Source organism: Pygocentrus nattereri, chromosome 2 (genome assembly GCF_015220715.1).
Source record: "Pygocentrus nattereri isolate fPygNat1 chromosome 2, fPygNat1.pri, whole genome shotgun sequence".
NCBI lineage: Eukaryota > Metazoa > Chordata > Actinopteri > Characiformes > Serrasalmidae > Pygocentrus > Pygocentrus nattereri.
The window spans coordinates 44,586,552-44,658,640 of NC_051212.1; the positions used below are offsets into that span (position 1 = coordinate 44,586,552).

A 72,089-nucleotide genomic window follows, 5' to 3' on the forward strand; every position below is an offset into this window, starting at 1 on the left:
GAACTATGCCTGCTATGCTAAGATACCTTGCTGATGGCAGATTAGCTAACAATCAGTCACTTGGCCACTTTTGTGTGAAAATGTGTTTAACTTTCTCCAGAAAAATATTAACTCACATTATCGACTCACCTGACTCTGCATCGATGCCCTTGGTCAAAGTGCCATAAGCGCCACTACTGTTTTTATTTGTACATCTCTATTAATATTTATATTGGTCATAATTTGAAAATGTTTGAATCTCATATTTTTCATTTTTAAGGAAAACTTTTTTCCACTTTCCACTGTTTTTATGACTTAAAGTGACGTTGCTGACCCTCCACAAACTACTGCTTCCCCTGAGTATAGTCCCATGGACCACAGGTTCTTCACAGCCCACTGGTGGTCTGCAACCCACAGGTTGAGAAACCCTGGTGTGAAGCTCACCAGCACTGGCCAGTGAAGTGAACTGTCATATAATTCATACAGAGAACCGCTGGTGTCATGTAGGAGGAGGTGTTTGCCTTTTTTCAATGAGACTTTTTCAGCCCACTGACTATAATAGCAGTTCTTTGTGAAAGCCCATATCTTTTCTCACCCTGTAAAGCATTTTGTAATGGTTTTCTGAGCTTTGTGTTAGTTTTTCATCCCTGAGTCTAATTAGTGGGTACATAAAAGAATATCCCTGGAACCATATCCTGACATCAGATTCATCCATTATGAGACAAATCACTTAACATGCTGAACTCCTGGAAGCCATGTCCACTAATGCCCTTAGTCTTTAGTGAAATTTTGTAAATTTGGTGAAGTGTTTTCTTTGAATGTACATTGTGAATAGACCTCTGATTCTGCCTGATATGCAGGGCAAGTAAAATAAAACAAGATCATACTTTGTTTCATAGAAACAAATGGATACTCTAATCACAATAATTGTCAGAACAGAGATGTTAAAAAATTCTGCCCTAAAATGTAAACGTTACAACAATCTTATTTATTTATTTATTTATTTATTTATTTATTTATAGGATGACCACTACTTAGTAGTTATGAATCACTGTAAAACTGCAGTGTATAAGTCTAAAGATAATCACTTGGTTAGTTTACATCCTTCAAATGTCTGTGTTTCAGTCAGATGTATCATCCAATCCAGGCTAAATCTCAAATGGCTCCACACTGCCTAAATAGTGAGTTATGTAAGTTTTGACTATTATCACCTCATATCATGTATCATTATCATATATCATGTCTCTCAGATCTCAATGCATTGTATTCATTAAATTGGACTGACAAATCCAACTTACTTTTCTTTGTTATCCTCTTCTAATTTTCCACTTGACTTAGCCTTCTGTTCTTTATGTTTCTCCTTATTAATATTCTATACTCAAACATTGGTAAACAGTTTAAAGCCCATTATGCTTGAGATACAACTATACAGTTTAAAACAGAAATTCATCATATACGGGAATAGCATGCTTGTTTTTTAGACTGATCTGACATATGATCATACAGTGACTGTCCAAAGCTATTTTCTGTTGTATGAAATGAACGGCAGAATGTTCAGAAAATCCAAATCTATCTGCCACAAATGATGTCACAATGGACGACCCTCACAGTGACCAACATAGACATTACGTGTGTGTTTGAGAGAAAGAGAGAGAGATAAATTAATAATTATATTAGGAGAGGGTCCATCAGCGTCCACAGCAGCCAGATATGTGTACGAGTGCCATACACAGGGACAGTGAATGACCACCAAACCACAGGCTGTACTCACAGTTATATATGTATATATGTAATATAGATGTCCTTTTTTCATTCTATTCTTTCCCTGCTTAATCACATAAATATATTTCATAATTAACTATTTTTTTCTTTTATAAATGACATACACATATTCAGCAGGTTTTAGTTTATTATTACATAAACCTTTATATTATTAATTGATAATTAACACTTTCTCCTCTGAATTATTACATTATCATATATAAATCTTATTTTTTTATTATTTTCTTATTATTTATTTTAAACTTCAATCCTAAACACAAACAAATGATGGAAAAAGTTTTTTAGCAGGCTTGGATAGTCCCTTCATACAATTTTCAGTTTTATTTCAAATTGAAGTTCTTGTTATACATTACTTTGAGTATTTGTTGATAATTAAGTTTTAGCTTATGCTTGTGGTTCTACTATTATTTCTGCTTTGATCTTCCACAAAGAGAAAGCTCAGTGGAGCAGCTCCCCAGAGCAGGAGTTTCCTGTTGTAGTGTCTCATAACTGCACTCACTTCAGAGAGACTCACACTAACACACAGATCAGCATTAGAGCACTGAGAGCTTAAACACACTACTGACTCCATCTGATCATATTCACAATGAAGAGAAACCTCCTCATCATCCTCATCATCACATCAGGTACTCACTGTGAAGATGTGCTTAGAAATAATTGAAAAATGATACTTTATTAACATATCTAATATTATTTCTCTGCTATTTTTCTTTCAGGTGTGTTTGGTGCTGATGAAATCAGACCATCAAAAGATCAGGAGACTGATGTTTCTGGAAAAGAAGGAGAACCTGTTACACTGAAATGCTCTTATGAAACAAGTAGTCAATATGTCTATCTCTACTGGTACAGACAGTATCCTAACAGAGCTCTACAGTATCTACTGCTGAGAGGTGCTCGAAGGCGGAGTGACAGTAATATTGCAGACAGCAGATTTTCATCAACTACATCCAGCTCTTCCACTGAGCTCACTCTTAGAGAACCAAGACTGTCAGATACAGCTCTCTACTACTGTGCTCTTAGAGATGTTAGAGCCCAGTGATACAAAGTCTCTGAGACGCTTTACAAAAACTCACACACCTTCTGTTTGCTTTGAACACAAAGAGATCAAAGTAACATCCAAACCACAATATCTTATCTGTTTTTATTCTCTCTCTGAAACCACCAAGGTTAAATTTCTGAGGTAAAAAAAAGTGAAAGCTTGTGTGGCAGACACAGGATATAGTTTCAGCTGCGCTGTCTGACAACAAACGCAGCAAGAAACTAACACAGTAAATGTACACGGTGCCCATCGTCATGAAATCCGTTCACATGAAGTCACTGGAGACGCGCTTGAGATTCATAGAAATACCAGCTGTAAATGACTTCACATCTCACTGTCCACTTATAATCAGATAGATGTTAATACCCTGTGAACTGTGGGATAATGTTGAGTATTCCAGTGATTTAACTATTAACATCAGAGGCCAGTGAAGAATATGACACTGCTGTAAAATTCATTGACCACACCCTAACAGTGGAGTGAGGAGGGTCATCAGTTAGCCAGTCTATGAAGATACAAACCACCTGACAGAATTTTCTGTTCTAGACTGTGTGATTTTGGCTCTATTGGTCAGTACATGTTCTCTGAACTAGAGTATCATGATACTATACTGTTCTAAGACAAACCAATGTTACTGTTAAAATACAGGTCAATTTGAAACAAAACCTTGTGGAAATGAGGTTATAGCCTAATTTAGTAACACAGGGAAAAGATTCCAATTCATCCATGCTTCTATTTTTATTTAGGAACACAAATCATAGTACAGACAAATCATGGATGAAACAAATTCAGGGAATGTGAGGCAAGAATAATAATCTAAACATAATGAAAAATTATACCTTCATTACCTTAATCCATTTAAAATCAAAAAGTTTGGTAACACTTTATTTGGATGGTCCACTGTAGATTCTTTGTAAGTGTGAAGTGTATATTTAAGTAACATTGAACTAAATATCTGTTAAATTCATCTGAACTTCAAGTTTAGTGTGAAAGGGTTTATTAAATCTATCCCTAACCCTAAACCTAACCCTAACCTTAAGCTCAAGGTAAAACCTACACCTACTCATAGCCCTAACCCTTACCATAATGTTATTGATAATCAACTGAATATCACCAGAAAGTTTGTTTATGACCTGTAGAGCATGTAGGGGACCTTAATAAAATGGGAACAAAGGTTCTTATGTATAAATTTGGAACATAAGACACATATTCATACAAAATCCCTTAAATTATGATTAGGATCAACCTGTAGATGAAAAGATCAGAAGATGAAGAAATGAGGCATGACATCAGTGTATTGTGACTGAGTGTATGAGCTGCATTATGGGTGGAGCTGTGTATCTCAGCAGAGAGCTACACTGATCCCATTCAGCTCTGAGTGACTCAGTCACTTCACATCTCTATCAACATGCTGCTCTCTATCTTGTCTCTCCTAGCACTGCTTTTAGGTAAGAGAACTTCAATGATATTTCTAAAATGTTACAAAAAATAATGAGAAACATGAGAAACATGTTTTTTTTATTTTATTTTAAGTATAATAGCAGGTACTTTTAATTGTTGTGTGAGAGATTCCAGGGTTTTATATCTTCAATATTGTTCTGTTTCCAGGGGAAACATCAGCGCAGACAATTGAGCCTCTTGTAGGAGAAGTGCATGTTTCAGAGGGTGATCATGTTACTCTGTCCTGCAACTACAGTAGCACTACTTACCCTCTTCAGTGGTATCGTCAGTTTCCCAGATCCAGGCCAGAGTTTCTCCTGTACGTTACCCTACAAGGAACTATGAGTGATCCTCGTCCTCCTCGTATGTCTGCTGAAGTGTTTACTGACAAAATGCAGGTGGACCTGGAGATTTCCTCTGCTGCAGTATCAGACTCTGCCCTTTACTACTGTGCCCTGCAGCCCACAGTGACAGGAAACCCAGATAGACTGTACAAAAACCTGCCAGTGTTCCCCTTAAACCCACTGTGTCAGCTTTACACTATTGTTTATACTCTCTCTGGCATTTTCATGTTTGTTGCTGCATAACCTTGATGTCTGAAAATGCGCTTGAATACAGTTTTTAAAAATAATCCTTAAAAAATAATAATTAATTAATAATTTCAGTCTTAACCATACTTCTATGCATGTTTATCACTGCAGATCACAATCTATCCAGCAGGTGGCAACAGTGCACAAATAAGTTGAAGCCTTATTTGCTTAGGCACTGTTTGCTGATATGATAATATCTGTGATCAATGTTCTCATTGCAGAAAGCTTTTATGAGACATTCTATCACTTGTACATCACTTACACAGGTTGGGTTGAGCTCAGTCATGAGGCGGTCAGTCTCGGCTTAATGAGTCGCTGGCTGGAGTGGCTAAAGTTATCCTCATTCCTGATCCAGACTCCTCTGTTTGAGAATGACCACAGCAGCGTGTTCTGTCGTTCAGTACTGCCAGAACTCACTACAGCAAGCACACATGTTTAGCTGCATCTTTACTACAGACCAGTAATACTGCTCCTCTAAAAAAGATGGTTCTTCGAGGGTTCCTTAGTAAAGGAAATGTTCTAATTAGAACCATGAAGCTTTGCATGGTGAAATGACTCAGAATGTGGTGTGTGTGATTCTGTACAGAAAGTTTTATAAAATGGTTCTATATAGCACCAAAAAGTGTTCTTTAATAACAAAATAAGAACCATTTTGGTGCTAAATAGAACAATGTTCATTCTGTATAGAACCATATACAACACAATAACAATCAATCTGAAAATCCATTTCACTATGCAAAGAAATATTTAACAATGACAATTACAGTTCTAAACAGATCCATTCTCTTTTCTAAAGAACCCTTGAAGAACCATCGTTTTGAATACTGTAGTATTATTAAAGGTATGTATGTGTAAGTATTTAGTGTGTGATAGACTGGGTCTCCAGGAAGATGATGTGAAGAGGAGCTTGTTTAAGCCGTGTATTTACACTCATTTCTATTGGCTACTGATGCATCATGTTAATGGAGCGCATCTAAAGAGACAGACAGAGCTGCTGTACTACCGTGTAACTATTCACAGTTAATCAGTACTGGAGCAAATGTTTTTTGGGCTGAGGGGTGACCTAATGAGGAACATCTGGAGTAGCATTCTAAAATAAGTCAGTCCTCTGCCAGAGGCAAATTCCCTGAAATATCCATCCATCCTTACAACAGGCACAGATGAAGCAAAAGTACTGAAGGCCGGCAGTGCTATCTCCTCTAACTTAGACACAGATTATAGATCAGTTCAGTCTGATTTTTCTCTGTAGGCATGGTTAATAAGCTAGGTGACAGAATTTCATGGTCATGATGACAAATATTACATTTTCTCAGTCAAGTTAAATTAAATTCAGTATTACTTTTAACCAATATTCCAGTGTGTGGCAAAAAAACTGAGAACTGAAGAGAAATTTAAAAACAAAGAAAGTGAACAGCTGTCAATAAAGTTATTTCTATCTCACTTGTTCTTTCACACTCTCACACTCATTATGAATTGAAGTTAAACTAGTTGGCTTGTCAGCTTGTTCACTCTGTTTCACACTGTTTCACTCTGTATATTATAGATTTGTAATAAAGTCTAATGTTTATTTTAGTGAGCTTTCAACCAAAATCCTGTTTTCGCCTTGGTTATTGATTACTTTGCAGTGCATAACCAGAAACCCTCCTCCCGAGGTCTGATATGATTGGTTTACAATGTATAAGGTCTTATATGATTTGCAGAATGATACGTTTGTCAGTCTCTGGTAGCAAACACAGAGCCCTTCCCCAGGTCACGTCCTGCTATTACAGTATATTGGGAATGAGAATAAACTATAGATGATTTGTACTAATAATGTACTCAGGAAGGGGGGGCTAAATAACATCTACATTAAAACTGGCCTGCAGTGTCCAAGATACACTATATTCCAGTTCATTTATTCATCCACATCATTGAATTCAGGTGTTCCAATCACTTCCATGGCCACAGGTGTATAAAACTGAACACCTAGGCATGCAGACTGCTTCTACAAACATTAGTGAAAGAATGAGTCGCTTTCAGGAGCTCAGATAATTCCGGCGTGGTACTGTGATAGGATGCCACCTGTGCAACAAGTCCAGTCGTGAAATTTCCTTAGTACTAAATATTCCACTGTCAACTGTCAGTGGTATTATAACAAAGTGGAAACGATTGGGAACGAGAGCAACTCAACCACAAAGTGGTAGGCCATGTAAAATGACAGAGAGGGGTCAGCAGATGCTGAGGCACATAGTGCACAGAGGTCGCCAACTTTCTGCAGAGTCAATCACTACAGACCTTCATGTGGCCTTCAGATTAGAATAGTGCATAGAGCGCTTCATGGAATGGCCGTTTGGCCGAGCAGTTCGGACGAGCCTTACATCACCAAGCACAATGCACAGTGTCAAATGCAGTGGTGTAAATTGCCACCGTTGGATTCTAGAGCAACGGAGACGTGTTCTCTGGAGTAACGAATGACGCTTCGCCTTATCTTCTTCTGATCTTCTTCTTCTGGGAATCTGATGGATGAGTCTGGGTTTGGCGGTTGCCAGGAGAACAGTACTTGTCTGACTGCATTGTGCAAAGTGTAAAGTTTGGTGGAGGGGGGATTATGGTGTGGGGTTGTTTTTCAGGAGTTGGGCTCGGCCCCTTAGTTCCAGTGAAAGGAACTCAATGCTTCAGCAGACCAAGAGATTTTGGACAATTTCATGCTTCCAAATGATGGCCCCTTCCTTTTCCAACATGACTGCACACCAGTGCACAAAGCAAGGTCCATAAAGACGTGAGTTTGGTGTAGAAGAACTTGACTGCCCTTTACAGAGTCCTGATCTCAACCTGATAGAACACCTTCGGGATGAATTAGAGTAGAGACTGTGAGCCAGGCCTTCTCGTCCAACATCAGTGTCTGACTTCACAAATGCGCTTTTGGAAGAATGGTCAATAATTCCCATAAACACACTCCTAAACCTTGTGGAAAGCCTTCCCATAAGAGTTGAAGCTGCTATAGCTGCAAAGTGTCGGCTGACGTTATATTAAACCCTATGGATTAAGAACTGGATGTCACTGAAGTTCATATGCGTGTGAAGGCAGAGGAGCGTACTTTTGGCAGTATAGTTTACATGTTTCTGCTCTGCAGCTATGTTTAAATTTAAAAAATTACAGACCAAAACCAGGTGATCAAAACTAGGTATAGATCTTTCCTCTGTATCATGAAACTTCCTTCATTTAAATGAGATGAGAGTTCTACTTTTTTGCAGCCCATGCAGTCACATATTGGTTAATCTGTAATCTAAAAAAATGAATATATAAACAATGATCACAATTAGAGTGATTTCATTTCAAATGGAATCTCCTGGACAAATAGATCACAGATCAAATAAAAAACAATTAAATAAAATAAATACATTTTGAAAAATGCTTTCTGCTCACAAATCACCACTCAGTACAGTTTTCTACTTAAAGCTCACAATTAATTAATAAGAGATACTCGGGGTCTGACTGATGTAAAGGTCAGCTTTTCTAAAGAAGATTACTTCAGCTATCATGCTGCTGTGTTTAATGATCTTTATTCAGCTTTATGCCGGCCTTACACCAAACGACTTTTCAAGCAATTTCACTGTCGCAGACAAATTTCCAAAGTCAGAATAAAATCACAAGAGTCGTGTTAGAGTCGCAACTGTGTTTAATATTATCGTAAAGTCTTGGCTCATGCACATAGTGGCATGGCAGGGGTGCTCGTGAGTGCATGAGGGCAAGTGCATGTGCGCTGCGTGGCAGAAAGAGAGAGAGTGAGTGAGTGAGTGAGCGAGAGAGATAGAGAGAGAGAGAGAGAGAGAGAGAGGGAGAGAGAGAGAGAGAGAGAGAGAGAGAGAGAGAGAGAGTGAGAGAGAGAGAGAGGGGGGGGGGGGGGAAGAAAATGTACATTTGACTGAAATCTCTGTAAAAACAGCAAATCTGCTCCATTTTAACACAATAGTTATATAATATAGTTATATAATAGTTATATAAATATAATAATCATATTAACTTAAAATGTAAAATGACTGCTTTAATATTCCAGGTTCACTTCTGTTACACTCTATGTTCAACAACATATTCAACAATGCTGAATCTCTGCATGTTGTGTTGACGTGTAAATCTTTATATCAAATTTACAAAGTAACATTTTACAGGTTAATTAAAAAGATTCTGGGTGATGATCTGTCAGAGTATACAGCTTTACAATGAACTGCTCTGAACCCCAGATCTTTACATGTTCAGCCAACATATCTTCCCATCTGTACCACTACAGAGTGGAAGGAAAAGTGTTTATCTACATTTTAAATTTCCACCAGGTGCATGATGGAAAATAATCTCAAAAAACTAGTTGCAGTCTTATAAATAGTGACACTGCAAGGTTTCTTGTCTTTGCCGGTTTTCCCTGCTCCCAACACACCTGATCCCACTAATGAGCTCATTAACAGCCCATTATTGAGTTAGTGTGGGTGCGTTAAAGCAGGAAAAGCACTAAAATGTGCAGGGCAGTGGGCCTCCAGGAGCTTCTATGTGTGTGTGAGAGAGTTTGTATGTGTGTGTTAGTGTGTTGTATGAGGTGAATTACTGTGTGGTAATTTTGTAATGACTGTGTAACTAATGTGAATTATTGCTGATGTGTTTGTAACAACCGCTATTATTATTGCTGAGGAGTAAGCAACTGTTTAACTGTGCTTTAGTATGCATGCATGTGAGTGTATGTAATGTGTATGAGGCTCAGTGGGAGTTGTGTCCATTGTTACATCAATTGTGGCTGTTAGATTTGAATTTGCTGTACATTCCACCATTCATTTCCTATGGAGACTAATAATGAACTGCAGACAATCACTGTATGAAAATGATATGTTAGATTGGTCTCAAAAGCACAAGCACACTATTTTTGTAAATGATGTAGTTGAGGAATAAGAAGATAATTATAAAGTACAGTAAGTTTGTCAAGCCAAGTTAATAATACATTTATGTTTATTGCATACATTTTGCACAAAGTTCAGTCTTATTAAAGAGCAGGATCAGATGATTGTGACAGACTCTGGAAAGCAGAGTAAGAGTGTAAGATGAGTTCTTCAGTCAGGAGGAGGAGCTGAGTGAGTGTAGAGAGTAGAGATGATCAGCACACTGCCATGCTGACATACTGAGGAGTTTAAACTCAGTGTGTGTTCTTCTCCCAGTCAGTGCTGACCACCATGATCATTTTCACTGTACTGCTGCTCTCAGCTCTTAAAGGTAAAGTTTTCAGAGAGTCTGATATAAAGTTGAAAGATCACTAAAACTTATAAAGTACAGTTAAGGCTCTAAGTACAAGTAATATATTTAAAAATGGTGTTCATATTGTGGAAGAAATTGGCTGAAGCAGATAATTATATACAGTATTTTATTCATTGTTTGTGGTGCTCTTGTGTTTAAAAATAGTCCATATAATAATTGGAATGTCTACCTCTTGACATCTGGTTTATATTATAAACAAACTGCATTGTATAAGTTATTAATAGACAACATAACAACTTATAAATTACATACACAGATAGTGATTATATAGTGTGCAACGTACATCTCTACTAATCTATTTACTATTTAAAGCACAACCATTACACTCTGTTCATCTAATTTCTGGATCCTTTTGGGCACGCAGTATAATCACAAACACAGATAAACTTACAGTAATGATAATGAGTTTAAATCAGAGAGAATGCATTCTGTAATTAAGTCACCGACACACATTGACAACCCAAAAGCTCTGGATTCATTACGTTAACTCATCACACACAAACAAGCAGTTCTAAACAATAAGTCTACAAATGCAGCTGTAATCTACAAAATAATGCATCATCATTAACACAGTACTGACTCCATCTGATCATATTCACAATGAACAGAAACCTCCTCATCATCACATCAGGTAGTCACTGTGAAGACTGACTCAGACTAAGATGTTTTTTTTTATTATTATACATTATTAAAATGTCAACTATACTTTCTTTTCTGCTTTTCTTTCAGGTGTGTTTGGTGCTGATCAAATTGGACCAAATGATCAGGAGACTGATGTTTATAGAAAAGAGGGAGAATCTGTTACACTGAAATGCTCTTATGAAACAAGTAGTGAAGATGTTTATCTCTTCTGGTACAGACAGTATCCTAACAGAGCTCTACAGTATTTACTGCTGAGAGGTGCTCGAACAAGGAGTGGCGGGGACCACACTGCAGATGATAGATTTGAGTCTACTGCAAAAAGATCATCCACTCTGCTCACTGTTGGAGAACTAAGACTGTCAGATACAGCTCTCTACTACTGTGCTCTTCAAGTTATTGGAACCCAGTGATACAAAGTCTCTGAGACACTTTACAAAAACTCACACACCTTCTGTTTGCTTTGAACACAAGGGGATCAAAGTAACATCCAAACCACAATGTATTATCTGTCATTACACTCTGTCATACACGTATGTGGTAACCCATGAAAAAGAAAGAGAAGTCTGTTTCAAGAGTCAGTTTTAAGCTATATACTCTGGATTCTGTACTGTTTGTTTAGTGCCACAAACTACTGCTATGCTAGCTTCATATGATGCAACTTCTGCGAAAAATGAGTTAAAATAGCTGGTTTTAAGGATAACGTGATAATACCATAAACATGTCTGTAAATTTACAGCTACAATTTGTTTTACAGTAATGAGCTGTTTTTGTGTCTGACTTTTAATTTACAGTCATTTTTAACAGTGCAGAGATCCAAGCAGAGCAACAACAATACTGATCTATCCACATGCAAAAAGTGCTAGTGATACTACAAGGTCCTGCAGTCTACTCAGTAATTACTATTGAAGGTGAAAATCACAAGTTAAAAAAAGTGAAATTAAAACTGGAAAACATTTATTACACCCAAAGGCTGCGTGACTTCATTACTCTGAAGTGACTCGCTGAAAAAGCACAACCAAGAGCTCAAAGACTACAGGAAATACTGTAAGAGAACACGGGAAGCTAAGAAGCTGAAGCTGTATAGAAAACTGTCTGTCAACAAGACAATAATTCCAAGTACAAGGCCAAAGCTGCTTCCAAACTGCTAATATAAATGAAGGGAAAAGGTTTTCAGTTTAACCATGATTTAATTTTTTTTTCCGTTAATATACTGGTAGAGATATATTTTTGCCTTAAGATCTTAGCTAGAGTTTCCATATACTGTCTGTAAATGTGTGAGTTGAATTTATAATGAGTTGCATTTTGCAAGACACTGTAATTCCACTTGTGTTATTTCATGGTGTTGATGTTTTCTAAGATGTGGTCGACAGTAAAAATAAAGAGAATCTCATCAGTTGGTGTGCCCATACTTTTGACTGGTACTGTGTACATCTGTTTATGAGGTACCAGAAACAATCCAGCGCAATCTTTAACGCAACAGCAGTGACTCTATAAACAAAACAGTTGTTCTGTGCTGAACGAATGGCTCAGTTCATAGTTACAGACTCAGAGCAGCCTGTCACATGACGTGACACTTCAGCACAAGCACTTCCTGTGTGGGTCTTACTGCTGCATGTAAAGAGCTAAACACAGAGACCACTCTGTTCCCAAATGGCTCATCAATGCATCAAACTGCACATGAAGAGATACAAAACACTTTATCTCATTGTAGCATCAGATACACTAATAATTAATGTACATGTAGCTGGACTTGTAGTTACTATTGATCCAATAAGATGTTTCAAAGTGCATTTAATAAAGTTTTTTTTTTTTTTCTTAATTCAGGAGATTTTGCAGATACAGTTGGTCCGAAGGAGGAAGATGCCAACATTGTTAGAAAAGAAGCAGACATTGTTTCTCTGAAATGCTCATATGAGTCAACCAATACTTACATTTGGCTTTACTGGTACAGACAGCGTGTTAATGAAGCTCCAGAGTAATTACTGTATAAAGGAGCAAAATCACGCAGTAGTTCAAAGAGCACTCCCACTGACACTTGACTTAAAGCATAAACAGCTAATACATCGACTGAATTTATTATAAATGGACTAAAGCTGACAGACTCTGCGCTCTACTACTGTGCTCTTAGAGTAGATTCAGTGATACGAAGTCCCTGAGAGGCTGTACAAAAACTTATTGCCTTACTACACCATGATATCAGTGAACCACAAACCCAGTTAAAGACACTGCTAACACCTGCTGCTGGAACAAACAGAAAACATGTGATTTAAAATCTGACAAATACATATTTAAGCCTCAAAACAGAAATATAAGGTCAAATGGGAAGTCATTTTAAAGGTGTAAAGTTAGCAGCTAATGATTGCATTGTTTACTTTCAGCAGTGCTGAACTGAACCATTATGACATCTTCACATTCAACCATCATACACAAACATGCAGTTCTAAACTCCAACTGAAGACGACTGACAGAGCTCTGCAAGAGTTATTAAAAGCTGGACATTCTGCTATGAGGTTGCACCTGTTGTAGAATTCTGCAGTTGTTGAAATGTACTTTTCTGTTTAGGTTCATTTAGTTAATGTTTTGCTTCTGTTTTTATTTATGTTTTATTTATGTTTCCACAAAGACTGAAAGCACAGTGGAGCCGCTCCCCAGAGCAGGAGTTTCCTGTTGTAGTTTCTCATAACTGCACTCACTTCAGAGAGACTCACACTAACACACAGATCAGCATTAGAGCACTGAGAGCTTAAACACACTACTGACTCCATCTGATCATATTGACAATGAAGAGAAACCTCCTCATCATCCTCATCATCACATCAGGTACTCACTGTGAAGATTTACTTGTAAATCTTTGGTCAATTTTATCACAATTTTAAATATTCTTGCTCTTCTGTTTTTCTTGCAGGTGTGCTTGGTGCTGATCAAATTGGACCAGATGATCAGGAGATTGATGTTTTTAGAAAAGAGGGAGAACCTGTTACACTGAAATGCTCTTATGACTCAAGTAGTGAAAATGTCTATCTCTTCTGGTACAGACAGCATCCTAACAGAGCTCTACAGTTTATACTGTAAAAAGGTGCTCGATCATACAGTGGCACCAATATTGCAGACCATAGATTTGAGTCTACTACATCCTGGTCATCCACTGAGCTCAGAGTTAGAGAGCTGAGACCAGCAGATACAGCTCTCTACTACTGTGCTCTTAGAGTTGGAGCCCAGTGATACAAAGTCCCTGAGACGCTTTACAAAAACTCACACACCTTCTCTTTGCTTTGAACACACAGAGATCAAAGTAACAGTCAAACCACAGTGTATTATCTGTTATTACACTCTCTCTGAGCAGTGTAATGAAAGTGCTTGTTACACACTGTAGGATATGTTTAGCCTGGATTTGTCTCTCTTGATGATTAAAACACTGCTAAAGGTTCAATCTGAACACTTTTCACAAGCCAGTATTAAGCCTAACAATCAAAACAAAGCCAGATAGGAGACGATCGTCTCTCAAAATGTGCTTTGGTAATGAAATTAAATATTGAAATATTCAAATTAATGTGTTTTTTCGGATTGTTTACATAACAATCATCCCATCACATTAATATAAAGTTATGATCATTACCTAACATCAGGCTAATGAAACTCTAAAGAACCAAACACACAAGCATGAGGAGTTGCAGGTTAAGATCCAGATTTATTACAAGGCAAGTTAAAAGTGTGAAGATTAGAGCTGTTCTGGACCCACAACAGAAATAAAACTAAATAATGCAATAGACTCTGAACTGTGCAGAACAAACTGACCAAATGGCACACAGGGGAGAAATTCTAATGTATTCTTTTTTCTTGTTTATTGCAAGTTTTGTGCCTTTATATATATATATTGTGATTTTTAAAACATTCTGTGGAGAACAAGACTTAAGGAGGCAGAGTTGGGGTTTATTTAGAGGCAAGAGTTTTAAAAAATGCCTATGAAATTTACAAAAACCTTTTAGCAACCGCCACAATAACTGCTAATGTGACAGTCTGCTGTTTATTGTCATAGAACCCTGATTAGAAGTTATTCACTGTGGAAAATACCCAACACTGAATCATGTGCTGTTTCAAGATGTAGCAGGATTTCTTCATCAAACACAGGCGTAATCACAGAAATCCTCCAGTAGAGGGCAGATTTGCTCTACAAATCATTTAAGAACTTCTAGAGATGGTTTTAATGTTTTACTGTGTTGTTTTAGAGGAAGCTGAGTAAAGTGAAGGACACTTTCAAACAGCATAATAAAAACTGAGCTGGAAGAGAGGACTGTTCAGTCATGGCATGTCTTGGTGGTTGGTGGGTTCTTTTTCTCATTTCAGGTAAGATACAAAAATAAAATATCTGAAAAACTGAAAATTTATTTCACATCACCTGAACATGCAGAGGAATGGTTTGATTTGGTGAACAAAAAGTTTCAGCAGGCTGACTTGTAACCTTACGACAGTTCTCTTCAGCAGGTTACACGTCTGGTGAGGGAATACAACCAAGTTCCTCCACTGTCAGTGCTCTGCAGGGAGATTCTGTTAGTCTGTCCTGCAATTACAATGGATCTACAGTAATTGATGATCTGCTGTGGTATCGTCAGTATTCTAGATCCAGACCTGAGTTCCTGATTTTGGTCACTGAAGCTAACATTATACAAGATGCTGTTCCTCCAGTTGCTGGAGTGTCTGCAAATGTGAATGAAGAGAAAAACCGTGTGGATCTGTTGATCTTCTCTGCTGTAGTATCAGACTCTGCTCTCTTCTACTGTGCTCTGAGGCCCACAGTGACAGGAAAGCATGACACACTGTACAAAAACATTTTGGCATCCAGAACATTTAAAACATTTAAAACATTCCTGCCTTATTTAATCCTGTACTAATGTTAAATTTGCTATTGTGACAGTTCAATTCCAAAAGAAAACTGAGCTCCACCAGTGCTACTCATAAAGCACTCTGAACATGGCATGTTTTCATCTTTCATAAGTTACAACTTAAAAACCTCATCATTACACTGAACATGTGTTATGAATCCCACCCCCCTCCTGGATTTGGATTTTCCCCCACACCTATTGCTTGTTGTGTTTGCATGTCTTTTGTTTCGTTCTGCTGAGAAAACTGAGGAACCTAAACTCACTCTTACTTTGAAGGAAGCTGGCAGTAATGATGTGAAGAGGAGGAGATTAGAACCCTGTACAGCTCAGACTGAACAGAGACCAGCATACAGCCTTCAGAAGAGCAGCTGCAGTTCAGCCTTTAAACCTGCCTGTTTCTGTGATCATGATGTTCTTCATGATGTTCATGTTGTCTGTTAAAGGTAAGAGGCTGTATACTCAACACTACACTCTAAACACTGCGTGCTCTTGATGTTTGTCTATTCTTTATTTCTTATACAATTAATAGTATACATGTTTGGTAATTAATGCAATAATAATTTTGTTCACTATAATAAAGTCTCTGTTTTCTTGTTCAGGTAACAGAGCTGCAGATGTAATCACTCCATACACTGCAGCTGTGTTCACCAATGAGGGTGAAAGTGCTACACTCTCTTGTAATTACAGCGGTTCTGTTAGAAGTCTTTACTGGTATCTCCAGAATTCAGCATCATCTCCACAGTTCCTCATAGCAGACTATTCACCTCCTGTTACTGGAATATCAGTCAAACACAGAAAAGAAGCCACCAGTGTGGATCTGATCATCTCCTCTGCTGCAGTATCAGACTCTGCACTTTACTACTGTGCCCTGGAGCCCACAGTGACAGCTACACTGTTCAAAAACCTGCCAGGGTTTGCTTTTACTTTATTGTGTTCAGCTTTGCACTACTGTTGATTGTCTTTTGCGAATTCGTTGGTGCATAACTCATGAAATACCAATGGCTGAAATAAGAAAAAGCATAAAATAATTACATGAAAGTAGATTTGAAACCACAATTTCTATATACTATCTCTATGTACACTAAACAAAAGTAAATGAACAACAGTTTTCATATTCACATTGAACATATAATTGAGTCTAAAATGTCATGGTAAGCACAATACATAGAAATCTTGAAAAATTGACTAAAATCTAAATCATCTACTTAAAGTAAAGATACCCAAGGTAAAATATTACTCCAGCAAAAGTAATAGTCCTTACTCTAGATCTCAACTTGAAAGAAAGTACAAAAGTATTTCAAATGTACTTAAGTATCGAAAGTAAATGTACTAAAAGATTAATTATGTCTCTGATGTCCTGTTATAATTTTTGCCACAAGACTCGCTTCATGAACTCATTTTAGGTGAAAATCCTCCAGTGTCTCTCTTGGTAAACTAGTCTTTTAATAGAATGTCATTAATTAGTGATGCTGACGTCTATTAAAATTGTCATAATCACAAAACACTGAAGGCAAACAGTTCCAATCAGGGAGAACCGAGTGGCTCTGAAATCACTTTTAGAAACAAGCACAGTTTCAGTTTAAGATTACTTTGTAAATTGGTTACAAGTTGAATAAAAACTTGCTTTAAACTCAGGTTCCCAAATACGCTTTCCTTTACTATATTGATCTGTAAGTCTCTGCTCATAAACATAAACTAACCGAAACTAATTTACTATGAAATGAAAGTGTTTGTATGTATTCATAAAAAAAGAAACATGCCAGTCACAACTGCATATATGTACATATTTCTATATCGTGGTCTATTTACAGGTTAGGTTAATTCCATCATTGCTTTGAACTTCTTTTGTTTTGACCTGTTACATTTTTATACACACAAAAACCAAAAGGAACGACAGATTTCTCAAAATGTAGTGGAGTAAAAAGTCAGATATTTGACTTTGAAATGTAGTGGAGTGAAAGTAAAAAGTCACCCAAAATGGAAATACTTAAGTAAAGTACAGATACATGAAAAAAACTACTTAAATACAGTAACTAATTACATTTACTTACTTACTGTCCACCACCTCTATACCTCCCTGCTATACGCAGCTGATATTACTGCTTTTATAGTAAACCTCTCCGCTATACGCAGCTGATATTGCTGCTGTTACAGTAAACTTCACCGCTATATGCAGTTGATATTACTGATTTTGCAGTAAACTGCCCTGCTCTATGCACCCCTTTCAATATTTTTCAACATCATTATAGAAGTTATTTCCTCACTTTAAGAACCATCTCATTCCCTCTCATTCCCCCCATTCCCGCTGGGGTGCTGATGCTGATCTGGCTGGCAGCGCGAGTGCCTTTTAAAAAGATCTGAGAGGGAACAGAGCAAGAGAGAGGGACAAACTGCAGCAGACTGAAGAGCTGAAAAGCTTGAGGTAGAGACTGGAAAGTCTAGCTAGCTAGCTTAGCCACTGAAAAGTGGCCAGCTTAACGTAGCCTTGGTTTTGTTTGTGTGTTTATTTCGGTAAATTAAAGTAATGGCTGCTGCAATCCTCCTTGAGCCTGGGGTAGCATATGCAGTGCTACAGTTTGTTTTATTTATAAATGAAATGGCCACAGTTTTGGCGATATAAACACAGTTGTGTACACTGAAATAATGCTGTAACTACTGAAGAAGCTGACTCAGTATGGGAGCAGCGGTGTTAGTATCACTCTTCTTCCCTTCACTGTTTAGTTCTGTGTTTATTATGTTGTCTTTTGGAGGGAATAATTGACACATGTTCAAATGGCTAATAAAAATAATCCATGATCCACTGATCTACTGATCCATCCACGATCCACTGATCCACTGATCCATCCACGATCCACTGATCCATGATCCACTGATCCATCCATGATCCACTGACAACATCCTTCTTGTTACAGTATATTGAATATGTTTGTGTTAAGTGCCTGAAGATCAGTGTTTTAGCCTGTCACCTAATGTTTATCAGAGTAGTTAAGCTGAAACAGGACTGATCCTGCATCAGCTGTCTACTGTGTGCTCTCAGTGAACGCGTGTGTTTAGATACGCAAATGTCTTGCATATGCACGCATATTGTGCACGCTGAAAAAGATTTATGAGGTGGCAGCTTAGTTACATTTAAGTGATTTGCATGAATATTTGCAGTCATAATGCACTGCAAACTGGGAGTTTGTTTCAAACAGGTTATGAAAACTACTATTAATATGATATGTTAACAATTCATAAAGCACAACAAACAAGTTTATAGTGACTTTTATTTAACTCCATTACTTTAAACACATCATTGTATTTCTCTGTTTAAAGATGCATCGATATACATTTTATCTATATGACTGCACTGCATGCATCACCTGACTGAGCTAACAGCACTACATTGCCCTTAATTCATCTATTTAATTCCTGTGCAGGTCTCTCTTGCTTTAGTTAAGACTTTTCTCGTTAAATATACAAGTGACACAAATTCATATGTGCTTCCAATGAATGGCTCCTGTATCCTGTAATAAGCACTTATATAACAAAAAGAAACACATCTCTATTAATTAACATTCATTGAAACCTCATTAAGAAGCAGCAGTAGGCTTCAACTCTTTCTACACATCTTCATATCCTTCTAAAACATTGCTTCCTGTGAGATTTGTGCACCTCTCTACCAGAGGGTGGAGCTCTGGTCCTCTTTTTGAACTACAAGAAGCAAATGAGCCTTTGTTGGATCAACACACTGGCCTCCTTGAAGAGGAAACGCAGTACTGAATCACAGTCATTACCTGATCTGAAGATCAGCCATGAGGTCGTTATGTGTGTTTATTCTGGTTGAAGGGGATTACATAGATATGAAATATCATTTTTAAGACATTGATTAATATAGACAGCAGATGAATTGAAATTTTAGCATAACTTAATGATACAGAGCTCAAACCATAATACATCATGTAGGTGCACTACAGAGATTTATCTACACCTTTTTCTTTGGGATCAGTGTAAACTCTACTCTAAATTCTAAGAAGATAAAGAAACGAGGCAGCAGTGTATTGTGATTGAGTGTATGAGCTGCATTATGGGTGGAGCTGTGTATTTCAGCAGAGAGCTACACTAAACCCATTCAGCTCTGACCCTGCTCTCAGTCACTTCACATCTCTGTCAACATGCTGCTCTCTATCCTTTCTCTCCTAGCACTGCTTTTAGGTAAGACAGCTTTAATGATATTTTTAACTGATGGAAGAAACTATGAGAAATATGTAAAATAAAAAAAAGTTTAAATTTTAAATCTATAAGTAGATTGTGAAGTAGATTGTTGTTTTAAAGTGTTTTTTTCTTCAATATTTTTTACTATTTCCAGGAGACACATCAGCACAGAAAATTATGCCACTTACAGAAGAAGTGCAGGTTTCAGAGGGTGATAATGTTACTCTCTCCTGCACCTACAGTAGCAGCAGCACTAATGATGCTCTTCAGTGGTATCGTCAGTTTCCCAGATCCACACCAGAGTTTCTCCTGTACATTTACCCTCAAGGGGGTATGAGTGATCCTCTTCCTCCTCGTATGTCTGCTGAAGTTGAAAGGAATAAACATGTAAATCTGTCGATCTCTTCTACTGCAGTATCAGACTCTGCACTCTACTACTGTGCCCTGAGGCCCACAGTGACAGGAAACCCAGCTACACTGTACACAAACCTTCCACTACAGACTGAATATGAAGTTCTACATTTGCAGAATAAAGATCTGGAATTAAATAAACAGCACTGATCAAAAGTGTCATATGTACATGGAATGTAGATGATTTGAAGGATGCCACAAAGAATATAAACACACAAACAAAAAATAAATAACTTTAAATTACAAAAGTAATTTACATGCATTACTCGTAAAAGCAAAGCATATTTTATTCATGGGAAATAGTTTTATTCATGTAGTAAAACAAATGTAAGAAAAAGATACAATTAAACTTCAGTCAAATGATAAATGACAGAAACTAGAATGATTACATTCATGTTGAAGCTCTGTAAAGCCAGAAGGGGGAGACATATATTATGTGTGAGTCAGTAGTTCTGAGCTGCATGAGCTCCTCATTTTTCTTCAGTCAGTTTGTTTGTTTTTATTCATTCTATCTTTCAGCCTCAATGAATCATGAGACACTGACTGAGACATCTGCTCTTTTTAAAATCACTTTCCCTTTACAGTTCTGACATTCTGTATTCACAGATAGCAGAGTGAAACAGCCAGTCAGAGATGTGACTCAATTTGAAGGAAAATCAGTGATATTAGAATGAAATTACCAAACAACTTCAACCCAACCAGAGCTTGATGAGAGAACGCACACGCTCATGCACTTATTTTGTGTAAATCATTAAATTTGAGAGTTATGGTTAGGGCAAGGATAAGGTTAGGGTTAGTAATAGTACTTTTTTATGGTTTTATGGAAATCTCTAGGAAATTAAGGAGTGGAAAGAGAATAAATAGACATGAAATGTACAACCCCATTTCCAATGAAGTTGGGACATTGTTTAAAACATAAATAAAAGCAGAATATGATGATTTGCAAATCGTTTTCAACCTATATTCAATTGAATACACTACAAAGACAAGATATTTAATGTAAGCGACAAGGCAGAAAACCAACATTGAATGCCCGTGACCTTCGATCCCTCAGGTGGCACTGCATTAAAAACCGACATCATTCTGTAACGGATATTATCACATGGGCTCAGGAACACTTCAGAAAACCACTGTCAGTGAACACAGTTTGTCGCTCCATCTACAAGTGCAAGTTGAAACTCTGCCATGCAAAGTGAAAGTCATATATGACAACACCCAGAAACTCCGTCGGCTTCTCTGGGCCTGCGCTCATCTGAGATGGACTGACGCAAAGTAGAAAAGTGTCCTGTGGTCTGACGAGTCCACATTTCAAATTGTTTTTGGAAATCTTGGAATCATTTCCATGAATCATGGAAAAGGACTGTCCGGATTGTTTTCAGTGCAAAGTTCAAAAGCCAGCATCTCTGATGGTGTGGGGGTGTGTTAGTGCCAATGGCATGGGTAACTTGCACATCTGTGAAGGCACCATTAATGCTGAAAGGTACATACAGGTTTTGAAGCAACATATGCTGCCATCCAAGCAACGTCTTTTTCAGGGACGTCCTGCTTATTTCAGCAAAACAAAAGCCAAGCCACATTCTGCACGTGTTACAACAGCGTGGCTTCGTAGTAAAAGAGTGAGGGTACTAGACTGGCCTGCCTGCAGTCCAGACATGTTATTATGAAGCGTAAAATACGACAACGGAGATAAGAACATCTGTAGCATACCTAAACTAGCATAACCACATCTGTAACATGCTTATCCTAACATAACCACACCTGTAACATACCTAATCTAACATGGCCACACCTGTAACATACCTAACCTAACAGTTCCAGAGGGAACTGAAGACAGCTATCAAGGAGGCGAAGAACAAATATAGGAGGAAGCTGGAGTGGAACCTCCAGCAGAACAACATGAGGTAAGTCTGGAATAGAATGAGGACCATCACCAGCATCAGGTCCAGTAACAACAGAGGAGTAGAGGTCAGTGTGGATGGGGCCAACAAGCTAAATCTGTTCTTTAACAGATTTGACACTGCAGGCTCTTTCTGCTGTCACCTCTACAGTGAGCCTCACTGCTGACCACGTGAGAAGACAACTGAAGAGACTCCACACAAACAAGGCTGCAGGCCCTGATGGGGTACTGATGCCAAGGTACTACAACCCAGTGGCACTAACGTCTCATGTCATGAAGACCATGGAGAGGCTCGTCTTGGATCAGCTCCGACCCATAGTCCAGCCTTTTCTAGACCCCCTCCAGTTTGCCTATCAGCTCCACCTGGGAGTTGAAGACGCCATCATCTACCTGCTCAACCGAGTATATGCTCACCTGGATAAGCCAGCCAGCTCTGTGAGGGTCCTGTTTTTTACTTCTCCAGTGCATTTAACACCGCCTGGCCTGCTCTTCTGGGTGATAAGCTCACAGTGATGCAGGTAGATGCCCCCCTTGTGTCCTGGATTGTTGACTACTTGACTGGCAGACCACAGTATGTACACCTGCAGTACAGTGTGTCAGACAGAGTGGTCAGCAACACTGGAGTTCCACAAGGAACTGTCCTCTCTTCCTTCCTCTTCACCCTCTACAGCACGGACTTCAGCTACTGCAGAGAGACCTGCCACCTTCAGAAGTTTTCTGATGACTCTGCAATATTTGGATGTATCAGCATTGGTGATGAGGATGAGTGACAGTGACGGTGAAGGACTTTGTCGCATGGTGCAAGCAGAACCACCTGCAGCTCAATGTGACAAAGACAAAGGAATGGGTGGTGGACCTGAGGAGGGACAAGGCACCGGTGACCCATGTTTCAGTGTGGACACTGTGGAGGATTACAAATATCTGGGTGTGTATATTGGCAATAAACTGGACTGGGCTAAGAACACTGACACTCTCTACAGTAAGGGCCAAGGTCGTGTCTTTTTTCTGAGGTGAATGAGGTCCTTCAACATCTGCTGGACTATGCTCAGGATCTTTTATGAGTTTGTGGTGGTGCATATATACAGTCTCTATGCTGTTGCGTGCTGGGTAAGCAGGCTGAGGGTGGCAGATGCCAACAGACTCAACAAACTGATCCGCAAGGCCGGTGATGTGGGTGTGGAGCTGGACTCGCTGACGGCAGTGTCGGAGAGGAGGACACTGTCTAAGCTGCAGGCCATGGACATTATGGACAATGGCTCCCACCCACTCAATGGCACAGTGATGAGACACAGGAGCACATTCAGTGCAAGACTCATTGTACCGAAATGCACCATAGAGCGCCACAGGAAGTCATTCTTACCTTTGGCCATCAAACTCTATAAGTCCTCCCTCAGTGTATGATTCACAAAGTGTGGTTCATCTGTGCAAAACTCAATACCAAAACTGCTCATATGTGTAATAATAATTATTGTGTGTGCAATAACCTAGAGGCACAATAAGACTGCTGGGATAGGCTCCAGCACCCCCCCGCGACCCTGACGGAGAAGCGGCTTAGGAAATGGATGGATGGATGGGTGGACATTATTTGAAATGCTTTATACTAGATGTTTCATATTTACTATCACACTCACTGCCATTTTACTATAATCATAAGTATTGAAATCTCATGTACATATTGCAAATTTCTCTTTATCTTTGTTTTAAATTATTAAAGTGTTTATTCTTTTACATAAATGGTTGCAACTGTAACAACTGCAATTTCCCTCTGGGATCGATAAAGGATTCTGATTCTGATTCTGAAAACCACACCTATAACATGCCTAACCTAACATAACCACACCTGTAGCATACCTAATCTAACACAACCATACATGTAGTAGTGCAAGAACCACCACACCACATGGGTGAGGGGAAAACATGAGGATTCCCTCCAGAACTTTGATATTTTTCAGAGGTTTAAATTGCTGGGGTCAAAGATAAAAGATGTTAGTAAAATGTAGTAAGTTTGAACATAACAGGATAGTGAATATGGCTTATTATGACTTTTTTTTAGTTAGAAAATGTCAATTAACTTTCAATGTAGCTTGAAAACTATTATTATGTTAAAGTGTGGTCACTCATGAAGAATAAAGAAAAAAATCATAAGTGGGTGTATCCTTTTTACTGCATATATTTTAAGAGATTTAACTGGAATCTTTTAACTGGAAAGAATTCAGCACAATCCTCAGCTCTACAGCACTGAGCCGGTTGCAGTTTGTTCGGGGTTTTTGTATCATAGTAAATGCTCAATGTAACGCAGGGGAACAATGATGGGGTGGGCGCATATGCTGAGAGAAGTGAGATTCATTAGGGGCAAATCCAGATTTAGGGTCTAAACAGTCCAGGGTAACAGAGCCAACATGGAGAGAATGATGGACAGACATGATAAAAAGGAACACAGACTAAACACAAAAACAGAGAGTAAGAAGTCCAAAAGATACAACACCAAACAATACAATACAAAGACCAGCAAACAACTAGGGAAAAACACAGGGCTTAAATACTAGAACAAGGTAACAAGACACAGGTGGTTAACAAGAGGGTTAACAAAACACAGGTGAGAAAAATCAAGGGTAAGGTCTGGAAACAAGGGGGCAAGACAGGGAAGAATCAAAACAAGAAAGCACATGGACAATACCAAAAGGTAAACAAAAGCACATAGAGGACTGGGAGGGGCGAATCGTGACACTCAATTAACAGTTACAACGTCTCAGAGCAGCCAACCACATGCTGAAGAAAAAAAAAACGAAAAAAAAAAAACATTGCCCACAAGCATTTCCTGAGTGCATTTCCACAAGCCTAATTTCTTCATGTTAAATTCTAAACTCAGATCCCACTCTGTTTCACAATGGCTCAACAATACATCAGACTGCAAATGCAGAGATACTTAATCATTTATCTCATTGTAACATCAGGTAAATTTTCATTATATACAGAGAAATGTATTATTCTAATTTTATTTATTTAGTCAATTATTTTCTTTTGTTTTATATTTTAAATTTTCTTCTCTTTTTATTTTCTTAATACAGGTGCATTTGGAGATACAATTGGGCCAAAGGAGGAAAATGCCAACCTTGTGAGAAAAGAAACAGATGCTGTTACTCTGAAATGCTCATATGAGTCAACCAGTACTTACATTTTTCTTTACTGGTACAAGCAGTGTGTTAATGAAGCCCCAGAATATTTACTGTATAAAGGAGCAAAATCACACAGTAGCAGCCAGAGCACCCCCACTGACCCTCGACTTGAAGCACAAACAACTGATATATCTACTGAACTTACTATCAGTGGACTAAAGCTCACAGACTCTGCGCTCTACTACTGTGCTCTTAGAGTAGACCCAGTGATACAAAGTCCCTGAGAGGCTGTACAAAAACTTATTTCCTTATTACACCATGATATCAGTGAACCACAAACCCAGATAAAGACACCACTAACACCTGCTGCTGGAACAAAAAATAAAAGGAAACATAAATAAAGTATTTCAAAAATTACAACTACACTTAACCCTCAAAACTGAAATACAATGTAACATCTGAAGTTATTCCTCTTATAGTTTACTTTTTAAAAAAGATTACTGTCAACAGAGTGTGTATGAAACTAAGTACAGACAACAAAAAATGTACATGCGCAGATGTGTGAACAATCAACTATCATTCTGTTTGTATGTATCTGTCTTTGTTATGTACTTTTTATATTTTGAATATGTTGTGTTAAATGGAAAGCCTCTCATATTTTTTAAAAGATGCATATATCCACCAGTTGATGGAAGGATGCATGATAGAGTGGACATTTTAAATTAAGATTAGAATCTGATACAATACATAGTTTACTGTCTTTGTTGAAAGGCAGAAAGGAAAGAAAATAAAATCTTATTATTACATCACAGGTTGATATGCATCATAAAAGCCCCCCACCCCCATAAATGGATTGGGGTCTTAGCCCAGCTTAGTGACACATGCTTAGGCCACAATTTACTCATGCATGTAGTGCAAATGAAACATCTACAGATAAATCAAGTTAAAAGAACATCAGGTGTTTGACTTTGAGGTAACAATAAAAATGCAACTGGAAGGTAAAGAACCAGAACATGTATAAAACAAAATATGACAATTCTGTCTTAATATTTTAAAAATATTAGAAAAACATTTATAATATGGAAACAAGGATCAGAGATCTATTAACATGAAAAGGTTTAAATGAAAGATTAGGGTAAACTGGTTCCTGAATTGATCACAAGACAGAGAAAATAAACATTCCATGATTCATGCAGCTCAACCACCTCACTCACGGCTGTCCATCCAATGTCTTCATCAGGATAAGAAAGTAGATGGTCTCGCCAACTGTAGTTTTAGCCTCAGCACCACAGTTTGGTCAATAATTTCATTATAATTTATAAAGGATCTATATAAGGATATATAAAGGATCACATTTATATTTTATAAATGGGTAATCTGATATGATACTATAACAGGAAAAGAACTCACAAATACATGACTCATGCAGTCAGTCTGCTATTCTAGTAGAATCATGCTAACCTACCAAGTCTACACTGAAGTGAATGCTAAATACTAAATCCCATCCCATAGATGGAGGAGACATATTTCCAGAAGTTCTGCACTCCTTTTAATTTACCGTCACCTTAATTTTTCAATTTAATGTGCTGTACCACAAAAGATGCATCCTGCCTGCAGGCTAAATGGAGGACTTGGAGTCACATTCCTGTCACCAAAATATTTGAATTCTCTGTATCAAAGAGAAGGAGGGGACAGAATTTGTTGCCAGCTTCTGGAAAATGAGCATTTCAGAGAGTCATTTTAGGTTGACTGGACACACAGGAGTCTGCAGCCACAGCCTATAATACCCCAGTTCTGTCACTACCAAGTCAAAGAACTTGTGCTACATTTGGCTAAACAAAAAATCCACTACAAGGGATCACAGCACTGCAGGAACCAGCTGAGCCAAAGACCGGGTGACCAGATGCTGCAGATCTGAAAACTCGCTATGATGCTTCTGTTCAAGCAGACGGGTGAAGATGGGTGTGAGAAGCCCAGCCCTTTAAGTCTCCTTAGGATGTGGAGGCACTGTTGTGCCTTCTTAACTAAGGAGGAGGTGTTGATCAACTCTCCCGGTGTTTTGAAGATTGCATTTTCATCCAATTCTGGGAGATCCCCACATGTAGAAGCATATTTAAACACGCTAGTCAGTGCAAACTGAAACTATATCTTCTGACCACACTTTGTTGGTTTTTGTGAATTTTTGCTTTACCCCAGAAAAGTCAGTGGCGTTTCTGGACAGTGTTGACATGTGGCTTCTGCTTTGCTTTTTTTCCTTATTCATGAGTTCATTACCTGTTTCAAAAGGTTTTCTGACCATTTAACAATGTCTCTAGTCTTAAATTACCATTTTTTGGAATCTGCTGCAGTCATCAGTTTCAGAATGATCAGATCTTTACAAAACACAATTAAGTAGATAAATCAAATCATAAAGATCTCGTCTTTGCACCGATTCTGTTTAAATGAAAATCAAAGTACATTTTCAAATCACTGATATTTTTATGTGCATTTAACTTACTGTCTGAATTTTGTGACTATGTATGCATTTTAATCTGCTGGTAAAGTAATAAAACCTGCCTGTAAAGTGTAGAAAATGTTTCATAGGTCTGCAAATGAAAGACATCATCTCTAAACTGTATGGATTAAATACAAGACAGATTATATTGAACAACATGGCCTCTAAAACAAATAGAGGCCATTCACAAATTATCTGAAGAACGCTGCACCTGTTACAATATTCTTTCCAGTAACAAAGACTCTTAAAAAGTTCAATTTTCTGTATAAATATTTATTTTAAGCAAAGTCTTCTGTACACTGTACACTTAAGAATTTATAAATTTATAAATATAGAGAGCACAGTGGAGCAGCTCCCCAGAGCAGGAGTTTCCTGTTGTAGTTTTTCATAACTGCACTCACTTCAGAGAGACTCACACTAAAACACACATTATTCAGTAACTACAGGGACTCCAGTGCCACCTGGCTAAGCTATTCTTAGGTTATAGAAGTGTAATAGAACTGACTTTTTAAAGATGTTAACCAGATTATATTCAGCTCATCATTCGACTATAATTACTCAAAAACTATTCACTCTGCCTTTATCTTTTCACCATCCATGGTGCACAATAACATCAAAAACCTCTGAAATCTCAGTGTGTAAAGGGTAGGAGTCAAAAACCTTTGATCCTTTGCGTGGCACTACATCAAGAAAATGGGTATGTTTTTGTGACATATGTCTTCACATAGACTTGAAACTTGACAAACTCTTATTAGTAAACAATTTCTGTCGATACATTCACAAAGCAAGTTAATCACCTGCACAGGGGAAGAAAAAAATTCTGTGTGCAGAACTGGATAGAAGCATGTTTACCACATTTAACGCTTTTGTTTTTACAGTAATTGATACATTTTTGAAGCCTGAAAACACTAACCTTTATTTATTACTGTTAAAAACAAGAAGTGCTAAATGTGGTAAACATGCTCCCATCCAAACTTTTTTGTAACATGTTGCAAGCACCAAATTCGCAACAAGCATATTTACAAAAAAAAAAAACTCAACCCCCCCCCAAAAAAAACAGTTCATATGGTGTTCATATTCAGTTCATATTCAATCAAATATTATGTTTTTGCTATACTTATATTTGGTAACTATAACTACTGTCTGCAGTGCTGACTTATTGGGGATTGTGCATGATACCACATCTTGCAAAGGCTTAGTTCACTGTTAGCACTGGTGTGTGAGCCACATGTCTCAAAACAAATCTTCCCCACTTCTGATAATGATTACCTGTGCTGTTGAAATGTAATGACAATCATTTATTTTTAAACAGGGACTAGTGGGATTAAGGGGTTAGTTAAGGTCATTTAAAGTGATTTGTTACAGTCTTAAACTGTTTTTTGTCATTAGACATCAGCCATTAAGTTAAGAGAACAAGTAAATGTCTGTTTAATTAACTTAAACATTTAAGCTAGCAATATTACTTAAAACATCTTTTTTAAACAGTGTAACCATTTTATGGACACAGAATAAAAGTACGATGTAGGATTTTCAGAACGGCACAACCTGCTGACTGTTGTACTGTGGACATGAGATGGTGAGTTTAAATCCTTTCTATCCTTTCAAAGGCCGCCTGTGAGGAGGAAGTACAGGCCAGCCCAAATTCAATGATCCTGGTAATGCTGAAGCCTCAGTCAGTAGCAAAGTTGGTTTACTGGAACGTCCTGTACTCATTAACTGTAATAGAAAGTGTTTTATATGGTTCTATGCAGAACCTTTCTAAAATAAAAAAAATAGGTACTTTATTGTGACATTGTCAACTTTGTAACAATAGAAGAACCCTTTTGGTGCTATATAGAACCATTTTATCCATCAATCTGAAGAACCATTTCACCATGGAAAGAATTGTGTTAGCATGCCAGTGGTTCTTTGAGTGTTCATGGCTTTATATAAACCGTTGTCCTAACAGATGAACCCTTGACGAACCAAAGATCTACAGGTCTGATGTACTGGTATGCACTGGTATGATCATTCTAATTCACTGTATCTAGTGATGTGAGGATCCTATCATAGGGTCTCAAAGTCACTGAGGGTTGGTGTGCAGCTTCTTCACAGCTTTAACAGACATGGAATCCTCTGAGAGTATCAGAAGGTGGAGCTGTTATTTTCTTTAACCATCATGTTCTTCTGTGCATTTCTGATTCTTTCAGTATTAACAGGTAAGAAATACTTTAAACTCCTGTTTTTCAGTTTATCATCAAAATGTTTTGACATTAGTGTTTCCATTTTCTTTTCTAACAGGTGACTCTTTTGAAAATGTGATAACGTCTTATGGGTCTGTTATACCTGCCAGAGATGCTGAGACTGTTACTCTCTCCTGCAACTACAGTGTTTCTCCATATGGCTTGTTTTGGTATCGTCAATATTCGAGATCCAAACCAGAATTCCTTCTCTTCATCACTGAATCCGGAGATCCTGTTAAAGAAGGAGTTATTTGCTACAAGTGATAAAAATAGCAAAGTTATGAGGCTCGCAAACTTCCCTGCTGCAGTATCAGACTCTGCATTCTACTACTAGTGCCCTGCAGCCCACAGTGACAGGAAACCAGCTCCACTGCACAAACACACTGTGTGGAATGGAACTCTGCACTTGACCATGTATTTTTGTTTCTATACAATGTTGTAGACACTCTTCCGCCATGTCTGCTATCAGCAGTGCTGCATGATAATGTTGAAAATGGTGATTTAAAAATAAATGGACTACCAAGAGAATCTCTGATCCTGTGTCACGCCTTCCGTAGACCGACATCCCTCACTCTGTCCAGAACTCCAACTCCCAGAAGTCTCTGGGAGTTCACATGATCAGGAACCCTCAGCCATCCATCTACCAACATTCACGCTCACCTGAGTGTTGATTGATTTCACCTGTTTCAAGGACTACATATGTTTGTCACCGAGCACTTGTGTTTGTGAAGTATTGTTTCAGTCCCTGTGCATTACTACGTCTTGTTTTTGTGTTTTCACTTTCCGGTTATTGATATTCTGCCTGTTTCTGTTTACAACTTTTGCCTTACCCTTTTAGACTATATTTTTGATCTCTTGTGTACCGACCATCAACTGCTTGTACTTTGTCTTTGGATTCTCCTTGCATTAAAACATTTTACTATAGCCTGCTCTGCGCTTGTCAGAACATTCTTCAGCAGTTACACCCTGTTAGAAGTGATTAGTGATCTGCATTTGTTTTGTCCCAGATAGCACTTAATAAATATTAAGTTCTGCTTAATGTTAGACCCATAATGACTAGTCCAGATCAGTCCAGATCAGACTTCTGCTTAAAGCTACACTAAGCAAGCTTTGAGATTTGTTCAATTCTCTCATGGAAATTGAAACATTACAAAATGTCGGTTGAACTTAAGAACCCACCATCCTGCTTACCCAAGTGAGTGAGGCCATTTGGAATCTTTTAGACTCCTGGGCACAGACAGCTGTAGCATCACCAGGGATCAAACTCATGATGTTCTGATGATGGCCAACATTTACACGGCTGCATCACAGAACAGATGACATACTCTAGCACTTTTTTCTTCTGACTCAGTAAAGCTGCTTATTTCAGCTTTAACAAAGCAAATCTTACACTTTCGAGCTTTAAATGATGAGGTTACGACAGAAATTCAACAATAAACAGACAGATACACGGAAAGATTAACACCTCTTAGCTAACTGGCTTATTTAGTGTCTTTTAGTGTTTTTGGTAGATATACAAATTATTTATATCCTGGACCCTCGAGGTTGGTCTTTCTAAAGAATGTAACACAATATTTCAGGTTACTTCAGAGTGTTTTTTAAGAAAGAAAAGAAAAATCTATCATTTATGTGTACATGTGCGTTCAGTTATGTTAATGTTTATTGCTTGTTGAGTGACATGGTGGTACAATTGACTCATAGCAAGAAGGGTCTGGGTTCAATTCCCCTGCCAGTTTATCAGGGTCCTTTCTGTGTTGAGTTTGCATGTTGTCCCTGTATCTGCATACGTTTCTTCCCACAGTTCACTGAATTTTGGCAGTTCTGCCAGTCTGTAGTGTTTAAATGCCTTTGCAAAGAGCCATGAAAACAATTGTGTACCATGAAATTAAATGACATACCATCATCCCATCATTGACAGGCTGACAGATTCAACTATAATAATAGTAGTAATAAAAATAATAATTATAATTATTATTAGTAGTAGTATTATTAGTATTATTATTATACCTGTATCGAAATGATCACAACATAAAAAAAATGAGTCATAATGGCAGCACATTGTGATTAAGTGTATGAGCTGCATTATGGGTGGTGCTGTGTATCTTAGCAGAGAGCTACACTGATCCCATTCAGCTCTGACTCTCAGTCACTTCACATCTCTATCAACATGCTGCTCTCTATCCTTTCTCTCATAGCACTGTTGTCAGGTAAGAGAATGTTAATGATTTTTGTTAAATTCCTAACTGTTGCAAAAAATAATGTGTGCAATAAATAAATATATTACATATTTTTCTCTTTAATAATCCATTTTAGGAGACACATCAGCACAGAAAATTGCACCACTTGTAGAAGAACTGCATGTTTCAGAGGGAGATAATGTTACTCTCTCCTGTAACTACAGTACCAGCCCTAATGATGCTCTTCAGTGGTATCGTCAGTTTCCCAGATCCAGACCAGAGTTTCTCCTGTACATTTACTCACATGGGACTTTGAGTGATCCTCTTCCTCCTCGTATGTCTGCTGAAGTTGAAGACAAAAAGCGTGTGGATCTGATCATCTCCTCTGCTGCAGTATCAGATTCTGCACTCTACTACTGCGCCCTGCAGCCCACAGTGACAGGAAACCCAGCTACACTGTACAAAAACTGTTTCATATGTAGACCAATGTTGTTGTCAGGAGGGGGAGCTGTTTGACTTTTTTAATACCCCCAGGTTTTAACGTACACCTTAAATGGAAGACAAACCATCATCTTCCTGACTGCAAAGTAATACTGCTTTTCCACACATTAGCTTCCCAGTGTGTATTCAGGGGTCACATACTAGAACATTCCTAGGACCACATGACATAATAATGCTCACCATTGTGAATCAACTACATTTTGAATGTAACATTCTATTCTGACAAATTTGAAAAAGAAAAAAAAATCTTTAAATATATTGCCTGGAGAAAAAATTCACTTCAAAATTCTCAATTGTTAAATATAATTGACGGAGAACCAGAAAACCTATGGATGAAACTCAAACAGGTCATCAAGGAAGAACCACAGAAAAATGTGGGAAGAATGAAAAGGAGAAATAATTCAAAGTCTGGTGATACAGTGGAGATTGAAAAAAAAGATGAGCAGCTAAAATCAAGAAGGACAAAGATCATTTAAGAGAGTTTACTGTGCATTCCAGAGATCAGCCTGGAAAAACAAGGATGAATACCACATCAACTGTAAATATATTGAAAATGGGAATGAATGTGGAAAAACAAGGATTGTTTTCCAGAGGATACAGCATAAAAAATGAATTTTAGTCATGACTGGGTAGAGAGATGTCAATGGACAAATCATAACAGATGAAACAAAAATTCAAAAAGGATGGATGGCAAGACTTCTACAAAAAAGATGTCAACTGCCAAGACACATTTGTTGATGCTGAGTACACAGAAGAACCTTCACTGTTAGAAGATGAAGTCAGACAGACCCTGAAATCATTGCCAAAGAAAAAAGTTAAAGAAATCAATAACCCTGCTATGTCAGATATATTTAAAGATTCTGAAGAAGATTGGTATGAAGTGCTGACCACACACATCTTCTAAGCCACTTCTCCTTCTGGGTCAAGTGGAGTGCTGGAGCCTATCCCAGCTGTCACTGAGTGAAAGGCAGGATACACCCTGGACATCCATCACAGGGCAGACAGAAATACACATTCACACCAAGGGGCAATTTAGGAGGAAACTGGAGAAAACCCACGCAGACACAGAGAGAACGTGCAAACTCCACACAGAGAGGACCATGGTCACCTGGCTGGGGACTCGAACCCAGGCCGTCCTTGCTGTAGGGTGACAGTACTATCCACCATGCCACCACGCCACCTGTACTGACCAAATTATGCCAAGAAATCTGGAAAAGTTAGAAGAAGATTAGAAGAGGCCAGTTTAAAATTATGCAATGCAGACTAGATCCTTACCTCAAAAGAGAACTGTCAGATGAGCAAGCAGGGTTCAGGAAAGGCAGAAGAACAAAACATAGGTGTATGCTGAACTTTTGACAAAGCCAAGGAGTCAAGAAGGAAGGATGTCAACATCATGACAAGAAAAATATTGATGCCTTTGAACTTTGGTGTTGGTGAAGACTTCTGACAGTACCTTGGGCAGAAAAACAACAACAACAACAACAACAACAAAATTGGGCTTCAACTCATTTGAAGCCCAAACTGAAGCTGTCTTATATTGGACTATACAATTATGACAGAAATAGTATCTAGACAGTCTGGAGGTAATTATATATTAGCATTTGATAACAAGTGCTATTTGAGAGAGTGAAATATTGGTACTGCGTATAAAGGCTATCACTCTGAAAAACCTTCAGGATGTCTACACTGGAAAAATATGAAAAAAAAGTGAAAAACTGAAAAAAAGTGTTCTCCTCAAGACAAAACATAATTGTGAACTAGCTTGAGAGAACTAGCTACACACTTCACATTTATATAATGTAGTCATATCAGTAGCTCAGCAGATTCTGATTAAAAACATGCCACTACTAATTATAAATTCAAAAGGCTCGCAAAGTCATTACCATTAGAAAAAGTGGCATACTGCTCATGCCCTTCATTCTGTATTCAGTCAACATTGTAAAAACACGTAAAATAGCATATAAAAAGTTTAATTGTGGTTTTGGAAAGTAGCAAAGAACATAATTGAGCATATGCAGAGAAAATACCTTTAGACCACAGAGGATTAAATCAAAGCTGTCCAGTCATATCTGCAAAGGGCCAGTATAGTTGCTGGTTTTCATCCCAATCAAGCAGCAGTACACCTGATTCTACTTGTTTAATCAGTTGGTCTCAGTCATTGAAGAACTGATGAGTTGAGCTCCTGCTTTGTTGGCACATTGACAAATGTAGGAGGAGTCTTTACATCCTTGAACAGTAGCATCAAATCTCTCCTCATTATCTGAACACTGGAACCACCATGATGTTTCTGCGCTCTCTGACTGTCTTTATGACTTTACTAGGTATGTGTGGCAAATTTATATTTGAATTAAATGTACATTTTTAAATTCTTTTTAAAATTATTATTATTTTTTTCTCCACAGGCTGCTGTTCTGCACAGTCAATAGCACCACTGGAGAATAACACACAGGTTTATACTCTTGAAGATGAGACAGTTGCTCTCTCCTGCACATATGATGGTGATGTGAAAACTCTGTATTGGTATCATCAGTATCCTGGATCCAGACCAGAGTATTTACTGGTGATTGTTCCAGGATCAAAAGATGAGAGCCATGAACGACTGAAAGCTAAAGTGGATGTAAAAGGAAATAGAGTGGATCTTTTGATCTCTTCTACAACAGTATCAGACTCTGCATTCTACTACTGTGCCATGGAGCCCAGAGTGACAGAAAATCCAGCTCCACTGTACACAAAGTGTTTCATGCAGAGCAGTGTTTTGTCAGGAGGGGGGCTGTTTGCTTTTTTTTTTCATTTCAACCCTCAGCTCATTCAACCCCAGTTTACTTTTTATAACAAACTTTATTAAGGAATATTATTTCAATACAAACACATTTTCTGATACAAAATACAAAATCCACATGCATCAACATTCCTACAGTATTATTTACATTAGAAACATGCAGCACTGATTAAAAATCCAGCAGAGTCCAGGGGAACTTTCTCTTTCCTCGAGTGTCTATTGTCCTCAGTCTTTTGATCTCACACAGTATTTGTTTATAGACAGTTTCTGCAGGTATTTCGCGCTGCTCTATAACCATTTTACAGCGCGTCTTCCAGATCTTACAATTAACAACACAAACGATGAACCAATAAAACACACTTTTGGAAAAAGTTTCATTAAAAATCCCGAACATTACACTTTTAACATTAATGTCCAAATTCAGCCCAATGTGCCGTAATTTCCTCCAGATGTCTGTTGTTCTCGGACAGTGAATGAAAAGATGTTCAATCGTCTCGTCTTCACTACAGTCAGTCATCGGACACGTTCTGGTTGTGATGTAACAGCTCCATTTCACTACACATCTGACGGGTAGCCGGCCAACGGTCACCAGCCACATCACATCTCTGACGTTCTCAGAGAGGAATGTGGATGAGATGTTTTTCACACAAGCTCGTCCTTCGGTGGGAGTTAAATACTTATAATGGAACATTTCTCCATAATCTCTGTCCTGTATGATCTTATAGATCGATTTATTTGGGGAATTCCTCCAATCAATATTTAATTGTTCATATTTCGATATAAAATCACTATAAACTAATTTGAAAGACGGGATGTTTTGTCTCGCCCTGCCTTTTTTTTTCTCCCAAGAAGTTTTATTCCCTATCCACTCCGAGTTTCTGCTCATAGCCTGAGCTACATTTTTACAAAAGGCTATTTTTAATTTTCTCCCCAACTCCACCGCCCCGAGGCCTCCTTTCTCCCAGGGTTTATATAAAAGCTCCCGCTTCGTCACTTCCCTGTTGCTTCCCCAAATAAAACGAACACACATTTTATTTAATCTCATCACACACTTTTCATCTGGAGGAAAAATAGTAGCCAAAAACAACAGTTTAGACAGAATAAACGTCTTAATCACGTGAATCCTGCTCTTATAATTTGAGATTTTCCATTTTCCTAATTCAGTCTGAATTTCCTGTTCTTTTTTCTCCCAATTTGTGTTGCTACACTTCCCGTTTAATATCGCGAGTCCCAGGATTTTAATCTCTTCTTTAACGAGCAAGTTTATCGTGGCTGGATCTCCCTCTCCTATCCACACGGCCTCACTCTTGCTGGTATTTAACCGCGCCCCGGCTACCGCCTCATAAGTGTTAAAATGCTCTCTGATGACGTCTGACTCCACTTGACCTCTAACAAAAACTGTGACGTCATCTGCGTACGCAGAGATTTTCAGTGGCTCTGTGGTTGAGAGTTGGACTCCCTGCAGCCTGGGATCACATTTGATTCTATGCAGCAGGGGACTAATAGCAATCACATACAGAGCGGAGCTTAGCGGACACCCCTGCTTCACTCCTCTGTCAATTTTAAAATCCTTAGTTAAAATCCCGTTTACGTTAATCTGGACTTTTGATTGTTTATATAACAGCTTGATCATATTAATGAACTTCTCCGGGAAACCATAATGTCTTAAAACAGTCCATAAATAATCTCTAGAGAGGAAATCAAAGGCCTTTTTCTGATCTAGTCCAACTATATAAAAGTCCTGATCTCTCTTGGTCGTGATTATGTCTCTAATCGCACACAGATTATCCCACATGTATCTCCCTTTTACTGCACAGGTCTGGCCGAACTCAATGACTTCATTCATGACCCCAGACATTCTGTTTACTATCACTTTAGCCAAGATTTTATAATCTATATTCATCAGGCTTATCTGTCTCCAGTTATCCAAATCACTGCGATCTCCCTTTTTAAAGATTAATGAAATCACACAGTGATAAAAGGAGTCATGTGGAGAGGCGCCTTTGGGGCACATGCATAGCTTCTTTTTTTTGTTGTTAAATTACTTGAGATACTTCAAATTGAGCAAGAGAACAAACGAAAACAAACTTCCGGGCCACAAAGCACTGGACTGAGTAATTGGTGTTTCAACTGTTCAACAAAAGAGACCGCCGGTCTTGCTTTTTATAACAAACTTTATTAAGGAATATTATTTCAATACAAACACATTTTCAGATACAAAATACAAAAACCACATTCATCAACATTCCTACAGTATTATTTACATTAGAAACATGCAGCACTATTAAAAATTCAGCAGAGTCCAGGGGAACTGTCTTGCCTCTTCCACTCATCTTTGACTTCTTTCAATTTCGTCGAATTAAACTGAAATAAAGTTTTCCAGTCTCCAAGCGCGCTTCTTATAGCTAAAGCAGCTGCGTTTCTATTGGCTGAAATGCAACAACCAATCGTTTTAGCGCCGTCAAACTGTAGTACCCGCCTACCGCCCACCGTTTTTGTCCCGTACCCCAAATTCTCCCCCCACCCCTCTCTTTTGTGCTTCCGCCTGTGCGCGAGAGACAGAGAAAACTTATACACGTCCTTGTTTTCCTTTTTAAATAAATTTTATGAAATAATCCAAATACATAATCAATACAAAATCACATGAATGCAAATTTATACACTTGTTTTCCCGCCTCATTCCCGCTCTAATCCTAATCCATGTCACTGCAAATGGCAGCTTGGTACTTTCAGTATTGATCACAATTTACAGAACACTGTGAATTTATCACCATTTCCCCTGTGCAATATAATCAACGCTCCGTGTACAATATTTAAAAATCCCTCTACAGAGTAAATGTTAAATATTCTTGAGCTTCTATTGAAATAGTTTATATAGTAACTCCTCACCGTCCCATGTGTGATATAAACCAGTGCCTCGTGCAATATTCCATGTGAATTTCAGAAAAATATATAGTTACAAAGTAAATATATAAATTATATTGTCTACACATTAGCAAGTAAAAACCCTTAAATACTCAGTTAATTAACTCGCTTGTTAATTCTCTTTCACTCGAGTGCCTCGCTGCCCGTTCGCTGCTGTAACAGGGAGAATTTCCCCGCTGTGGGATTATTTTATTAAGAAATAATGATTTTGTGCAGGGTGAAAGAAAACCGAGCTCCTTGAGTGGAAATGTGGGGCTCTTAAAAGAGCCGTTTTTGAGGGGGGATTACGGGACACGAAGGTAAAACGGCGAGTTTACTTCTTCTTGGGGGCCTTTTTCGCCGCCTTGGGCTTGGCAGCTTTGGGTTTGACCGCCTTCGCTTTCTTCGGGCTCTTGACCGCCTTCTTCGGTGCCGCGGGCTTCTTCGCTTTCTTGGGAGACTTGGCGACTTTCTTGGCGGCCGCCGGCTTCTTGGCTTTCTTCGGCGATTTCTTAGCGGCCGCGGGCTTCTTCACTGCTACCTTCTTGGGCTTCTTAGCAGCGGCGGGCTTTTTGGCGGCCGCCTTCTTGGCTTTTGGCGCCGCTTTCTTTGCCGGCTTCTTCTTGGGCTCGGCTTGTTTCTTGTTAAGCTTGAAGGAACCCGAGGCGCCGGTGCCTTTGGTCTGCACCAGAGTGCCCTTCGTCACGAGGCTCTTGACGGCGATCTTGACGCGGGACTTGTTCTTGTCCACGTCGTAGCCGCCGGCAGCCAGAGCTTTCTTGAGGGCGGCGAGAGATACGCCGCTCCTCTCCTTAGACTGCGAAACAGCCTTGACGATGAGTTCGCCGACGCTGGGGCCGGCTTTCTTGGGCGGGGCGGCGCGCTTCTTCTTGAGGGCTTTGGCCGGCGCGGCGGCGGCTGGAGCGGGAGCGGCTTCTGCCATCGTTCTGCTTTTGCTGCGAGGGGAGCGAGAATGAGCGGAGCTGCGCTGTTCAGAGGAACCTCCCTCTCAGGCGACGGGCCGCCCCTTAAAAGGCACACGAGAACGGTGTAGACTCAACCTGGCGGGCGCTGTGCAGCCGTGCCTCAGTGACGCGCTCGCACTTGTGTTTTCTCGTGATATTTATCGGGTAAAATAAGAGCGAATGCGCCGATTGTTGAGCGCCCAACGGCTCAGTCCTCTAGAAGAGGTTCTGTCGTGTGTCCCGAGTCCGGGAATGAGCGCGCAGCGACGCCTCGTTTCGCAGGGCGCGCTCAAAAAGGCGCCGCGCGGTCGCCACTCCGAACGAGATGCAGCGCTTTTGGCGCGATAATCGGTGGAAAATGGTAGTAAACGGCGACGTGAGCCTTCGGACAGCTCGACGACTCATTCGGGGAGAGCCTCGGCGAGGGCGCGGAAGAAAAACGAGCGGTCAAGCGCCCCGTTTATCAAGGGTAAAACGAGCTTTCTTGGAGCGAGTAAAACACACGCGTAAGCAAGCGGGCGCCGTGGGCAGAGCTCCTCTCTGCTGATGTGCTGGTGTATAAAGCGCTATATATAAACTTTGACTTCACCAGTGGTAAATAAACCCCAAGCTCCTTCTCACCCTAATTAACTTTATTCTAATTTCTCCCTCACCTTAGTGGGAAGTAACCATGAACTTCTTATAATCTTACTAGAAATAAACCTCACTCTTCTCTGATCCTAACTTGATTTAGTCTGAACTCATCATCAACCTTGTGGGAACTAGCAGTGAAATACTCAGACTACATCATAAGCCTAAGGCCCAGCTCCATACCAGCTTTTAATCACTCTTCTCACAAGCCTGACGACTTCCAACATCTCCCTTCACTCACTATAATTTCACCATAAGCATGAGCTCTGGCCCAAAAAAACTCCTATGGCTCGCTCCAACTACATAATAGTCCCATGTCTTAGCTTCTGTCATGCTTTTGATTACTTTGACCTCAGCAACAATCAAAGTTCTTGAACTAAATATATTTTCACTTCACCATAAACCTAAAGCCTCGCTCTATATCTGCTATGGCTTTAACTGCATGATGAGCCTGAGGCCTGGCTGTAAGTCTGATTTGGCCTACTCTATGACATGGACTCAAAGCTGAGCTCTGCACCTGATTTTAGTTCTCTCATTTTATCAGAAGTCTGATACATCTCAGTTCACTGACTCCATCACAAGCCTGATGCCCTGCCCTAAGCTTACTTTGACGTTCTTTAACTGGAGCTACTGTTACTCATCTAACTTTACTATAAGCCCAGGGCCTAAAGCCGAGCTCTAAACCCACCATCAGTCCCTCTCTATACAGCGTAAGCCTGTGGCCTAGCAGGAAAGATCATATTACTCACTGTCTTCTTTGGAAGTCAAAGGCCTTGCCCTACACTGACTTTCATGATCTCGGAGTTCAGGGCTATAGCAGCTGTTACTCTGACTACTGTATAAACCTGAGGCTGTCGGGACCCAGAGCTCCCTGTCCTCCGCTCCGAAGTCCCAGATGATGTGGAAATTTACTAATTAAATAAAGTTACATCAAAGTTTTAGTTTTACTTTAACCTGTTTTCTCATTTAGAAAGAGTAGCAAATTAAAAGAATTGAATAAACATTCTTGCAAAAGTTCAAGAAAAGTGAAGAATCACTCTTTACAAAAAAGTCAAAAAAAGTATTTTCTTAATGTCCCTGGACCCAATTTCTAATTCCCAATGTGTCTTGTTTTCCGGAGAAATCTGGTAACCCTTATTTCTCACCCAACTCAAGATGTTTTTTTTAATTAATTTTCTCTGCCTTGTTTTATCAGGTCTCCCTATCCTCCCTGTGTCCGTTGTTTGAAACACTTTCTTATTAAATTGGCTCAAAGACCAGTTCTTACCAACCCTTATCAGCTAGCCTTCCTATTCCCAGCTAACTTCTACTGTAAAAGCAGTGTTTCTCACTCTTTCTGACCTGCCAGGTGATTTTTCCTACCACAATGGCTCCTTTCATTCCCATACCCTGCTTTGTGTCTGGAGTTCATGCTATTCTATATATGGAAATATTGGGCCTGCTTTTCCGGTCTCTGTCTGCCTGCCTCAGTTAAATGCTTATAGGCCTGTCTGTCTCAGTTTTAGTGTTTATAACCATTTTTAATATTTTCCAAGCTAATGATCGTTACAAAATTTTAGTAATTTGGGTTCAAGGACATTTTCTTCAAAAACTCCAACAGGCCTAGCCATAAGTATGTAAGCTTAATGGCACGTCTTGCACCTACTTTTGCTTTATGTTCTTGCTTTAACCGACCTGTACTCCCTGACACCTTATCATCAGCCTAAGGCAGGGGTGTGCAGTCTTATTCACAAAAGTTCGGCGTGGCTGCAGGTTTTCACTCCAAACAAGCTGCAGCACAGCTGACTTCACTTATTTAATTAGTTGGTCTCAGTCTTGGAGTGAAAACCTGCAGCCATACCAGCCCTTTGAGGATAAGACTGGACACCCTGGCGTAAGGGCTGCTTTCATTTCCTCTAACAGCTTTGTGCATATCTATATTCTTTGATGTAAATAATGCTGTATGTTGCACTTCTGGTTAGATGCTGACTGCATTTCATTGGCTCTGCACCTGTAACTGCACAATGACAAAGCTGGATCTAATCTAATCGGAGCCTAACGCCTGTCTCTGCATCACAGCCCTAAGACTTAGACTGTAACAGACTTTAACTAACTCCCATTTCATCAGACGTCTCTGGCCCGGCTGTAAACTCTTTATCCTCAGTCTAACTTCAATATGACTGCCCTAAACGCAGTTATACTCACTCAACGCCCCTTTACTTGGACTAAATACAGCAGAAGCCTGGGGCCTTGCTACACACCTGTTCATACTTCCTGAGCCTAAATCCTAAATCCAAACTTATCATTGCTTTAGTCCTAAAGGCCTTAATTCTGCTCTTCACACTCCACACAGTATTCCAGCTATTCTCTGGCCCAGCACACCTGATCCAGTTCATAATCACTTACAAGGAAATGTTTGAGGTGGAAAAAACAAAAAAAGACATTTTAGCAATGAGCAGCGATAAGAAACACTTTAAACTCACCAGCCTAAAAACTGGATGTACAGGATGAGTCAAAAGTCACAGGACAGGTTTTACTATATTGTATTATTGATTTTGTGACAGCACAAAAAATAAAATCAAACTTAGTGTAGCCTTTATTTTATTAATGCAGTTTGAGTTCATCTCTCTCTCTCACACAGTGTGAAAGCAAAAAAGGAGCTCACCAGGCCGCACATTTAAACCGTGTTACTACATTCAAATATACCATTATTTTAAACTACAAAAACCCGAATGACGCGTGTTACATTTATTATTGTATATATGAGGCAGAGAGCGCCATTTCACCAACACCCATTACCCAAACAGAGAAACTACGTGTAAAGAAGCTGCGCAGGAAAACGCAAACTAAGTTTCATCAGACACATCCCCGCTTTCATTCTCAGAAACAGAGAAAAGCTCTTAAAGCGAAACCGTGGGTGGCTCTTAAAAGAGCCGTTGGGTTTGATGAAGTCCGGGTCACTTCTTACTTGGAGCTGGTGTACTTGGTGACGGCCTTGGTGCCCTCGGACACGGCGTGCTTGGCCAGCTCGCCGGGAAGAAGCAGGCGCACGGCGGTCTGGATCTCCCTGGACGTGATGGTGGAGCGTTTGTTGTAATGAGCCAGACGGGACGACTCACCGGCGATGCGCTCGAAGATGTCGTTGACGAACGAGTTCATGATACCCATCGCCTTGGACGAAATGCCGGTGTCGGGGTGGACCTGCTTCAGCACTTTGTATACGTAGATGGCGTAGCTCTCCTTCCTGGACTTTCTGCGCTTCTTTCCTCCCTTGCCGGCCGTCTTGGTCACGGCTTTCTTAGATCCCTTCTTCGGGGCGGACTTGGCAGGTTCAGGCATGACTCTCCTCTTCGAGTGAGACTGAAGAATGAGGAGAAGCGCCCGGCACCGGCTTATTTACACTGCGATATTCCAATAGATCAGGCTCCGCCTTCACAGTGCTGTCAAACGGTCATTGGACGATGAACAACGGCTCGCTTGGCGGACAACCCCCAGCTCTCCTTCACCCCACTCTCCTCCTCCTAGCTAAAGACTGTCTTTGTTCTCTTTCCCGCGCATTCCGATCTACTGGGTGTCCTGCACAGCACATCTGAACAAATTTATTCAAAATATTTCTTTTTATTGCTCTTTCATAAAATGGCGTCACATTTCTAAACACCTTTGAAAGGTTTTGAGTTTTTGGCATTTTTAAATAATAATTGTGTATTTTGGATCTCAAAATGCTGTTTTACTAAAAAAAAAAAAAATTCAAATAAATAGTTCAAGTCATTCTGTATTACAGAGTTAATGAGATCCAAGTAACACATTTGAGTTCATTTCAAAGGAAATTGAACGGATGTACCGGGTTCTGGTGGAGAACCGCGCTGCGTTTGACCGTTTCAACTGTAAAAGGTAGAAATCGTGAAGCTGTGACGATGAACAATAACGGCTTTACTAACTAAACAACTCCAACAGCGTTTTCTGAAACCTACAGTAGCTCACCACACACAACATATACAATGTTCCTCTTCCTCTGTTGTTCTGGTATTAAAGTAAGATCACTACTAATTTCCTCCCAACGTTGAATTTAAATGGACCAAACTGAAATTCCCATTTCTACTGAACGGGTCATAAGGAGCAGCTCTTCTGGTGGGAGTGTGGGGGGCTCTTAAAAGAGCCGTTGGGTTTCTGGTTGTTCGAGTCGAGCGTTTAACCTCCGAAGCCGTACAGGGTTCGTCCCTGACGCTTCAGGGCGTAAACCACGTCCATGGCGGTGACGGTCTTCCTCTTGGCGTGCTCGGTGTAGGTGACGGCGTCCCTGATCACGTTCTCCAGGAACACTTTGAGAACGCCGCGAGTCTCTTCGTAGATCAGACCAGAGATACGCTTCACACCGCCACGGCGAGCCAGACGGCGGATAGCCGGCTTGGTGATGCCCTGGATGTTATCGCGGAGCACTTTGCGGTGACGCTTAGCGCCTCCTTTACCAAGACCTTTCCCGCCCTTTCTTTTTTTTTTTTTTTTTTTTTTTTTTCGTCCAGACATTTTCACTGATTTTCCTCCAAGTCGAAACTCAAAGTTTGAATAACGTAGCTGTGCTGAACGCACCTTTTTATGCTCCTCTACAGGACCTAGTTGAAACCAAAGGACCCGGAGGCGGAGCTACACGCCACAGACACTACAGAGAAACACACAAAGCAAAAACAATCAGTATCACTATCACCACTGTCATTATTAGTATTTCACAGCCTTACAAATCTGATGCATTTGTTAAGACGACCTTGTGGCACATGCCAGACTGCCAGGAGGAAGAAACACTAGAGCTGTTACCATGCTCGATAGGTGTGGGATAAAGTGAGAGTTATGGGACTTGGAATGAAATTAATATGAAATCTATTTTTATGGGATCTTTAAAGAAAATATGACTAAAAACAAACATGATTTTTTGTGGATGGCTCTTTGTGTTGTAAAGTCTAAACTTTGACTATCGACCAGCAGTTTGTTTCAAGTGAAACTGTTTTTAAAAGCATAGAAACTGAAGGCAAAATACTGAAGACAATGAACACGTTGGTTAAGGACACAGACATGCGGGACTCTCTTACTTTGTAGACAAGATTTAACAAAACAAAAAACAAGTTTATGTAAATTTTGTGGTTTTCTATGCTGTTCTGTTATTTTTCTGTAGTTTGATGAAATTTAAACCAAGTTAAAAAAAAAAAAAAAAAAAGCCAGCTGATGATCTTCTGGGCTGTGTTCATGAACCCCATGCAGTGCTCTCCTCTCTACCACTGAGCAGCTGCTGGACCACGTTGAGATGCAGTATGTCAGCACACTCTCGATGGTGGCGTGGTAGGAGGACACCAGCAGCTTCTCCTGAAGGTCGATTTTCCTGAGACTTCTCAGGAAGTAGAATCTCTGCTGCGCCTTCTTGACCACTGCCATGGTGTTGGTGGTTCAGGAGAGAACTTCAGAAATAACAGAGAAAAAAAACAATAAAAAATAAATAAATAACAAGAATAATAATTAAAAAAAAGAAAAGGTTTGCTCAGGATGCAGTAACAGTGTTGGGGTAAGCTCCTCTTATACTGTAGATGATTCAGGTGACCTTTTAAATCCATACAGTGACTCAGAAAAGCTGATTTTAGGGGATTTTACTCTGCATTTCTCTCAGGCAACTCTGAGGATTACAAAAGGTCCAGATATGTACACCCCCAGCACAGACTCTTCACACTCCTACCTTCAGGCAGACACTACAGGAGTGTGAAGTCCAGGACGACAAGACTGACCAACAGCTTCTATTCACAGGCCATCAGGCTGGTGAACACCTCACTCACTGCCTCTTCCGTCCTCCCGGTCTGAACTGATTTAACCTCACACTCCTTACCTACACTGCACTGCTGCTGTTAGAACAACACTGTTTACATCCATTACTGCACAGAACAACATTGTTTACTGTTTACTGATGCACTTTATGAACAGCTGCTCTACATATTTGCACATATGCACGTGTAACTAATTTTATTTCAACTTTCATACTGTATATTTGGTGAATGGAGGAACAGCAGTTAAAAGTAAAAATGTAATCTTAAGAGAATAAAAAGAAAATATAAGAATAACTCTAAAAACAGTAAAGAATTTCATTGTACAGTGTAACTGCCTGTTCTGCTGTGCATATGACAATAAAACTCTGGAATCTTGAACTGGTTAACTAACACATCTGATCCCATGAAGGAAGTGAGTAGGAATCTGTCTCTAACAGAACTCATTACAGAACCAACAAAACCGAATTTAATTGACCCACCAAGTCAACAATCCAATCACATGCAATAGAAACACTACCATAATAAAGTCAGGCTCTCGGATAGAGGTTAGAAGACCTTAAAAACATCAGGATCAGACACAGATCAGATCCCTTGTTCAGCTCTGAAAGATCTTCCTTGATCAATACTAGCAACAAATCATGGAGCCTCACTAGAAGAAACGGTGACGGAGACCGACGGTCACTATCAGACAGCTGAGGAATAAACGACGCTATGACCTCAGCAAAAAAGTCAATGGTCTTACCCGGAATCTACTTTCACTTCATGCAAATTCCGGCCTAACTTTAGATCTAAAATCACTCATTTTAAGCTCATGCTGGTGTCACAGTTTGCCAAACTAGCCGTACAGCTTAAAGTCTAGTTCTGTACCTGATTTTAATTGTCCAGCTTCATCTGAAGTCTAATGGGGTGCTATAGTTCACCCTTCACTCACTGTTACTCCATCACAAGCCTGATGCCCTGCCCTAAGCTTACCTTCACATTATATAACTGGAGCTACTGTTACTCACTCTAACTTTACCACAAGCGTAGGCCCTAAAGCCGAGCTCTAAACCCACCATCACTCTCTTTATATACACTATAAGCCTGAGGCCTCCTTTCACTTTAACCTCCATCATCATAAGCCAAAAAAAAATAAAAAATCAAATCTCCTTTTATTCGTGCTGTCTACATCAGGAGTTCTACACCTAACTAGAAACCTACTTATTAACATGCTTTCATTCACTTTCACCTCATCATAAGCCTGGAGCCTAGATATGAGTCTATAGACGCCCACTGTAAACACTTCCAAAGCTTGAAGCCAAGTCCCATACCTCCTACTGCTTCATCTAACTTCCTCATGAGCCCAGGGCCTAGCTCTAAATCTACTCTACATACACTCCAACTACTATATAGCAGCTTCATCACCTGCCTAAAGCCCAGCCCTGTACCCATCATTACTTTTGCTTGATCTAACCATGTTATAAGCTTAAAGCATAGCTTTGAACACAATACTATTAACTTTAACCTCATTATATATCGGAGGCCTCGCTGTAAACTCACTTTTACCTCCTCTAACTTCATAACACATCTCGAGATTCAACAGTTTTATATTCTCTTATCATGCTTATGATAAAGCTATGCTGAGAAAGTAAATGTCTTGCTATGTTCCTCTTCTCATTCACATTAGCTACCATAGAAGCCCAAGGCCTAGCTATTAACTGACTATTCACCACCTTTAACTTCCACTGTAGGATTATAGTAAACACAGACATCTCCAATTAGTCTCATGATCTAGTTAGGCTGAATGGAAGGAACTACATAGTAAGACATTGCGCTGGTAAGGAATCGCGAGTCAGCAAAAGTAGCCTCACAGCTAAACCTCAGACTTCAACATTTCACTGCATTAAGGCCTGGGGCTCAGGAATAATCCACTCTTTGCTTCCTCTAACATTGTCATGAGCATACGGCCTCGGCCTGTACCTACTTTTAATTTCTCATCAGAACCTCATCATTGGCTTAATGGCTTGTTTTCTACCTCCGTTCCTTAATGCTAGCTACATCAGGAACCTGAGCATAAGCCTGGGGCCTAGTTGGAAGCCCATTTTTGCTGACTCTGACTCCATCATGAGCCTGTGTCCTAACTCTAATCTCATTTCTACTTCATCTCACCTCATCATGTCCCTATGGTCTCGCTCTAACTACACAGTAAGCCTACGGTTTAGCCCTGCATCTATTACTACACACTATAACCACAGTAGAAGCCTGAGGCCGAGCTATAAGCCTCACTCTAACTTCATCAGGTGCCTAAGGTGTAGCCTTAAACCTACTTGTACCCTCTGTGACTTTACCATTAACCTGAGGACTACATGTAAATATAAATATGCTCACTCTTACTTCATCATGAGTCTGACCATTAGCTTTCTCACACAAAGGCCATCATTAGTCTGAGGCCCAGCTCGACATCAACCTTCACTTAGTGTGAACTACTTCTGCTTCCTCGAACATCCTCCTAACCTGCCTGTACTCACTGGCACTTTATCATTAGCCTGAGGACTAATTTCATCTCTGACTTCAGCATTAGCCTAACTCCTGGGTCAATATCACAGAGCTAAAGCTTCACTTCTGTCCTACTTTTACTATTATCATTCCATCACACGTCTCTGGCATAGCTGTAAACTCACATTCAAGGCTGTGTCCTAAATGCAGTTTCACTCACTGATAAATTTACACAATTCATCACAAACCTACAGTCTACCTGTGAACACACTTTATGGTAATACCAGAGAAGCCTGGTTACACACCTGTTCATAGTGCCTGGAGCGTCATCAATAGTCTCAAGTTTAACTCCAAATGTATGTTTACTCATTCTAACATCTAAATCCATGCTTCAGTCCTCCAGCCTTCCTCAGATTACTGCATTCTGCTTTTGACAACACGCCACACTACACAGTATTCCAACTATTCCCTGCACACCACACCACATTTAATTACACCGTATTTGCTTAAACTACCACTAAATAAGATATGTATAAATAGGAATGTGAAGTTTCACCATTTTATAAGCTGAGTTATCACAACACAAAGGGAAAAAAAAGAAAAAAAAAAAAAACAAAAAACACAATATGGCTCATTTTTAAATACAGAGTCCCATGATCCACACAACACAGTAACTACAGGCAGATTAAACTGCTCAGGAAATGAGCAATAAATTACATCACAGCGTTTAAGAGCTCGGAGTTTCCTAGAAAAATCGCTCTTAAGGACTGAAACAGTTTGGTGGCTCTTAAAAGAGCCTTTTGGGTGAGGAAGTTGTGGTCGCTCCGCTGAATCTAAGCGCGCTCTCCGCGGATACGGCGGGCCAGCTGGATGTCTTTAGGCATGATGGTGACTCTCTTGGCGTGGATGGCGCACAGGTTCGTGTCCTCGAAGAGACCCACCAAGTAAGCCTCGCTGGCCTCCTGCAGGGCCATGACGGCAGAGCTCTGGAAGCGGAGATCGGTCTTGAAGTCCTGAGCGATCTCCCGCACCAGGCGCTGGAAGGGCAGCTTGCGGATCAGCAGCTCTGTGGACTTCTGGTAGCGGCGGATCTCGCGGAGAGCCACGGTACCGGGCCTGTAACGGTGAGGCTTCTTGACGCCGCCGGTGGCCGGAGCGCTCTTCCGGGCAGCCTTGGTAGCCAGCTGCTTCCTCGGGGCTTTACCACCGGTGGACTTACGGGCGGTCTGCTTGGTTCTCGCCATTACGATAAACTCTGCTCTTCTCTGTAAAAGACAGAATGAGCTCGCGCGCACAGCGCGGCGCTTTTCTGCATTGGAGCTGCTCTCCGCTCATTGGGCGGCTTGAATATACCCGCCTCCCATTGGACGGCCGTCCACGCAGGCAGTCAAACGCTATTGGGCGGCTTGTTTCGCGCCAACATTTTCAAACTACAAGACGCCCCAAAGCTGCGGCTTCTCAGCGTTATTTTCCTTCTTTACTCGAACCCGCGTCCCATTGGCTAAACTTCTTCAGTGTGCCCGCCTCCCCACACGTTGGCCAAATCTTATTGGGCGTCTTACGCCGCGCCAACATTTTCATCAATAATCTTGTGATTCAATAATCACAAGACACTGCCCAACGCTTTGACCGCCGTCTTTCCTCATTTTGTTGTTTCACGTCCTGTGTAACTTCACTCATACTTTTGGTTCATTTATTATTACACGCCTGCTATTTCACCTTCCTCGCGTAGTTAGATGCTCATGAAGGTTTATTCATCGTGTTCGAGTAGTTTCTCATTTTTATTCAGTAGGTAACTGTGGGACGGTGGCGATGCCATGATCCTTTAATTTCTTTTAAACATACAACAACCTATAACAACCGATCGAAAACGTTTCTTGCATTAAAGGAATATAGAAAACGCTGCACTTTTGTCGCCAACGTGGGTGGCTCTTAAAAGAGCCTTTGATTATTTACGATTTCGCAAAAAGCCCACTTTACTTGGTCTTGGCAGGCTTCTCAGTCTTCTTGGGAAGCAGAACGGCCTGGATATTGGGCAGAACGCCACCCTGAGCGATGGTCACTCCTCCGAGCAGTTTGTTGAGCTCCTCGTCGTTACGAACGGCCAACTGCAAGTGACGAGGAATGATACGGGTCTTCTTGTTGTCACGAGCGGCGTTACCGGCCAACTCCAGGATCTCAGCGGTCAGATACTCCAGCACGGCGGCCAAGTAGACGGGAGCACCGGCGCCAACGCGCTCGGCATAGTTACCTTTACGCAGAAGCCTGTGTACACGACCAACAGGGAACTGCAGCCCAGCACGGGAGGAGCGAGTCTTGGCCTTCGCCCTGGCTTTACCACCGGTCTTTCTTTTTTTTTTTTTTTTTTTTTTTAAAGAAACTTTATTTTAACAAAAATATAACAGTTTACAATTAACAAACAAACATCATCATTACATACAAAATATCAAAACAGTTACAGACTTTATATTTTAAAAGGTCAGAAAATCCCATTTCTTACCTTCCTGTTTTTTTGTATCGATAGTCCTTCTTCTTTTCAGTTCCCGTATAATTTGACTAAAAACAACATCACTGGACACAAAAGCTTGATCTATCGTCATTCTCGTTCTTGTTTTCCACAGTTGACTTTTTACAATGCAAATGATTAGCCATAATAATTCCTTTTGTTGTTTTGGGAGAGAGTTTCCAAATAATCCATATGCTATTGTCTTCATATTCATTTGTATATTTATATTTAAGCTTTGTAATTTATTCCATGTTTCTTTAGATCTATAACAATCAAATAAAAAGTGTTCTAAAGTTTCTTCAGCGTCGCAGTTTGGCATGGGACATTTTATAGTCTTTACATAGCAGCTCCACCTGACTACAGTTCTTACAGGTAGTCTCCTAACAGAGATTAGCCACGATACATCTCTCAGATTTCCTGATAGAAGTTTATTGTTAATATTATCACATGCGTCTTTATATTCATTTGGTTGTAAATCTTTGTAAATAATCATATCCCTATAAATAAAGTTACATATTAGTTTATATATTTCTTTACTATGATCATTTATCCAGTTTATATTGAGATGTTTATGTTTTGCAATAAAATCTGAATACAGTAATTTAAAATATGGGAACTTGGATCTTTGGCCTCCTCTTTTTTCTTTCCAATTTGTTAATTTTCCTACCCAGGCTGCTTGTCTGTGAATGCCCCCAGCAATAACTTTGCAGGCTGCAATTTTAGTTTTGATTGCTAGGTCTATTGCTCCTAGACCTCCGAACTCAGTGCTTTTAAATAAAATATTTCTTTTGGTCACTTCTCTTGTGGTGTTCCATATAAAATTACAACAGATTTTATTTAGTTTTTTGGTCCATTTATCTGTAGGAGGAAATATAGAAGCTAAGAACATTATTTTAGATATTATATACGTTTTAATAACATTTATTCAGGTTTGGTAGCTAAAATTATGATTTTTAAACTTACCTATTTCATCTTTTATTTCTTTTTCTTTTTGTTCCCAGTTAAAATCGACACATCCTTTATTATTCAAAAATATTCCTAAGACTTTCATATTTTCTTTTTCTAAAACATTAATTGGGAATTTTTTACTTTCATCTCCAATCCATACACACTCTGATTTCTCTATATTTAATTGTGCTCCAGACACTTGTTCATATTCTTTAAAATGATTTCTTATTATGTCAAGTTCAATTTGTGATTTAATAAATACAGTAACATCATCTGCGTACGCTGTTATAATTATGTTTTTATCTCCAATATTAACTCCTTTTAATCTCAAGTCTTGTTTTATTTTTAGAATCAAAGGGTTAATGGCTAAGATGTAAAGAGCTGCACTAAGAGGACATCCCTGTTTTACTCCTCTACAGATTTTAAACTGGTCTGTCAAACTCCCATTGACATTAACCTGCACCTTCGAGTCGGAGTATAAACATTTGATCATATTAATAAAATTTAAAGGGAAACCATACATTTCCAGAACTGCCCATAAATATTCTCTCGACACATAATCAAAAGCTTTTCTTTGATCCAGAGCTACAACATAAAAGGACTGTTTGTTTTTATCACACACAAGTTCTCTTAAAGTGCTCAAATTGTCCCACATCCGTCTTCCTTTAACGGAGCACGTCTGTTCTTCTGTGATGACGTCATCCAGAACCTCATGTAGTCTGTTCATAATGATTTTAGCAAAAATTTTATAGTCCAAGTTCATCAGAGTCAGATGCCTCCAGTTATTAATGTCCCTTTTATCCCCTGTTTTATACAGCAGTGAGAGCACACCTTCATAAAAACTGTTGTACATAAAACCCTGTTCAATTCCCTCATTATACACCCGTGTTAATAAATTGCTCAAATCACACATATTTTTACTATAAAATTCTGCTGGAAGGCCGTCTTTACCTGGACATTTCTTAAGATTTAATTGTTTTATTGCTTCAGTAACTTCTTTTTCTAAAATTTTATCCCCTAAGTATTCCAAATTATTATTATTAAATTGAATGTTTAAAAATTTGTTCATCATATTTTTGTCTATTTTAATTTCTTTGTACATTTCTTCACACAAGGTTCTAATCACCTTTCTTATCTCTTTTGGATCTGCTATAACGTCACCATTAGTATTAAATATTTCCTGGATGTAGGAATTTTCTTTTCTTGATTTGTACAGAGACATAATTTTTTCATTGTTCTGGATTTCTTCAGAGTTAGCTCCAGCTAAAACCTGAATATTATTATATATATTTTTATTCATTAAATCTATATTTTCTTTAAGATGTGCCAATTCGTTATTTTCAGATTCAGTTCTTATCTTCTTGCATTTTAAATCAATATATTGTCTTATCATAGAATCATATCTTTTATTATTATCTGAATTAATTTTCCGAGATTTTATTTTTAAGAAATCTTTAATTTGTATTTTTAAGGTTTCCCATAATTCTCTATTATTTCGAGCAAAAATTCCAAGAGATTTTATTCTATTAATTTCAGATTTTAACTCTAATAAGACATAGTTATAATTTAATATATTTATATTTAATTTCCAATAATTATTTTTAATTTCACCCTTCAAATTAAGTTTAGATATTACAGTCAAATGATCAGAATTTAATAGCATTTTAGTTTCATATGAGCACACTTCAATTTCATTGTTTATATAAATTCTGTCAATACGACTGTTACATGTAGAACTAAACCTTGTAAAATCTATTTTATTAGGGTAAAGAATTCTAAAAATATCATTAAAATTTTGTTCGTGCATCATGGATTTTAGAAAGACACCTTCCCGGCGTATTTCACACGGTTTATTAGTAAGTCTATCGTTCTGGTCTGTAACTGTATTAAAATCTCCACATACAATAACACAAAAGCCTACACATAATAACACTTTAAGTTCTTTAAAAAGCTGCATTTTCCTTACTCTATCTTGAGCTGTATATATATTAATAATTCTAATTTTTTTATTTTTATAAAAGCAATCCACATAGATCAATCTTCCTGGGATTAATTCCCTATAGTTTGTAATTTTAAACAGTTTGTTATAAAATAAAACACCTAAACCATCAGCCTTACAATCTCCAATAGAGAAAAAGGAAACCCCTCTATTCCATCTATTTTTAACATCCTCTATGTCTCTATGTGTTGATAACCGTGTTTCTTGTATACACAACACCTCTAATTTTTCATGACTTAATATATTCAATTTACTTTCTCTATTAATCTTCGATTGTATACCTCTGACATTACAAGTAGCGATGTTAAGGAGGACAGAGGTCATACAGATTTAAAGTCATCTCTTTTTTTTCTTTTCAGTCATTGTCCTACCTTCAGTCCCAGGTAGAGTCTTCCTTTTTCTTTCATTTGTTGAGTTCCCATCTTCATCTTGATCCATGTCTCCAGCAGTTGAAATCATCGAAGTTGAAGAAGATGAGGATGTAAAAGTTGAAGAAGAAGAGGATGATGACAGGGATGAAGATCCTTCCTCCTTGTCCATGTTCCTTGCGCTCTTTGAATCATCCCCACTATCGCTCTCGGTTGAGATGCTGATGTTAATGGGGGTCTCTGTTGTTGCTCCACCCACACAGCTGGTACTTGTGTCCAGAAGGTCTTCTTGTTCATCCTCTTGGTTGTTCACCTTCACTTGGCTCATTTTCTTGATAACTGCTGGAACACTTTTTTTATTTATAGGTTCACCTGGTGGAGTTTGCATAAGGCGGAAAATGCGTAGATCTTTCGCAGTCTTGTCTTTCCTCAATTGAAGTTCTTTGTTTTTCCCTGGATCCCGGATACCTTCCTGGGAATCTTGTTCTTTATGTTCTGGAACAGGTACTGTAATCACCTTAGATCTGTTAGCATATGAATTCGGGCATGTGAAGTAGGTATGACCATCTTTAGCACAAAGAGTGCATTTGGCTATAAGGGTGCACTCCTTGCCTTTATGTCCAAAAGTTCCACATTGCCAGCATTTCGTTTTGCCACAGTCTTTAGCTTGGTGATCTGTGTCTTGGCATATAAAACACCTCGAGACTTGGCCATGATAAGTTATCTTCCCATTATGTGGACCCAAGGAAATGGAATTGGGGATACTGATCTCTCTTCCAAGATCATCATTTTTTATCTTGACTTGATATTTCCTAATTCCATACCATAAGCCATATTTGTCTACAGGTTTAATGACTGGTTTTAAAATAGTACAAAACCTGCTGAGGTAGGTTTCAATGTCTTCATCTAGGATCCGGCCAGTCCAGAACTTGACTATGATTGTCTTTTCGTCGGTCTTCAAGGGGGAAAACAAGTCAAAATCTTTCCATGTTGTTGAATTCTTCTCATGGTGGTCTAAAAAGATTCTCAGGGCTCTCTCAGTCCTAAAGCATAACTCAAACTCCTTTCTGTTGGGTAAACTAATAAAGGAGTGAATATCCTGGACCTGGAGCCACTGAGACTGGAAAATCATGTCTGCGATAAAATCTCTGTTAGGGGTTTCTCCTTGACCATTAAAACTGATCTTCACCCAAGATCTGACGCTCGCTGTATTGGCCGAGGCCATGCGGGACGCCGGTCTTTCCTCTTCCACTCATTTTGTAGTTCTCTCAACTTTGTCAATCTAAGCTGAAATAAAGTGCTCCGGCCTCCGAGCGCCTCTCTTATAGACAAAGCGGCTTAATTTCTATTGGCTGGAATTTGACGGCCATCCACAACCAATCCGCGTCGTCAAACTGTAGGGTCCGCCCACTGCTCTTCTCCAAACCGCCCGCATCTCCCCCTCCCCTTCATGCTGCCTCCCGTGTGTGTGAGAGGGAGACGAAGACAAAGAGGGAAAGAAATAGAAACATTCACGGCCCTGTTTTCTGGATTATTCTGTCGAGCCCGGCGCTTTCCTATAATTTCACTTCTGATTAGTAATGAATTTCTGTGGGCAGCGTGAAGGAAAATCGAACTATCCTAATCCTTTTAACCTTGGATTCAAACTTCAAACTATCTACAGCTACTGCAGGGCATGTACCTCAACCTTCTCCATCATTATTACCTACTTACTCTTATTTTAGGAGAGATTCAGAGCTCTCTCCGTTCATCCCACTAACACTGGCGTCTTCTGAAGACTTCAAATGCACCAACACACACACGAACATGAAGACGTACAAAAAAAAAACGTCGTACACACAAACGTACACTACATATTCACATACGCGTTGCGTACATGTTCCCTCCACCCCAGCTCTCATTCAGCCCCCTCCACCCCAGCTCTCATTCAGCTCCCTCCACCCCAGCTCTCATTCAGCCCCCTCCACCCCAGCTCTCATTCAGCTCCCTCCACCCCAGCTCTCATTCAGCTCCCTCCACCCTAGCTCTCATTCAGCCCCCTCCACCCCAGCTCTCATTCAGCTCCCTCCACCCCAGCTCTCATTCAGCTCCCTCCACCCCAGCTCTCATTCAGCCCCCTCCACCCCAGCTCTCATTCAGCTCCCTCCACCCCAGCTCTCATTCAGCCCCCTCCACCCCAGCTCTCATTCAGCCCCCTCCACCCCAGCTCTCATTCAGCCCCCTCCACCCCAGCTCTCATTCAGCTCCCTCCACCCCAGCTCTCATTCAGTCCACTCTCCTATTCCTCGCGAAAGACTTTGTTCTCTTTCCGCGCATTCTGATCTACTTGTGTGCTGTAGAGCACAATTTGAACAAATGTACTCCAAATAAGTTTTGTTATTGCTCTTTTTCATTAAAAGGCATCACATTTTTGAGCACCTTTGACAGGTTGAGTTCTGCCAAACTATTTTCAGAAATCATGTATTTTATTCTGTATTTTGGATGTCAAATTACTGTTGGATTGTCTTGATTTTCTACTTGAAAACATCTTAAACTAAAAATGTATTTATCCAGATGATTCTGTGTTCCAGAGTTAAATAGATCCGTGTAACACGTATAAGGTTCTCCTAAGGGATTTTGAACGGATCTATCGGCTTCTGCTGGAGAAGAGCGCTGCGTTTAACCATTTCTGCTGTAAAAGTTGCGACGCCTTGACGATGAACAACGGCTTTACTGCCTAAACGACATTAGGTTTGAAAAAACGCTGCTAGATTCAGATTCCTTTATTGATCCCAGGAGGAAATTGCAGTGGTCACAGTTGCAGCCATTATGTAAATTAAAATCACTGACGCTTCAGGGCGTAAACCACTTCCATGGCGGTGACCGTCTTCCTCTCGGCGTGCTCGGTGTAGGTGACGGCGTCCCTGATCACATTCTCCAGGAACACTTTGAGTACGCCGCGAGTCTCTTCGTAGATCAGACCAGAGATACGCTTCACACCGCCACGGCGAGCCAGAACCCCAGTTTACAATGTCAGTCTGATTTGCAATAGGCTCAAACTCCTTAAACACTACATGTGTAAACCTTCCCAGAGACTAATCAGTGAGTACATGCAAGCAGGAACTCCTTAAGGAAAACCAAAATTGAACATTGGTGTAGGTTGGGGTCTTTCATGTGAAATAAAAGGAGAATTTTCTGATAAAATCAGAATCGTCTTTTCAAAGTGTTCATCATGTTCAACATTCGATTCCTCCTCTTGGATAAGCTGTAAAGTCACTCAGCACAAATTAACAGCACACTGTAGTGCACCGAGCCATGTTGGTCCAGTTAAAAACTGAAGCTTCAAGCTCAAGTACATCTCAAACTGCATAGAAACTGTAGATATCTTTGACTATAAGTCAGCAGCAGCCATGAACATGTTGTTAGCAAGAGTTTTCATTTCAGGCTGTTGTAGACCATGCAACATGTGTTTTTTACCCATTTGTCTGGCAAACTGAATTGTAACTTCATTTACTTCATCATGCTGGTCTCTATTTTTTTTAATTAACTAATATATATTTTAGTAAAATAACTGAGATAAATGTAGACCTGCTTGTCATTTCTTCCTGTCAGCTTCTAAAGACCACCACTCGGACCACCACATATCATCACATAATATGCACAGATATGCGCAGATTGTGCCATAATGTCACAATAAATGACTTTTAAAATGTTCTTTTTCAAGAAATGTGACAATCAAAAGTGTTAATGTGCTGTAAATCAATGCAAGCTAATTTCATGTGTCCTTTCCTCACTGCTCACCTGCTTGCACTGTAAAAAAATGGCTCATGAGATGAACCTAAAAATTTCATGTAGTAACAACTGAAGTGATTTAAACATCAGCCACTTTTTCACTTTTTGCTGCTGTGATCTATCTTCTTATGTTTCACTGCATTGTTTAATAATCTATAGAATCTCTAGAAGACTGCCTGTTGTGTCAAATTCCATCCACTCTACTAGACTTATTAGACAAATGAAGATTGTACCACTTAAGATGGGGGTACCCCCTGCTCTAAATAAATAAATAAATAAATAAAAATACAAATACACTATATTTCCAAAAGTATTCAGTCTTCTGCCTTCACACGCATATGAACTTGAGTGACATCCCATTAATACATCGGGTTTAATATGATATAATATAAGCTTTAACTCTTTTGGGAAGGCTTTCCACAAGGTTTAGGAGGGTGTTTATGGGAATTTTTGACCATTCTTCCAGAAGCGTGTTTGTGAAGTCAGACACTGATGTTGGACATGAAGGTCTGGCTCGCAGTCTCCGCTCTAATTCATCCCAGAGGTGTTCTATCGGGTTGAGGTGTAGGCCAGTGAAGTTCTTCCACACCAAATTTACTCACCCATGGCTTTATGGACCTTGCTATGTGCACTGGTGTGCAGTCATGTTGGAAGGGGCCATCCCCAAACTGTTCCCACATTGTTGGAAGCATGAAATAGTCCAAAATCTCTTGGTCTGTGGAAGCAATAAGAGTTCCTATCACTGGAACTAAGGGGCTGAGCCCAGCTCCTGAAAAACAACCCCACATTATAATCCCCCCTCCACCAAACTTGTCTCCACTGCTCTGGAGTCCAGTAGCGGTGCTTTACACCACTGCATTCGACACTTTGCATTGCCATTGGTGATGTAAGGCTTGGATGTAGCTGCTCAGCCATGGAAACCCATTCCATGAAGCTCTCTACGCACTTTTCTTGAGCTAATCTGAAGGCCACATGAAGTTTGGAGGTCTGTAGCGACCCTGCAGAAAGTTGGCAAACTCTGCGCATTATGTGTCTCAGGATCCGCTGACCCTGCTCTGTCATTTTACATGGTCTGCCACTTCGTGACTGAGTTGCTGTCATTCCCAATAGTTTCCACTTTGTTATATTTTCACTGACAGTTGTCTATGGAATATTTAGTTGCAAGGAAATTTCATAACTGGACTTGTTGTATAGGTGGCGTCCTATCACGGTACCATGCTGGAGCTCACTGAGCTCCTGAGAGCGACAATTCTTTCACTGTTTGTAGAAGCAGTCTGCAGGCCTAGGTGCTTGGTTTTATACACCTGTGGCCAAGGAAGTGATTGGAACAGCTGAATTCACTGAGTTGGAAGGATGACTGAATACTTTTGGCAATATGGTGTACACTTGGTTGCATGGTTTAGTTTGGGTGTGCATCTTTTTGTAGATCATTGAGACAATACTTGAGATGCTATGCTATATTGTTAATCTCTCCTCCCTCCGAATTTCCCACTCTAGCATTAAGCCAAAATGTTCTCACTGTGATCTGTTCTTCAGGCATGGACAAGCTTCTGGCATGCTGCCATTTGCCCAAATCATACTGCTTCTGTTTATTGGTGAGAATGAAATATGCATACAACTTTTATTAATTTCTGCAAAACATAATTCTATGTCATCTGTTACAGTGGTTTTAGATTAAGAGGCCTGGCCTTGTTTATATTTTTGCTCTTTATTTTTCAGGTGATGTATATTCAAATACAATCTCTCCACTGGAAACTCTTTTTGTAACTGAATCAGGGTGTTTCCGTAATCCTCGACCACCTGGCTTCTCCAGACAAAAAGAATGGATTTGTTGATCTCCTCTGCTGCAGTATCAGTCCCAAAATCCCCAATGCTATTTAGCACTAAGAAGGCACACTGGGCTCAACTTAGTTCTTTGTCTCTTTGGGGCGAATGTTACAGTACGGTATGGTACGGTTGACAGAGGTCCCACTGCCTGAAGTGGTTTCTCTACTGTCCTGTTAATCAATCTCTCTCTCTTTCTCTCTCTCGCTCTCTTTATTTGAGCTCCTGAGCATCGTCTGCCTGAGTCATCACGTTAGCCATCAAAGCTGCTAGAGTCACCAGAGCTCCATCTCTGTTGGCTGTTTTGCACCTCAACTGCATGAACTGACCCTCCTGATGCTGCTGCTGCTGCTGCATAAACTCAATTAACCACTGCTCCACTTATATTCTCGTATTTTATAATAACACTGTTTGCTATCCGGGGTCAACCAGAGGAGGATGGGTTTCCCTTTTGAGTCTTCAGGTTTCTTCCTCTTGCTCTAAGGGAGGTTGTTGTTGCCACTGTCGCCATTGGCTTGGTCTTGGAGGCTTGGACCCAGATTTTTCTGTAAAGCTGCTTTGTGACAACTCCTGCTGTAAAAAGCACTATATAAATAAACTTTGATGTGACTTGACTTGACGAATGACTATGTAGTGTTTCACTGTACAGATGGGTTAAAATGCAGAGGAGAAATTTAACTCTTGTGGGACTAATAACGGTCACTTAACTTTTTTATTATTATTAATTATTTTATGAGCTTATATGATTATTTTAAGACCACATCACAATTCTATATGTCTATGTCAAAAAATAGAAAAAAAATATTAAAGTTATTTTATAATAACTAATAAAAGTGTCTACCAAAGCTCATAAATAATAAACCCATGCATAGAAATCAAGCTCAGCTTAGTTTCCTACTCGCCAGCTTCTCATTTGAATTTTCTGTTCCACCTTAAATGTTCCTGCAGTTATTCTGAGGTGCCTTAAATGTAGAACGAATTTAAAAGTTGGGGAATACGAAGCCACATCAGCTCAATAAATGCATCAGTTTACCTCAATAAATAATCCTTGATCAACAAATGACCTCAGACTTTTGCTCGGAGACGTTTACTGAGCAGTTAATGTGCAGCACAGCGAAGCTACAATCAGCCGTTGGAGCTGCTGAACATGGGCCATGTGATGAACTGGCGACCTCTCCAGGTGTATCCTGCCTTCCGCCCAATGACCACTGGGATAGGCTCCAACAACCCCCGTGACCCATAAGGAAAACCGGCTTAGAAGATAGACTTTTAAACTTTCATACCTGGCTTCAGAATACCTGCCTTTCCAAAGGCTTGACTTTTATAGACAATTTTAACCTCTTCTGGAATCACCCCTCCTTCTATAGATCTGATGGGATTCATCCCAATAGGCTGGGTTCTCAGATTTTAGGACATAATATGCTTTTCTCTGTTTTTAATTTGAAATGACAACTCAAGACCTACAATGCAAGTTCAATTATACCAGTAGTCATTAATAGTAGGAGACCTAGGACCAGCATTTTTACAAGAAATACCAAGAATCCTCATAATTTTAATGTTTTTATTAATCGTGATAATCTTATCAGCATTAAGCCATCTCTAATTTCCATAAACCCCCAAGAAAACTGTAATGATAACCCAATGAGTAGTGAGAGTTTTAAGAAAAGAAAAGGTTTAGGTATAATGCATCTGAATATTAGAAGCCTACTACAAAAAGATAGAATGGATCATCTTAAAATCCTGGCTGCACAGTTTGATCCTGATATAACAGTTTTAACAGAGACCTGGCTTAGACACTGTACCAATGATGAAGACATAGCTTTAAATAATTTTATCCTCCATAGAAAAGACAGAGTTTCAAGGGGAGGGGGAGTTGCTATTTATATCAGTGTAAATTTACAAGCTAATGTTTTATGTGCAGTATCCAAAGAAAAATGTTATGAGTTCTTAGCCCTCCAGGTTTCACTCGGAAAAAATAACTCTTTTGTTTTAATTGGGATATACAGGCCTCCCTCTGCCCCACACTCTGCAGTCGAGGAATTAGAAGATCTTTTATCCAAATTTAGTGCTTCTGAATTGCTGGTCCTTGGTGATTTTAACCTCAACTGGCTTTCTAATGAATCCGATCACTTAAAGGAAATATGTGGCAATCTTGACCTAACACAGTTAATCAATGAACCGACTCGCCCAAATCTGAAAGAACCCACCAAGGCAACCCTGATAGATCTAATACTCTCCAATAAAGCTGACAAAATTACTGCCTCAGGAGTTTTTGAACTTGGCATAAGTGATCATTGTCCCATCGGATGCATTAGAAACAGTTGCACAAACAAAACAGGCTCTCGGTTGGTGGTTAGAAGAAATTTTAATCATTTTAATGAGCAAGCTTTCCTTTCTGACTTAGCAATGAGTGAAATCCACCTTACACTAGAAATCTCAGATGTTGATGGGGCACTAAACCACTTCAGTAAAACTTTCCTAACAGTGGTAAACAAACATGCCCCACTCAAAAAGTCAAGAATCAGAGACAGATCAAGTCCCTGGTTTACAGGTGAAGTTTCCTCATTGTTTAAGGCCAGAAATAAAGCCTGGTCAACTGCTAGACGCTCAGGGGAGAGAGACCATTGGCTTATCTTTAGACAGCTGAGAAATAAATGTACTTCTGCTGTTAGAAAAGCTAAATCAGAATATTACTTTAGCTTAATCACCAGCACTAGAAACCCTCAAAACATCTGGAAAATAGTAAATGCTCTAAAAAATAATTCCCCACTTTTTCCAACAAGCGTTTTAGTTGACGATCAGCTGATTTCTGCCCAGAAGGAAATATGACAAGCCTTTAACTCACATTTTGCTGCAGCTGGCCACATCTTTGATAAGAATAGCACAAACCCATTGAATAAAACTGATCTCAGCTCTACTGTTTCTAAAACGCATGGTCTTTACTCACTCCAGCCATTTTCTCCATATTTAGTTGCTAATGCCCTGGCTAAAATTAATCCACGAAAAGCCACTGGAGAAGATGGGCTGGACCCCTTTTTATTGCGTCTCGCAGCCCCGATTATTTTAGAATACATTTTATACATTTTTAATCTTTCAGTTTTATCTTGCAGAATTCCCAGTGTCTGGAAAACAGCTCATGTAATTCCTCTGCGTAAAAGTGGTGAGACAACAGATCTGAATAATTATAGGCCAATCTCAAAACTGTCATGTTATCAAAAATACAATAATCTCTAGTAAACCAGCAATTGAAATAATTTCTTATGAAAATTCTGTTTTTATCTAAATATCAGTCTGGTTTCAGAGAAGGTCACAGCACTATCTCTGCTACGACACTGGTTTTAAACAATCTTTATTAAGACATAGACAAGAAGAAACATTGTGCAGCTGTTTTTATTGACTTAACAAAAGCATTCGACACAGTTGATCATACTCTTCTTTTACAGAACTTAGAAAAGATTGGCTTTGATGCAACTGCGCTGGACTGGACCCAAAACTACCTCACTGACAGAAATCAATGCATGACATTGAATAATTATAAATCAGAGTTGGTATCTGTATCTAAAGGTGTACCACAAGGTTCAATTTTGGGTCCAGTCTTATTTAATATCTACATAAATTATATTGCTACCTCTGCTTCAACCTCAGACTGCAAAATTCACCTTTATGCAGATGACACGATTTTATATTGCTCAGCTGATTCTATTCATGCTGCAACAAGAAAATTACAGAGCTCATTTAATGCTCTGCAGGTGGCGTTATATAAGCACAAACTAGTTTTAAATGCCACAAAAACTAAGTTCATGCTGTTTTCCAGATCTTTTAATACTGATTTTAGTACTGTAAATATTACTACCCTGGCAGGATCCACTATGGAGAGAGTCACGGAATATGGTTATGCATATGCATATGGCTGGATGATAAAGAAAAAGTTTTAAACCACACATAAATAAACTAGTCAGTAAATGCCGACAGAAGCTGGGTTATTTTTATAGACATAAGTCCTGTTTCCCCATGCACGCCAGAAAAAGACTAGTTGAAGCAACTTTACTATCAGTGCTGGACTGTGGTGAAGTTATTTATAAATATGCTCCCTCCAGCTCTCTCAAATTACTGGACCCAGTGTATCACTCTGCCCTGAGGTTCATCACTGGAGATCCGTACAGAACTCACCACTGTGAGCTGTATGCAAAAGTTGGGTGGCCCTCTTTAACGGTACGAAGGGAAACACACTGGTTGATTTTTATTTATAAGACACTCTCCGGTCATTTGCCAGAATATATCACTTCATTGATGAATATAAATAACAGTAATTATCAGACTCGCTCTAGTAATTGGATCAGCTGCCAGGTACCAAGAGTTTTTACTGAACTGGGAAAATCTGCTTTTAGTCACAGCACCAGTGAGCTGGAATTCACTACAGGAAACACTAAAACTCAGCTCACTGATGTCACTCAGTCATTTTAAACTTTTAATATCAAACCTCCTACAGACAGCCTGTACCTGTTTTACTTAATCAGATTTATTCGTGACTTTTATTTTTGTGTTAGTTCTCCTTAGTTCTTTATCTCTTTTTATTTATTTATTTATTTCCTCTCATTTTATTTTTAAGTTTTTTTTTATCATTACTTTTTTTTAAATTTGTGATATTGTACTATTACCTTACTAATTTCTTATCTATTTTTGATCTTAATTTCTTACCATTTAAATCTCAAGTTCTATTTTTATCTACTTTTATTTTTTTTTCACTGTTATTTTAAAATTTCTTTTAATTTAAAATGATTAAATGTAGTTATTATTTTCTTTGTCATGTCAATCCCTGTTTTTGTAAATGCTCGGCTACATTGAAAATGAGGGTTGCCCTCAATGTACTTCCAAGTCAAAATAAAGGTTGATTGATTGATTGATTGATTGATTGATTGATTGATTGATTGATTGATTGATTGATTGAAATGTCAGCCGTTTAGATTACAGCTTTCATTTGTCATCAGTACAAACACAAATTGAATGAAATCTTGTCAGTAGATCCAAATACACTGATTAAAGTGCTTTACACATTTAAAAAGTGTTTCAAAAATCTGTTTTACTGCCTTTGCTAGATCAGTTATGGTTTTATCTCATTTAATCCACCGCAGCTCCGCTGAGTGAACTTGAAGTTGACAACCAAATTGGTGGCAGCGCGATTGTGACATCATCATAATACAATTGATAGGAAAGTGCAGACATTAGAATGTTGGGTTTGTTGCAGAATGATTGGATAGGACAAAGTTCTATATGGAATGATGTCATAATGACTGTAACATCATTTGGGAAAACCCAGAGTCATGGAGAGAGAGAGAGAGAGAGAGAGAGAGAGAGAGAGAGAGCGAGAGAGAGAGAGAGAGAGAGAGAGAGAGAGAAAGAGAGAGAGAGAGAGAGAGAGAGAGAGAGAGAGAGAGAGAGAGAGAGAGAGAGAGAGAGAGAGAGAATCGTTTCAATGGAAGTTCAAATTGCTTGATGGTCACGTGATTTATGTGACACTTCAGATAATTCCAGGAAATTCTTTGAGGCAATTTAAACCCATAAACACAGAGCGACAGAACTGCGTCTTTTGGTATTTAGCTGTCAATAACTGCATTGATTCATGTAGCAAACCAACCTTTGCCAGAACACACACGTTTTTTTAAGCCGCTTCTCCCTCTGGGAGTTTGGGGGGTGCTGGAGCCTAACCTAGCGGTCATCGAGCGAAAGGCAGGATACACCCTGGACGGGTCGCCAGTCCATCGCAGGGCAGACGGACGCATTCACACACACTCACACCTAGAGGCAGGGCTATTTATTTATTTATTTATATTTAAATTAAGTCATTCATATTTTAATATAAAGCAAAAAGTTAACAGTTACACCTTCTTGAGCCGTTAATTTAGCAATATTGGTTTTTAAATCAATTATCTAGAACTCCACAGAAGACCACAGAAGAGCTTGTCCCTACAGTCATGCGTAAGGGGTGACGCCGTATTTTGAAGATAAAAAAACACATTTTTCTGCATTTGTAACGGCAATAATCTAAACATGGCTGTGGAATATAGAAATTAAATGACATTAAAGAAAGCAAATGATGGATAAGCATGCTAAAATATGCAATGAAAGATCCCCAGGAGTCGTGTCGCTGGAGTTACCACATAACGGAAAATATCTTATTTTGAAATAAAAGTCACACTGATCACATCACTTGACTTCCTTTTACCTGTTTTCTGAGGATCTATGAAGGAAAGCACATGGTGAATCCACTGTGTCTTTCAGTTCTCAGAGATTTTCTCATTTAGCTCATGATTTCATATGAAGCTTTTAGCTGAAGTCACTGGTGTGACAGACTGTATTCTGAGATAAAAGTGAAAAAACAGATCATAAATGGATTAAATTCCATATTTTAGTGGATTTTCCAGGATTGACTATGATGTGGTTTGATGCTCTGTAGCAGTTGTTTTGTAAAATGTGTTGTTTGTTTTGCGTTGTTACTTTTCTTATGTGTAACACCGATGAGGATCAGTAACACCAGTGACTCCTATGGACAGATAGAAAAGTGGACGTTTCTGTAGAACAACCCTACTTCAAGATTTCTGTAGTTTTTCTCCCTAGCAAATGTATTAATGCATGTGTGACACCCACAAAGTTTGTTTGTGTTTCCTTTATTATTATTATTATTGTTGTTGTTGTTATTGTTAGTTACCTTTAGTTAAATCTGCCATATTAATCCTCGTCTCAATGCACATCAGTTCTAAGCTTGGCAATAGAATAGCAGGTATCCCTGCTATTCCCTGATGCTGCCAGAAGGGAGCGGTGTAGCGCTGGCTGTGCTGTGATTATCTACGGTAGTCTGTACATTTCCTCTCAGACTATGTTGGGGGGGTGCAAGGATAGATGATTCGTTTTAGGTGTTAAGCGTCATCCAACATGGGGCATCGGTCAGAATGCCAGGTAGAGGAATGATGAGGAGACGATGGGCTTGGTTATCGAATTGTATTCTTAGAGGTCATTCAAACAGGTAGCATTAATATTCACATTCTCAGGAAAGCGAGATGAGTTGACATTTCTCACAGTCTGAGAGGGTAGAGGAAACAAGAAATAGAAATAAGGCACCATAAAATACAAATAACAATCTGTAATTACGTTAACAGTTAAGTGCCTGTAATGCACTACAAACATAAGTCACTGGCGATTTCTAGTAGTAAACACAGCCTAGTCACGGAGCAGACATTATACAGTCTCATCTAGAGGTCAAAGGAGGTAACGCAAATGTGACATTCATCTCCCGAGGACAGAATTTCCCCGAAATATTCTCAAATGGTATCGAGGCAGGTAGTGCTAAGCGCTAATAATAGGCAACTTAGAAACATATGGATTTACAGACAAGTAAACGAAACGGAGATGTGAGGAAATGCCACCACCATTACTTAAGAACTAAAGGGAACTTCGCTTGAAGGTAAGATTTAGACTATAAATCGGAGCGTGCCCAACAAATACAGCTCCGTTGCTAATACAGGCTGATGAAACAGGAAACTCTAAACACGAAATCAGGAGATTCTACAATAAAAGTCCCGGCCTTCTGTACAGACTAGCCAGGCGTTCGTTAAAGCGAGTGGCGTCTTCTGTCTCGTCCTTTCAGCCCTGTTTTTCAGGTGAGCGCTGTGTTAGAAATACACCGCACCCCTCCTGAACTAGTTAGTCCAGCGTCTGGGAGCAGATATCAGCACGTTTTGTGTCAGCTTGCGTGCGCAGAGTCGAGGCTTAGTAGGTTCCAGAAATGCAGAAATGAAAAAAAAAAAAAAAACCTTTTTAGTTGCTTGTGTTTTAGCTGAGCTCCTGGGTGAACTCCACTGTTCCACTGTTTAATATTCGTTTAGGGGTTAAAGATGTTTAAACGAGCTAAAATGCATTTTAACTGGACGTGAAAGTTTCCCCACCCTATTCACATTCACATCCCTGGGTCTCCCTACCCGCCATGTTCGGGTCGTGCCGGGGGTCGGTCACTAGTTTTACAGATTTGATGTCCAAACCCAGCGTCGATTTGATGGAAAAAAGGATAGATGACAATGTCTCAGATGTATCGTTGACAAATGTCAAGAAAGTGTTTTTTTAGTTCATATTCACTAAATATTAATAGTAGACACTAAATAATTCACCATGTATAATGAATATTCATAGTTCACAGTACACAATTCACAGTGGATGTTGAATAATTCATAGTGAATATGGAATAATTTGTAGCAATTCCATAATAATTTGTAATAAATGCTGTATTATTTAAAATACAGTATCATTCATAGCACATACTGAAGAATTCATAAGAGTCACCACTGTAAAAATCTCAGTAGATACTGAACAATTCACTGCAGATACAAAATAATTCAGAATGAAGAGAATAATTAATAGAAGCACTAAATATTAATGGTAGACACGAAATAATCCATATTGGGTACTGAGTAAAGCACAGTAGATATTGATTTATTTAGAGCAGTTACTATATATTCATTGCTGATACTCAAAAATTCATAGTCGATAAGTAAAAAATATATATAGTATATAATCCAAATACAATAGACAGTGCATACGAAATAAATCATAGTAATTATGTAATACATTGTAATAGATACTGAATAATCCATAGTGGGCATTCGATAATTTGTAGTGCATATGAAATAATGGATATAAATTTCATAATTATTAACAAATATTAAATAATTCAGAGGTCATTATATGAATAAAAGCTGATAGTAAATAAATAATCGCAGGTGCTGTATAATTCACAGTGGAGAATTAATAAATCATAGGAGGTAAAGAATATTTCAAAACCATCATGAAACTTGCACAGCAGTGACTGAATAATTCTCAGTACATAATATTTACAGTAAATACTGAATTCATATGAAATATGGAAAAATTCATATTTCATACTGAATAATTTGGTCCTGAATATTTCAGAGAAGTAACTGGAAAATAAGAGGGTGTTTTTGAAATCATTTTCCAGACTGAATAATTCAGTGTCCATTACAATTGACTGTGTTTCTATGAAAACAGAAGCTGAGACTATGCAGATAACGGTGGCTGATGAAGTGGCTGCTGAAGTCATCAACAGTACCATGAGCATCTGTCTGGAGGGGTCTGAAGAGAAACATCTGGGTAAGTACAGAAAATGAGAAGATAGTGAGATGAAAATAACACATTTAGTCAATATTAAAGCTTAACATGAGCCCTTATCTGTCTGAATTCATTCACGATCATCTAGTGAGCTCCAACCCTGACACAGGTAAAGTCATCAGAGAGCTCCTGGACATCCTATTTGATGATGCCCTATGGGTGAGTGAAAGACACAAAATGACATATTTGAAATATTGAAAAATGACAAACTGGAAAACCAACTAATGAAAGCAGAAAATGAGACACTGATGAACGATGGATGATGAAGCTCAGTCAGAAGCTATAGATGAGCTGATTTTATCATTAATCTGCCTTAATTAATACAAATTCTGCTCGCTGTATTGTAAAAGAAGACGATCAGGTGCTGAAGATGACAGTGAAGCCAATGACGAGCAAACGCACCCTGACCTGGAGAAGTCAGAGCCCACCAATATCCATCCTCTGGGTAAGAAATGGAAATCATTAGCAGATATAATGATGACCATAAAACAGCTGCTGCGAATAGTTTCCTGATCACTAATTAATAATTAATCAATGCTGCATATATTATGATACATAAGTAATAATCATAACCAATCACAGTGATTGATCTGGACAGCGTTTCTCCGTATAACAGCAGGAGATGAGTGGCTGAAGCTGAAGGACCATGTAGCTGAGGAACATCTGGACCTCACAGAGGCTTCAGACAGTGATGACCAGCCTCTGGGTGAGTAAATAAGATAAATCTCAGATTCTGGAGTCGGAACACAACAGAACATCTGTTCACAGCAAAAATACTGGCATGGATGTGCGGTTCTAGGAAAAGGCCTCAATTGGTATAGAACTGTTACATGATACAAAGATGCTTTGGTCATTAAAAGGGCTCTTTACACGTGAGAGCCATCCACTAAAAGGGTCATTAGGGAACCAGATATGGTTCTTCTAAGGAAAGAACTCTTACTCTTTTATCAATACATTAAAAAAAAAAACAATTTGAATTCAGAGAAAGATATCAGCGTAATCAAAGCTGAAGCTCAGCATGAAGCCACCAAAAACAGGCTGAACGTCTGCCTGGAAGAGAGTCAAGCCCCAGAGAACCAAGGTCTGAGTAAGTGACAGAAAGAACTGTATAATATGCTCATAATAACTAGAACAGTTGTGGTGTGGCTGGGGTTTTGATGGGTAATTGATAGGGTACTTTAGGTGGTTATGAGGTGGTGGCTAATTTGTTTATAGGTAGTTTTATGATATTGTAACATCTTCTAGAAATGTTCTTCATGTTCCTTCTTGGTTATTGTTCTACAATTATTCTCTGGGGTTTTTCTGACAAAGGGGCTGGTTCACCTTTGGGGGTTTGTTTGTTAGATCAGACAGGAACTGGGTATTGGTTGGAGTTGAGCGCTGATGGAGTGCAGATGTGAGTTAAATGTAGAGCTGGCTGTTAGCTAAAGCCTCACTTATTGTACGGCGTACCGAGCACGTCAGCTTCTGCATCAGCCATGTGTCCTTCAATAGCATTAACATTACAGCATTATAAATGGTTGCTAGGGTGTTGCTAGGGGGTCACTAAAGTTATGTTGTTGTGATGTTACTATTTTGTTGTAGTGTTTTGGTGTTTGATATGGAGTGGCTAGGCCACTGCTATATCATCCCAGACGGTGGCCTGACTGTTGTTTATCGGTTAATGTTATTCTAGGTTGTTGCTAGGGAATTACTGTGTAGTTGCTATGGATTTTCTGGCAGTTGCTAGGGAATTGTCATGTTGATTACTAGGCAAATGAAAGCTCTTTAAAAGCACACCTCTCACAACCAGAGTGAAAATGAGTTGATTGGTTGTGAGCCTCAATTAGATAAACTGATTTGAAATACGTTGTAACTTAAATGCTGGTTACTCTTTCTGGGCTCCAGACTATCTGAGAAAAGCTGGTTACTGATTTAATCTAATTTTGCTCTCTTGCTGAAATAGACATAAAGAAAAGCCACCCTCCTGAGGAAGAAGACACCAACAAGAGAAAAACTAGGAGAGGAACAAGAGGAAAAGGGCGGAAAATCGTCTATAATAAAGAAAAACATCCAAATGACAAACTAGATGGACAGGTACATGTACAGATTTTAGTCCTTGTCATGGTCTGTAATCTGCAGATCATGTAGTTCTTATCATGGTCACTAGATTGTTCATCATTTAGTCCTAGTCATAGTCCCAAAACTATGGATTTTCTTGTGCTATTCAGGGTCCTTAATCTGTGGATCTTTTAATTATAGTCTTCGTCGCTAATGTATGGATCTTCAGTCCTAGTCATAGTCTTGAAAGTATGATTATTTTTGTTCTAGTAATGCTACTAAAACTATGGATGCTTTAGTCCTATTCTTGGTTCCTAAACTGTGGATCATTTAGACCTTGTCTTGGTCCCGAAACTGTTTCTTTTAGACCTTGTCTTGGTCCCTAATCTATGGATTTTATTGTCTTAGTCATAGATTCTAATGTGTAAATCTTTTAGTTCTAGTCTTGGTCCCTAATCTCTGAATGTTTTACTCCTAGTTACGGTCGCTAAACTATTAAACATTGTTTTTATAGAGAGGTTCAAGAGGTTCTTCTGGACAGACAAACAACGTAAAGAACTGCGGTCATGAAAACAGGGAGATGGTCCGTCCCAAACGGGTGCAGTTAGAGTGAGATGGTGAATCTGATGATGTCCTACATACGTTCACAGTCTGGAAGACAGGATGGACTGAGAGAACAGCAACAGAAGGACTCCACTGGTGGCAGGACTACATAAAGAACCGTGGTGTTGATCACAGTTGGGCGCAGGAAGAGATGGGTGACGGATATGATGCAGTGCAGTTCAACCTCACATACTGGAGGACAGGATTTTTTCCGAATGGCGCAAATGAACATCTAAGACCGGGGAGATGGACAGAGAGAGAGAGAGACAAAGAACCAGAGAGAGACAGAGAACCCAAGAGAGACAGAGAACCTGAAGAAAAAATTATGCACTCACACAAATACAATCACACACACCACTGACACACACACACACACCACTGACACACACCCACACACCACCAACACACACTCTCTCACACACACATACACACACACCACCAACACACACTCTCTCACACACACACAAATTTTCTAAGCTGCTCATCCTTCAGGTTACAGGGGATGCTAGAGTCTATCTCAGTGCTCACTGGGCAAAAAGCAGGCAGCAGCTTGGACAGATCACCAGTCCATCACAGCAGACCAGAATCTCTAAATAATTAAACAGGAAAAAAATCTAAACATTTCATTTTTTGTTAACATTTTTTATTTTATTTTATTATTATTAAAAAGTAATATCTATAATAT

General features: G+C 39.2%; 4 protein-coding genes and 3 gene segments (V, D, J or C); 3 read left to right on the forward strand and 4 right to left on the reverse strand.

Annotated features, from left to right (window-relative positions):
* Window positions 1-2,347: 2,347 nt before the first annotated feature.
* LOC119262070 lies at window positions 2,348-2,878 on the forward strand. The segment is given in 2 exon segments: window positions 2,348-2,387; window positions 2,478-2,878. Coding segments are annotated over 2 exon segments (363 nt in total).
* Window positions 2,879-4,143: 1,265 nt separating this feature from the next.
* On the forward strand, window positions 4,144-4,827 carry LOC108416679. The segment is given in 2 exon segments: window positions 4,144-4,248; window positions 4,409-4,827. Coding segments are annotated over 2 exon segments (459 nt in total).
* A 10,844-nt stretch (window positions 4,828-15,671) lies between these two features.
* Window positions 15,672-30,631, forward strand: LOC119264967. The segment is given in 3 exon segments: window positions 15,672-16,069; window positions 16,226-16,506; window positions 30,518-30,631. Coding segments are annotated over 3 exon segments (432 nt in total).
* Window positions 30,632-38,012: 7,381 nt separating this feature from the next.
* LOC119262031 (histone H1-like) lies at window positions 38,013-39,491 on the reverse strand. The gene has a single exon (XM_037532841.1). It carries the CDS (start codon window positions 39,262-39,264, stop codon window positions 38,656-38,658), a length of 609 nt encoding a protein of 202 aa, XP_037388738.1. The 5' UTR covers window positions 39,265-39,491; the 3' UTR covers window positions 38,013-38,655.
* Window positions 39,492-42,422: 2,931 nt separating this feature from the next.
* On the reverse strand, window positions 42,423-43,631 carry LOC119262068 (histone H2B). The gene has a single exon (XM_037533022.1). The coding sequence runs from the start codon at window positions 43,232-43,234 to the stop codon at window positions 42,860-42,862; it is 375 nt and encodes a 124-aa protein (XP_037388919.1). The 5' UTR covers window positions 43,235-43,631; the 3' UTR covers window positions 42,423-42,859.
* A 403-nt stretch (window positions 43,632-44,034) lies between these two features.
* On the reverse strand, window positions 44,035-44,434 carry LOC119262082 (histone H4-like). The gene has a single exon (XM_037533067.1). It carries the CDS (start codon window positions 44,417-44,419, stop codon window positions 44,084-44,086), a length of 336 nt encoding a protein of 111 aa, XP_037388964.1. The 5' UTR covers window positions 44,420-44,434; the 3' UTR covers window positions 44,035-44,083.
* Window positions 44,435-48,947: 4,513 nt separating this feature from the next.
* On the reverse strand, window positions 48,948-49,431 carry LOC119262060 (histone H3). The gene has a single exon (XM_037532974.1). The coding sequence runs from the start codon at window positions 49,413-49,415 to the stop codon at window positions 49,005-49,007; it is 411 nt and encodes a 136-aa protein (XP_037388871.1). The 5' UTR covers window positions 49,416-49,431; the 3' UTR covers window positions 48,948-49,004.
* Window positions 49,432-72,089: the final 22,658 nt, after the last annotated feature.

What these genes read in the sequence shown, in the direction of transcription:
- LOC119262031 (XM_037532841.1), bottom strand. Translation starts at nt 39,264, where the DNA reads ATGGCAGAAGCCGCTCCCGCTCCAGCCGCCGCCGCGCCGGCCAAAGCC.
- LOC119262068 (XM_037533022.1), bottom strand. Translation starts at nt 43,234, where the DNA reads ATGCCTGAACCTGCCAAGTCCGCCCCGAAGAAGGGATCTAAGAAAGCC.
- LOC119262082 (XM_037533067.1), bottom strand. Translation starts at nt 44,419, where the DNA reads ATGTCTGGACGAAAAAAAAAAAAAAAAAAAAAAAAAAGAAAGGGCGGG.
- LOC119262060 (XM_037532974.1), bottom strand. Translation starts at nt 49,415, where the DNA reads ATGGCGAGAACCAAGCAGACCGCCCGTAAGTCCACCGGTGGTAAAGCC.